At 56.7% G+C, this 69,377-nt stretch overlaps 1 protein-coding gene and 1 long non-coding RNA gene across 2 annotated transcripts; both read left to right on the top strand.

The window, feature by feature from the left end:
- The first annotated feature begins 29,313 nt into the window (after window positions 1-29,313).
- Window positions 29,314-35,373, top strand: LOC149523306 (maestro heat-like repeat-containing protein family member 7). The gene is made up of 6 exons (XM_089770421.1): window positions 29,314-29,618; window positions 29,729-29,834; window positions 30,106-30,201; window positions 30,368-30,472; window positions 30,872-31,051; window positions 35,362-35,373. The coding sequence occupies exons 1-6, from the start codon at window positions 29,557-29,559 to the stop codon at window positions 35,371-35,373; spliced, it is 561 nt and encodes a 186-aa protein (XP_089626547.1). The 5' UTR covers window positions 29,314-29,556.
- A 30,429-nt stretch (window positions 35,374-65,802) lies between these two features.
- LOC149523305 (uncharacterized) lies at window positions 65,803-66,747 on the top strand. The gene is made up of 3 exons (XR_016347161.1): window positions 65,803-65,920; window positions 66,457-66,524; window positions 66,642-66,747. It is a non-coding gene; the product is annotated as an uncharacterized LOC149523305 (long non-coding RNA).
- Window positions 66,748-69,377: the final 2,630 nt, after the last annotated feature.

Genomic DNA, 69,377 nt, shown 5'->3' with positions numbered 1-69,377 from the left:
ACAGGGCCCCTCCCAGCACCCCCCTCCCAAACCGGGACCAGCTCAATCCTTGTCCCCAGGCCGTCTCCTGCCCCTCCCTGCCCTGGTGACCAGCCTCTGAACCTCCTCATCCCTGCTCCCCAGGCGCATCCCCAGCAGCCCGCTCGGCTCCCTTCCAGCCCCCCATGGCCCGGGGAGACCCCTCCCTGTCCCGAATCCCCCTTCCTGTCCAGCACCCCAGACCTGCCCCATTTCTGTGTCCCTCCCTCCTCCAGCATCCCCACCCACCCTCCCCATGTCCACCTCCAGCCCTCCTGGCTCCACCCATCCCGTTTCCAGCACCCCCACCCGCCGCCATGGCCCAGGCAGACCCCTGTCCACCCCACGTATCCCCTCCCCTCCTCCCGGCTGCCGCGACTCGCTTACAACGATCCTGGCCATCATGGTGTCCTTGCAGCAGCGCGGCGCCAGGGTGTCCTCGCCCCTTTGGAGGGCGGCGAGGCAGGCGAGGGGGATGGCCAAGAGGAACCGCTGCAGGGCGGCTGGGCTCTGCACCCCAGAGAGAGTCTGTGAGCCTGGGGCCTGCCTGCCCCCCACGGACAGCTGCAGGGCTCAGGTCTCCCAGGAGTGGAGGTGGGAGCTGCTGGTTGTCCACGCACCCACACTCCCCCCCCAACTGCTGCCTCAGGCTTGTGGGGGCCCAGCTGGTGCATGACAAGAGCCCCCAGCTTGGGGGGTCCAGGTCATGCAGGAGAAGGGGCCCCAGGGGGATCCCCAGGGACAAGCCCCTCCCGGAGGGGGGGGGGGACGTGCTGGGAAGGGGCCGGACAATCTCGGGTCCCCCCCGTGTGGAGAAGGTTCCTACCGTGTCCCGGGTGTGGAGCTGCTCTTCGATGTCATAGATGGCCCCTTCCTCCACCCGGGAGTCCATCCGCTCCTGGCAGAGCTCCGCCGAGGCGCAGGGGGGCTCTGTGCGGGAGGGAAGGGACCAGGGTGACTCCAGCGGCCAGCAGGGGTCACGCGCCCCCATGTCAGGGACCCAGGGCAGGTTGGGCCCCACACGCCCCTCGCAGGGACCCATCCCCCTTCCACCCTCACATCTGCCAACTCCCTCAGCAGAGCCCCCACCAGGAACAAGAGAGCCAAGCAGCCCCCCCCCCCATCCATTGCCCTGGCTGCGGGGCAGACACTGGGGCTGCCCCCCCCGGGTACTGGGTGAGCCCCTGGGCCCAGCGTGTTCACGGCCCCTCACCTGGGTCTGAGCGGCTGCGCGAGGTGGCCCGGCTGCAGCTGGAGGCCCAGGCGCTGCTGCTGACGGACCTGGACCCACAGCTGCAGGGGCTGGTGCAGGGAGCGACGGGCTGGGGGCTCCCGTAGACTGGCAGGTCCCCGGGGGCCGGGCAGGGCGATGCCCCCTGGTGGTAATGGGGGCTGGGCTCCCGGGGCAGGTGTTTCTCTCCACAGAGGAAGCCCCGGAGCCACCCTACCCGGCTCCCCCGCTGGGCTGGGTCCCGCCTGCCCAGCCGCCTCTGGAGCCAGGTCCGGGGGGGCCTGGCCGGTGGGCGAGTCGCCCCGAGCTGGTGGGATCCAGCTTCCCCGCCCGCGGGGACGGAGAAGCTGCTCCCCACCGGCCCTGGGGCCATCTTCAGGGCTTTCTTGAACCACAGCCGAAAACGTTTGGCCATGCTGCAAATGAGGGGAGCAAAGGGGAGCTTGGGGCGCAGCCTGATGAACGAAATCCAGGGGTTCCAGCTCCCCAGAGCGACTGCCCCCAGCCCCCAAATGGCCCCTTGCTTATCGGTTCGGTCTTGCACAGGCACTGCAAGGACCTGAGGGTATGTCTACACTACCCCGCTAGTTCGAACTAGGAGGGTAATGTAGGCATACCGCACTTGCAAATGAAGCCCGGGATTTGAATTTCCCGGGCTTCATTTGCATAAGCGGGGAGCCGCCATTTTTAAAACCCCGCTCGTTCGAACCCCGTGCAGCGCGGCTACACGGGGCACGAACTAGGTAGTTCGAACTAGGCTTCCTAGTTCAAACTACCGTTACTCCTCATTCCACGAGTCTCCTGCCCATCAACAGCCCCTTCTTGGCCAATCAGGGGAGAATCTAAGGTGTGGGGGGTGGAGCGTTCTCCCCAAAGACACCGGCATAGACTTGTTCCAGCCCCACCTCCCCAGTCCCCACAATGGGGGCTGCATCCCCCACCCCACGGCTCCTGCAAACCACCCCCCGTCCTTCAGCTAGTCTGTTGGGTCCCAAGCTGGGGGAGGCAGCAAGGGAAGGTCACAGAGGAGGCAAGAACAGAGCAGAAATGTGGGGGGATGGAGGAAAAGGGAAACCAACCAGGAGAAAGCCCCAGTGGCGCTAAGGACGCAGCCCAGGTGAGGAATCACCTTCTGGCCCTTGACCGAGGGCTGGGCCTGCCTGGAACCCAGCCGGCCCCGGGCGGGATCCAACCCCTGGGGGCTCTTACCTTCGTCACAAAGGTGTCGGGATGTGGAACTCACAGAACGCGAAGGAACCGTGAGGAGGAGACGCACCAGAGCTAAAGCAACCGGGGGTCTCCAAAGTCCCCTGGGCCCGCCCCCCGCTTTTATCAGCCTGAGATGTGGGTCCCTCTGTGAGGTCATCACCTCCCCACCTGCCCTTTGCCTTATATGCTGAGGGCTGCCCAAAGCCCCTGTGAGGTCACCACCCCCCCCTCACCCTGCCAGGCAAATGTCCTGCCTCTGGCCACCCCCCTGGGAAGTTTGAGCCATTACTAGGGGTCCCTCCCCCTCCCTCATAGGCTGCTCCCTGCCCTACACTGCAGGCTTCTTGCACGAGAGCTGTTTCACGCCGGAGTTCTTGCGCAAAAGGTCTCGTGCAAGAGTGCCTCCACCCTGCCATGGGCTTTTGCACAAGAGCGTCCATGGCAGTGTGAACGCTCTCTTGTGCAAGAAAGCTCTGATGGTCATTTTAGCCATAAAAGTGTCTTGCTCAAGAAGCCCCTGGTGCCCGTCCACGCTGCCTTCTTGCACAACAGCTCTTGCACAAAGGGGGCTTAGTCATCGTCGGGAGAGGAATAACTCCTGTGCAAGGAGCCCTGTTCTCTGGGGGTATGTCTACACTACCCCGCTAGTTCGAACTAGCGGGGTAATGTATGCATACCGCACTTGCTAATGAAGCCCGGGATTTGAATTTCCCGGGCTTCATTAGCATAAGCGGGGAGCCGCCATTTTTAAATCCCCGCTGCTTCGAACCCCGTGTAGCGCGGCTACACGGGGCTCGAACTAGGTAGTTCGGACTAGGGTCCTATTCCGAACTACCGGTACTCCTCGTGAAACGAGGTGTACCGGTAGTTCGGAATAGGCACCCTAGTCCGAACTACCTAGTTCGAGCCCCGTGTAGCCGCGCTACACGGGGTTCGAAGCAGCGGGGATTTAAAAATGGCGGCTCCCCGCTTATGCTAATGAAGCCCGGGAAATTCAAATCCCGGGCTTCATTAGCAAGTGCGGTATGCATACATTACCCCGCTAGTTCGAACTAGCGGGGTAGTGTAGACATACCCTGATGCTTTACTGCAAATTTACTTCTGCAAGAACACACGTAGGGTATGTCTACACTACAAAGTTAGTTCGAACTAAAGGACGTTAGTTCGAACTAACTTTAATAGGTGCTACACTAGCGCTCCGCTAGTTCGAATTTGAATCGAACTAGCGGAGCGCTTAGTTCGAACTAGGTAAACCTCATTTTACGAGGACTAACGCCTAGTTCGAACTAGCTAGTTCGAACTAAGGGCTGTGTAGCCCCTTAGTTCGAACTAGTGGGAGGCTAGCCCTCCCCAGGTTTCCCTGGTGGCCACTCCGGCCAACACCAGGGAAACTCGTATGCCCCCCTCCCGGCCCCGGACCCCTTAAAGGGGCACGGGCTGGCTACGGTGCCCGTGCCAGGTGCAAGCCTGCCAGCACCCAGCTAGCAGACCCTGCACCTGGCACGGCACAGAGCCACCCACCCGATGCCCCCCAGCCCACCCCCTCTTGCCGGGACCAGGCTGGCGGCTCCAAGGAGCTTGCCCTGGACCGCAAGAGGCGGGCACCTTCCTGGGCTAGTGCGGACATCGTGGACCTCGTCCACGATCTCCGCACTAGGCACAGGAAAGTGGCCGTCTAGGGCAGGAGAGCTGCCAGCCTGGCCACCCAGGAGCAGGTGTGCATGAAAATCAAGGGGGTCCACTGAGACCCCCGACACTGAGCCCTGAGCTTACAATGGCCGTACTGGGTCAGACCAAAGGTCCATCTAGCCCAGTAGCCTGTCTGCCAACAGCGGCCAACCCTAGGGACCCTGGAGGGGATGGACCGAAGACAATGACCAAGCCATTTGTCTCGTGCCATCCCTCTCCAGCCTTCCACAAACTTTGGGCAGGGACACCACTCCTACCCTCTGGCTAAAAGGACTCCATGGACCCAACCTCCATGACTTGATCTCACTTCCCTTTAAACTCTGTTCTAGTTGTAGCCTTCACAGCCTCCTGCAGCAAGGAGTTCCACCGGTTAACTATTTGCTTTGTCAAGAAGAACAACTTTCTCTTACTAGTTTCAAGCCTGCTACCCAGTCCTTTCCTTTGGTGTCCTCTAGTCCTTCTTGATGGGAACTCAGGAAGAACTTTTCTGAATGCACCCTCTCCACCCAACCCCTGCTTTTAGAGACCTCTATCCTGTCCCCCCTCCGTCTCCTCTTTTCTAAGCTGAACAGTCCCAGTCTCTGTAGCCTTTCTTCATCTGGGACCTGTTCCCAACCCCTGATCATGTTAGTTGCCCTCCCCTCTCCCAGCCTTTCTCTTCCCCTCTCCCACCTCCTTTTCCCAGTCTCCCCCAGTTTTTTTCAATAAAGACAGAGTCAATGTTGGAAGGAACGTTATCTTTATTTTGTACATCAATAAGAAGGGGGGCTAAGGAAGGGTAAGTGGAAGGAGGTGAGGGAGGAATGGGGTACGAGCCCCCGATGGGGAGGACTGGGCTGGCTCTGCGGGCTTCTGGGGGTGGAAGCTCTCCTGCAGCCCCCCAATTACTCCCTCTCCCCAGATGGCAGCCTGCGGCAAGTGCAGCCGGGCTGATGGCCGAGTGGTGTGATGTGCCCAGTGTGGGCACTCAGGGCACTCCAAGCCAGAACTTCTTTGCAAGCGGGGCACTCCTTAGAACTGTGTGTCCGGGGTGGGGGTCGGGACCCTTTAAGCGCAGCCCTCGGCTAGCCTGAGACAGCATCTCCATGCTCTAAGTCCTCCTTTTATGCCCTGCCGGCACTGCTTCCGGCCATCCTTAAGCCCTGTTCAGAGTCCACTCAATGTGGACTTACTAGTTCGAACTAGCAAAACGCTAATTCGAACTAGTTTTTAGTTCTAGACGCGTTAGTTCGAACTAGCTTAGTTCGAATTAACTAATTCGAACTAAGTTAGTTCGAACTAGCGCTGTAGTGTAGACATACCCGTAGAGTGTAGACGCGCCACAAGTTTTTTCGCAAGAACACGCAAAAACAAGCCATGTGGATGTTTTCTTTTTAGGCAAAAGCCCCTTTTTGCACAAGATCGGTCGGCCTTTTTGCAGAAATAGGGATCTTGTGGGAAAAGGGGTTTTTTTGCACAAAAAGTAAACATCCACATGGCTTGGTTTTGCGCACAAACCCCGAGCACAAAAACGGATCGGCAGAAAATATGCAAATGACATTGCGTGTCATAGAGTCCCTCGTTAGCATATTTGTTGCCAAAAAAACTCGTTGTGTAGACGTAGCCTGGGAGAGAAGCGATCTCAGACACAAAGCCCTTCAGTAAGAGGGCATAGCCCTGGGGCGTGGTAGGAGACGTACGGCAGACATGGGAGGTCACTCTCCTAGCTATTTGGCACGGAGGAGGCCTCAGCTGGAGCACTGTGTCCAGATCTCAGGGCCATGCTTTAGGAGAGAGAGTCCAGAGGGGAACTATGAAAAGGGATTAGGGACGTTAGATATTCACTGAGTAGTCAATTAACCTCATGATTTCTTATCGGTTACTTGACTTTTCGATAGTCCCCAGGGGCCAGCTGTCTCAGTCCTGGCTCGCGCTGGGTGCGGGACCTACCCCCTCTGCGGCTCTGCATTTACAGTGTGTTAGGAGCGAGGCAGGCAGGCAGCCCGGCTCAGTTCCAGTTTGCACCAGGTCCAGAAGCTCAGACCCAGCCCCCAGGCAAGGGCTGCTGCCAGCTTGTGCTGCTGCCTCTGATACAGAGGCAGCAGTACGGAGTGCCAGGAGGGAACTGGTCTAAAAAGCACCTCCCCTTGCGACCTGGCTGCCTGTCATCCCACGCTGCTGCCTCCGTTTTTGGGGAGAGAGAGCCGCCTGTCTTGAGACACCGGTGGGGAGTCGGATTTTCAAAAGGCAGGTCTCTGTCCTTTGTGAGCCTTCCAAAGCGCTTCGGTGGGGGGAGGGGGCAGGAAGGCGGACGACACTCAGGAATTGTAGCACCCAAATCCACGGAGTGTTTCGCCAGCACCTCCTGCAACAGAGCCCAATCCCTGACAGGCTTTTAGGCAAGATAGATCATTTGAAAAAATGACAGACACAGGGTTTTCCGTCACCGCTCTCCCTTTCTTTTATTTCCCTGAGCTAACTGTCTTGTTCCTCTTTGGCTAAGGATGGAAGGGTATGTCTACACTACAATGTTAGTTCGAACTAACGGACGTTAGTTCGAACTAACATTCATAGCCGCTACACTAGCGCTCCGCTAGTTCGAATTTGAATCGAACTAGCGGAGCGCTTAGTTCGAACTAGGAAAACCTCATTTTACGAGGCTTAAGCCTAGTTCGAACTTACTAGTTCGAATTAAGGGCTGTGTAGCCCCTTAATTCGAACGAGTGGGATGCTAGCCCTCCCCAGGTTTCCCTGGTGGCCACTCTGGCCAACACCAGGGAAATTCTATGCCCCCCTCCCGGCCCCGGACCTCTTAAAGGGGCACGGGCTGGCTACGGTGCCCGTGCCAGGTGCAAGCCTGCCAGCACCCAGCCAGCATACCCTGCACCTGGCACGGCTCGAGCCAGCCACCCGATGTCCCCCAGCCCACCCCCTATTCCCGGGACCAGGCTGGCGGCTCCCGGGAGCTTGCCCTGGACCGCAAGAGGCGGGCACCTTCCTGGGCTAGTGCGGACATCGTGGACCTCGTCCACGATCTCCGCACTAGGCACAGGAAAGTGGCCGTCTAGGGCAGGAGAGCTGCCAGCCTGGCCACCCAGGAGCAGGTTTGCATGAAAATCAAGGGGGTCCACTGAGACACCCGACCCTGAGCCCTGAGCTTACAATGGCCATACTGGGTCAGACCAAAGGTCCATCTAGCCCAGTAGCCTGTCTGCCGACAGCGGCCAACCCTAGGGACCCTGGAGGGGATGGACCGAAGACAGTGACTCTTGGGCCATTTGTCTCGTGCCATCCCTCTCCAGCCTTCCACAAACTTTAGGCAGGGACACCACTCCTACCCCCTGGCTAAGACTACTCCATGGACCCAACCTCCATGACTTGATCTCACTTCCCTTTCAACTCTGTTCTAGTTCTAGCCTTCACAGCCTCCTGCAGCAAGGAGTTACACATGTTAACTATTTGCTTTGTGAAGAACAACTTTCTCTTACTAGTTTGAAGCCTGATACCCATTCCTTTCCTTTGGTCTCCTCTAGTCCTTCTTTATGGCAACTCATGAAGAACTTTTCTCAATGCACCCTCTCCACCCAACCCCTGCTTTTAGAGACCTCTAGCCTGTCCCCGCTCCATCTCCTCTTTTCTAAGCTGAACAGTCCCAGTCTCTGTAGCCTCTCTTCATCTGGGACCTGTTCCCAACCCCTGATCATGTTAGTTGCCCTCCCCTCTCCCAGCCTTTCTCTTCCCCTCTCCCACCTCCTTTTCCCAGTCTCCCCCAGTTTTGTTCAATAAAGACAGAGTCAATGTTGGAAGAAACGTTATCTTTATTTTGTACATCAGGAAGGGGGGCTAGGGAAGGGTAAGTGGAAGGAGGTGAGGGAGGAATGGGGTACGAGCCCCCGATGGGGAGGACTGGGCTGGCTCTGCGGGCTTCTGGGGGTGGAAGCTCTCCTGCAGCCCCCCAATTGCCCCCTCTCCCCAGATGGCAGCCTGCGGCAAGTGCAGCCAGGCTGATGGCCGAGTGGTGTGATGTGCCCAGTGTGGGCACTCCGGGCACTCCAAGCCAGGACTGCTTTGCAAGCGGGGCACTCCTTAGAACTGTCTGTCTGGGGTGGGGGTCGGGTCCCTTTAACCGCAGCCCTCGGCTAGCCTGAGACAGCATCTCCATGCTCTAAGTCCTCCTCTGATGCCCTGCCGGCACTGCTTCCGGCCATCCTTAAGCCCTGTTCAGGATCCACTCAATGTGGACATGCTAGTTCGAATTAGCAAAACGCTAATTCGAACTAGTTTTTAGTTCTAGATGCGTTAGTTCGAACTAACTCTGTAGTGTAGACATACCCTTAGCTCTCCCCCAGCTGTACACGCGATACTAGACTGACTCTGGTCTCTCTGTGGCTCCCCGGCTGGGCTCTCGCTCCCACTTCTCCCCTCAGGGTGCTTGCCGGCTCCCCTGCTCTCTCTGAACACGTCCCTGGGGCCATTGTTACCATGAGGTGTCTGGTCCCTGGAGTCCCCTGTGACCCGCTTTATCTTCTGCAAGGGCGGGCGGGAGGCTGCCAGCCAAGTGTTCACCCCCGGGCCATTCACCTACCACCTCACCCGTCGCGTCTCCGGCCCAGGGGACGCTGGGAATTTCTCCTGCTGGTACCAGCACAGGAGTGACAATAAGGAGCTGCTGAATTCCAACCTGAGCCTCTCCAGGACGCTGCGTGTGACCGGTGAGGCCCTGAGGCCCAGACCTGCCCCACCCAGAGCAGCCGGACCCCACTGCTGGGACAGGAACCAGGGGCTGTGCTGAGCAGAGGGGGCTCCAGGGCAGCTGGCATATGTGGGCAGCAGCCTCCATCACACCCCTCCTGCAGGGCAGGGACTCCCTACCCCACATCACTGTGTCTAGGGGAGCTGGCTGGGCCGGCACAGGCCAGAACAGCCCCAGGTTCTGTGAGAGACTTGGGTGGTAGGCTGGGTGTGGGCTGGAATTAGGGGAGGTGTCTGGGGGGCTGGTTGGTATTAGAGGTAGGATCTGGGGGCTGGGATGATGGCTGGGATTAGGGATTAGGTGCCGGGGGCTGGGATTAGGGGAGGGGTCTGGCTGGGATTAGGGGCTTTTGTTATCGCTGAGGTCACTGCCCGGCTGGCAGGGAGCAGGGTGGGGTGGAGTTAAGGGATGGGACCGGGGCCATGTGCCAGTGTCGCAGCCCTGGCCCTTCCTCCCTGTACTGTGAACGTTCCCTGCTGCTGCAGGTGCTCAGGAGGGAGACGCTGCCGCCAGCCCAGGTACCTGCACCGAGCGCTAGGGCTGTTCTCGGCCCCCGAGCTCCCTGAGGGTCTGCCCTGGCCGGGGGCAGGAGGAGACTAATCCCCTCGGCACAGATGCGATCAGAGAGGCTACGCAAGCTGCCCCTCTTCCTCCCAGCACAAGCCTCACAGCTGCTATTGGCCAGGAATCTCAGCCAATGGGAGCTGCAGAGGCGGTGCCTCCGGGCGCGGGCAGTGCACGGTGTAGAGCTGTCTGACCCCCCCTGCGAGGAGGTGGATGTGCCGGCCGTTTCCAGGAGCCGTGCAAAGCCTGGGTGGCCAGGAGCCTGCCTCAGCCCCACTGCACGGCTGACCAGGAGCCATCTGAAATAAGCGCTGCCTGGGTGGAGCCTAACTCCCACCCCAAACCACAAACCCCAGCCTCCTGTTGGATCCTCCTCCCACAGTTCACTCCCTCCGAGTCTGCACCCAAACTCCCATCGCTGCCCGGAGCCCCCTCTCAGAGCCTGCAACCCACAGCCTCTCCCGCGCCCCCCTCCCCAGCCCTCCATTCCTGCACCGTAACCCCAGCCTCAGGCCAGCGAACGTGAGTGAGGGTGGGGGAGCGCAAGCAGCAGAGGGAGGGGGGAGTGGATTGAGTGGGGGCGTGGCCTCCGAGAACAGGGGCAGGGGTAGGTGCGGGGAAGGGGGCGGGGCAATGGTAGTGGCCTCTAATGCCCACACCCCTCCCTTCGGCATCGCTTATGTCCCACGTCCGCCCTCTCCTGAGCCCACAGCCGGTGCCAAGGCCTCGTGCCCAGGGCGGGGTCGCCCCTGTGAGCTGCCAGCCACACTGGGGAGAGGCGAGAGGGTCTGGGCTGCTGTGTCCGTTGCTGGCTCCTGTCAGGCCTTTGCACCAAGTCCTGGTGCAGCCTGAGCAAACCTGGGTCCTTGGGGGGAGACCAAAGTTGTTGAACAAAAAAAAAAAAGGGGGGACTCCGAGGACTTGTTAAGCCAAAAAAAGTTAAAATAAAACAGCATTAAAACAGCATGTCCTCTTTAAGTGCAGGGATAGGAACAGGGGAGCGTTGAGCACTAAGACCGCATTGCTTCCCCTGGGTCTTTTGGCTGGCAGTCATTTTGTGCTGGCAGCCTTGGGGAACCAGGTAAGCATGGGGGCTGGGGTCGGGGGTTTTGGGAGCTGGGAGGGGGGAGGCCGGGTGCTGTAGGGTTGCCAGGTGCCCGGCATTTTCGCCTCCTGGCCGGGGAAAAATGCAGAAATTACCGGACATTTTAGGTGTCTGGTATTCTCTGAAGCAAAATGCAGGACTATGTAGCACTTTAAAGACTAACAAGATGGTTTATTAGATGATGAGCTTTCGTGGGCCAGACCCACTTCCTCAGATCAAATAGTGGAAGAAAGTAGTCACAACCATATATACCAAAGGATACAATTAAAAAAAAATGAACACATATGAAAAGGACAAATCACATTGCAGAACATTTTTGATCTGAGGAAGTGGGTCTGGCCCACGAAAGCTCATCATCTAATAAACCATCTTGTTAGTCTTTAAAGTGCTACATTGTCCTGCATTTTTATTGCAGAACAGGAGGGGGATGCAGGGGGGCGGGGAGGAAGAAAGGTAAGTGTCTGTGAATTGATGATATTAGAGGTAGGGAGAGTGAGTTAATGGTATTAGAGGTGATAATTGGGGAAACTATCTTGGTAATGGGTGAGATAGTTCAAATGTTTGTTAAGTCCTTGTTGGAAAGTGTCAAATTTTAACATGAATGACAGTTCAGAGGATTCCCTTTCAAGTGCAGATGTAAAAGGTCTTTGTAGCAGAATGCAGGTGGCTAAGTCATTGAGAGAGTGTCCTTTCTGGTTAAAATGGCAAGAAACTGTTTTCTCTTTGTGATCTTGTCTGATATCTGTTTTGTGGGCATTAATCCTTTGGCGAAGTGTCTGAGATGTTTGTCCAATGTACATAGCAGACGGACACTTTCGGCACATGATAGCATAGATTATATTTCTGGATGCGCAGGAATATGTGTTCTTGATCTTATAACTCACTTGGTTAGGTCCAATAATGGTATCAGCAGAATGAATATGTGGACAAAGCTGGCAACGGGGTTTGTTGCAAGGGAAGGTACCAGGGTTGGGATTAGTGTGGTATGTCCTGTGGTGGTTGGTAAGAATCATCTTGAGGTTAGGTGGTTGTCTATAGGAGACTATGGGTCTGTCTCCCAGAGCCTCTTGGAGTATGGTATCCTGTTCCAATATAGGCTGTAGTTTATTGATAATGTGTTGGACAGGTTTAAGTTGGGGGTTGTAGGTGATGACAAGTGGTGTTCTATTGTTGGTTTTCTTGGGTCTGTCTTGAAGTAGATGGTTTCTAGGTATTCGTCTGGCTCTTTCAATTTGCTTTTTTATTTCTCTGGGTGGGTAGTTGAGGTTTATAAATGCTTGGTAGAGATCCTGAAGCTTCTGGTCTCTGTCAGTGGGATTAGAGCAGATGCGGTTGTATCGAAGGGCTTGGCTATAGACGATGGATCGTGTAGTGTGTTCTGGATGGGAGCTGGAAGCATGTAGGTAACTGTATGAGTCGGTGGGTTTTCTGTAGAGAGTGGTGTCTAATTTTCCATTGTTGATTTGTACGGTGGTGTCCAGGAAGTGGATCTCTGGTGTAGAATGGTCCAGGCTGAGGTTGATGGTGGGGTGTAGGTTGTTGAAATCTCTGTGGAATATCTCCAGCGTTTCTTGGCCATGCGTCCAGATCATAAAGATGTCATCGATGTACCGTAGGTAGAGGAGGGGTGAAAGGGGACGGGAGTTGAGGAAACGTTGTTCTAGGTCAGCCATAAAGATGTTAGCATACTGTGGGGCCATGCGTGTACCCATGGCTGTGCCGCTGATCTGGAGGTATAAGTTGTTCTCAAACTGGAAATAATTGTGGGTGAGAACAAAGTTACATAGGTCTGCTATCAGGTTGGCAGTAGTGTCCTCTGGGATAGTGTTTCTAATTGCTTGTAATCCGTCTTCATGTGGGATGTTGGTATATAGAGCTTCTACATCCATGGTGGCAAGGATGGTATTATTGGGGAGGTTATCGATGTTTTGTAGTTTCCTTAGGAAGTCAGTAGTGTCTCGGAGATAGCTGGGGGTATTGGTTACGAAGGGTTTGAGAAGAGTGTCTACATAGCTGGATAGACCAGTAGTGAGCGTGCCAATACCAGAGATGATGGGACGTCCGGGGTGCCCAGGTTTATGGATCTTGGGAAGTATATAGAACAATCCCCCCGCATCCCCCTTCTGTTCTGAAATGTGATTTGTCCTTTTCATATGTGTTCATTTTTTTAAATTGTATCCTTTGGTATATATGGCTGTGACTATTTTCTTCCACTATTTGATCTGAGGAAGTGGGTCTGGCCCACGAAAGCTCATCATCTAATAAACCATCTTGTTAGTCTTTAAAGTGCTACATAGTCCTGTATTTTGTTTCAGCTACACCAGACTAACACGGCTACATTTCTATCACTATACTTCATAGGATAGTGACCCACATCAGGTGTGTGGGTTACAGCTGCAGGCCTGCTCCCAGCATGCGGATCTGCTTTCTGGGCGGCGTCTATAACTCTGTGGCTGCAGCCCTGCTCCCAGGACTGGATCTGCTCTCTGCCCATAGGCGTGCGCAGCACATTTCATTAGGGTGTGCACCCAAAGAATGTTTTTAAATGTACTCTTTGACCCCCCATTAGCCACGCCCCCTGACCCCCATTAGCCACGCCCCCTATCCCCCATTACCAAGCCTCTGGAGGTAACACTTTCAGGGCAATATGGATACATGACCAGAAATAAAAGGTGTCATGTGACCCTCCCCAAGGACTTTTCCCACCATCCACTTACCAATAGGGATTAGTTTGGCCCTCACCAACCCCCCCCCCCCCCCCCCCCGTGCAACGATCCTGCAATTGCATTAACCCAACGTGTGAGACATTAACTCGGGGGGTGGAGAGGCTGGGGGAAGTGTTCCCTCTAAGAGTTTCCTCCCATGAGCACAATACATTTTGTGTTGTGCACCAGTACTGAGTTTGTGGCTTGTTTGGATGTGTCAGTGTGGCACCCAAGTTATTCATAAATATCTTATGAACCACTTACCTGTCCCCTCTGCTGCCCTGTCTCCTTCCCTTCCTCCATCAGCTCCCCCGGTGCCTGCTGCCCCCCAATCCCTCACCCACCTCTGCTGTCCTGACTCCTGCCCTTCTCACTGCCCTCGGCCTTCCCGAGACCTGCCCCCTCCAGCAGCCTTTCTCTCCCCCTGTGCCCACTCCTCCAGTAGCCCCACTCTGACCATGTGAGCTACCCCTCCTCATCCCCTTTCCTAACACCTCCCTCTACACACCTGTCCTGCCTCTCTCCTCTGCTGCTGGTCCCTCCCCTGCAGGTGTCTGCCCTTCTGCTTCACCCCCGGACTCCCCTGGCACCTGCACCTTCCCTTACCCTTGCACCCTCTTGGCGCCTCCCCCTTCCCTCACTGCCCCTGCCCCCTTTGCCCACTCCCTCACCACCCTCTGCCCCCGTTCCCCTCATGCCCCTGTGCCTTTACACGTGCCTTGCTCCATCTCCGCCTTCCTCGTGCCCACCCCTTCTTTCAAGCTTTCTCCCAGCACCTCCCCTTCTCCCCTCTAGCCCCCAAAGCCCTTCCCCTCTCTGGAAAGGTTGAAACCATAGACAAAAGGTCCTAGAAAGTCTCCAGGAATGCTAGAGATGCAGGAAGCGAGTTGACAGGAGGCCAGGAAAGAAAATGGAAACAGAATTTGGGGATCTGAATTCGCTGCAGAAATCCTACCTTTGCTGGGCCAGCCCCGAGGCACGGGGTTGCCCCTGGATTGTAAGCAAGCTGCTCCCTTCTCCCCGATGCTCCCCGTTCCCTGAGTATCAGTCCTGCCCCCTCAGCCTGCACAAATCTTCATCCTTTAGGACCAAATAGGAAGGGGAGGGGGCGAGGGATTATTTTCTTTATTCCCACCCCCCTAGCGGAAGGAGCTGTTCTCTGTGTCTGTGTTTACAAACCAAGGAACGTGTTTCTCCCTGTTTTGGGTTTTTTTTTTCTGTTTCTTGACAAGATTGATTGAAATGTTGGGCTGGCTAGAGGAGTCCCCAAGTCTAGCGCCCTCTCCTGAAGCAGGATGAAGTCAACCAAGACGTACGGGTTTGTCTAACTCTGTCTAATTCTTTCTTCCCACCCATGCTTCCCCAGAAGGGATCAGAGAGGCTGGACACAGAGGATCTCCCTCCCCTTTTCTTCACCATCAGTAATATCCTTTGGCTGTGAGTTCCACAGGTTGATTATACACTTCAAACATACGGCCGTTTTAACTAGAGCTGGAAGGAAGTTTTCAGAGGGGATGTTTTTCCATTGGAAAATGCTGATTTTAGCGACCTTTTGTTTGGAAGGAGAAAACTCCACCATTTCAGAACATTAAAATGTAGTTTTCCATTCCTGAAATGACTCTTTGTTTGGTCTCTTTAAAGTTTATCTTCCGTAATCCACCGTAATACATTTAAAAATAGTTAAAATCTAAACAAAACGTGAATTTATTTGCAGAACTGTGTGTGATCAGGAAAAAAAGTCAAAATCCTGGAATTGCTAGTCCCAGTTCAACCCTACTTTTAGCCACCTTGGTGCCAGGGATGTAAAATCTCATTTTATTAGCTAACCAGTTAAACAATACGTTGAACCAGTTAACCGATTAAATGGGACACGTAGGGCGAGTGGTCCCCCTGCGTGTTAAAGATGGGCTTGGAGCAGCCCCCACACCTACCCCCGTGGCACACTGCTGTGACTGCTGAGCAACCCTACCCGTGGCGTGCCAGAGTGCCCTGTGCCTATGGCTGGTGGAGGGCTGCTCCAGCCCCCTCTGGTTAACCATAACCGGCTTACTGGTTAACCGTTCACTTCCGAACTTGGTGTCCCCACTGCTAACATTAGGAGAAGCCGTTGGCTGCCTGCCCCGCCCTGCCCCATTCCTTCTTTGACATTCCCCTGCTCCCATGGGGGTCACGCTGCCCCCCTTTGAGAGCTGATGCTGAAAAGTGCTGGGAAAGGTCGGGGCGATTATCTGCCTGACCCCGGTGAATAGGAGCTGGCAAAGGCCCTGAAGTGTGACAGACCCTGGAGCTGTGACCGGCCCTTTCACCCAGCAGGATGTGCCGAATGCCCCAGAGGACCAAGGGATGGTGGGCGTGGCACTTCAAGCACACCTTGATTTTCTTCTGTCAGGGCTGGGGCATCGGACCGTCCAGGCTGGGTTCCTGTGATTTCCCGCGCGTGCTGGGCGGATGGTTTCCTGTCCAGTGCAGACTGCCGCTGGTGCGGGACCTCTGCATATAAACGCTGGGTAAGTCCTGGTGGGTTTTTAATGGGCACTGCCATGTGGTTTGGTAACTCAGGGTTCTTGGGTGGGGCACAGGGCAGAGCCCCTCGGTTCAGAGCTGCTAAGAGCAGAGTTATTTGCACTTACGTCCCAGCCAGACTCCCTCGTATCCCCTAAGGCAGGGCTGGGGATCCCTTTTTGGGTCGGGGGCCACAGAGCCACAGGGAAATCAGTCGGGCACAGTGTAGGAGATAGGGGGCAGGAGTGGAGCTTAGTGGCAAAGGGGGTGCAGGGTTGGGGAGCCCACGGGGGCCAAGGGAAATAGAGGGCACCATGTCCACAGGGCCAGGGGTGCCATTTCCCTAGGGCCTCCGGGGGGGGAGAGGCCAAGCAGGGAAGGGCAGGGAGCGTGGCTATAGTCTAGGAGCCAGGGCCCACCAAAGATGAATCCGACCCAGGCTCTGGTACATCTCTGCAGCGCTGCCGGCCGGTTCCCTCACCTCTTGGTCCCCACCCCGAACAGCCCCTCTCCCTGGCGGTTGGTTCCCCCCCAGCCAGCCCCGCTCCTCCAGTCCCTCCCAGCCATCCCCGCTTCCCGGCGGCCGGTTCCCCCCCCCATCTCCTCCAGCCAGCCCCACTCTCCCCAACCTCCCCATCTGAGATTAATTGTGTCTGGTATTTTTTTTAAACCATCTGGTAACCCTGGCAGGTGGGGGTGAAAAGTGCATGGAAATGACCGCTGCTGGTGCGGGACCTTTGCATATAAACGCTGGGTAAGTCCTGGTGGGTTTTTAATGGGCAGTGTCATGTGGTTTGGTAACTCAGGGTATATCTATACTACAATGTTAGTTCGAACTAACATTCATAGCCGCTACACTAGCGCTCCGCTAGTTCGAATTTGAATTTTACGAGGATTAAGCCTAGTTCGAACTAGCTAGTTCGAATTAAGGGCTGTGTAGTCCTCCCCAGGTTTCCCTGGTGGCCACTCTGGCCAACACCAGGGAAACTCTATGCCCCCCTCCCGGCCCCGGACCCCTTAAAGGGTCACTGGCTGGCTACGGTGCCCGTGCCAGGTGCAAGCCTGCCAGCACCCAGCCAGCAGACCCTGCACCTGGCACGGCACAGAGCCACCCACCCGATGTCCCCCAGCCCACCCTCTCTTCCCGGGACCAGGCTGGCGGCTCCCGGGAGCTTGCCCTGGACCGCAAGAGGCGGGCACCTTCCTGGTCCACGATCTCCGCACTAGGCACAGGAAAGTGGCCGTCTAGGGCAGGAGAGCTGCCAGCCTGGCCACCCAGGAGCAGGTGTGCATGAAAATCAAGGGGGTCCACTGAGACCCCCGACCCTGAGTCCTGAGCTTACAATGGCCGTCCTGGGTCAGACCAAAGGTCCATCTAGCCCAGTAGCCTGTCTGCTGACAGCGGCCAACCCTAGGGACCCTGGAGGGGATGGACCGAAGACAGTGACTCTTGGGCCATTTGTCTCGTGCCATCCCTCTCCAGCCTTCCACAAACTTTGGGCAGGGACACCACTCCTACCCCCTGGCTAAGACTACTCTATGGACCCAATCTCCATGGCTTGATCTCACTTCCCTTTCAACTCTGTTCTAGTTGTAGCCTTCACAGCCTCCTGCAGCAAGGAGTTCCACAGGTTAACTCTTTGCTCGCTCGCTCGCTCGCTCTCTCTCTCTCTCTCTCTCTCTCTCTCTTTTTGGGGGGGGGGGGGAGAACAACTTTCTCTTACTAGTTTCAAGCCTGCTACCCAGTCCTTTCCTTTGGTCTCCTCTAGTCCTTCTTTATGGCAACTCATGAAGAACTTTTCTCAATGCACCCTCTCCACCCAACCCCTGCTTTTAGAGACCTCTAGCCTGTCCCCGCTCCATCTCCTCTTTTCTAAGCTGAACAGTCCCAGTCTCTGTAGCCTCTCTTCATCTGGGACCTGTTCCCAACCCCTGATCATGTTAGTTGCCCTCCCCTCTCCCAGCCTTTCTCTTCCCCTCTCCCACCTCCTTTTCCCAGTCTCCCCCAGTTTTGTTCAATAAAGACAGAGTCAATGTTGGAAGAAACGTTATCTTTATTTTGTACATCAATAAGAAGGGGGGCTAGGGAAGGGTAAGTGGAAGGAGGTGAGGGAGGAATGGGGTACGAGCCCCCGATGGGGAGGACTGGGCTGGCTCTGCGGGCTTCTGGGGGTGGAAGCTCTCCTGCAGCCCCCCGATTGCCCCCTCTCCCCAGATGCCAGCCTGCGGCAAGTGCAGCCAGGCTGATGGCCGAGTGGTGTGATGTGCCCAGTGTGGGTACTCCGGGCAATCCAAGCCAGGACTGCTTTGCAAGCGGGGCACCCCTTAGAACTGTCTGTCCGGGGTGGGGGCCGGGACCCTTTAAGCGCAGCCCTCGGCTAGCCTGAGATAGCATCTCCACGCTCTAAGTCCTCATCTGATGCCCTGCTGGCACTGCTTCCGGCCATCCTTAAGCTGTGTTCAGAGTCCACTCAATGTGGACTTGCTAGTTCGAATTAGCAAAACGCTAATTCGAACTAGTTTTTAGTTCTAGATGCGTTAGTTCGAATTAGCTTAGTTCAAATTAACTAATTCGAACTAAGTTAGTTCGAACTAGCGCTGTAGTGTAGACGTACCCTCAGGGTGCCCCTGTATAAAACTATGGGACACCAACATCTTGAATACTGTGTACAGATGTGGTCTCCTCACCTCAAAAAAGATATTTTGGCCTTGGAAAGGGTTCAGAAAAGGGCAACTAACATGATTAGGGGTTTGGAACGGGTCCGATACGAGGAGAGGTTAAAGCGATGGGACTTTTCAGTTTAGAAAAGAGGAGACTGAGGGGGGATATGATAGAGGTCTATAAAATCATGAGTGGTGTGGAGAGGGTGAATCAAGAAAAGTGATTTATTAGTTCCCATAATAGAAGAACTAGAGGACACCAAATGAAGTTAATGGGTAGCAGGTTTAAAACTAATAAAAGAAAGTTCTTCTTCACACAGGGTGTAGTCAACCTGCGGAACTCCTTGCCAGAGGAGACTGTGAAGGCTAGAACTATAACAGGGTTTAAAGAGAAGCTAGATAATTTCACGGAGGTTAGGTCCATAAAAGGCTATTAGCCAGGAGATAGAAATAGTGTCCCTGGCCTCTGTTTGTGGAAGGCTGGAGAAGGATGGCAGGAGACAAATCTCTTGATCATTGTCTTTGCTCAACCCTCTTTGGGGCACCTGGTGCTGGCCACTGTCAGCAGACAGGCTACCCAGTACTGCCGTTCTTATGTTAGGGTTCTTGGTTGGGGCACAGGGCAGAGCCCATCGGTTCAGAGCTGCTAAGAGCAGAGTTATTTGCACTTACGTCCCAGCCAGACTCCCTCGTATCCCCTAACACAGGGCTGGGGGGATCCTTTTTTGGGTCGGGGGCCACAGAGAAATCCGTCGGGCCTTGTAGGAGTTGGGCGGCAGGAGTGGAGCTTAGTGCCTACGGGGCCAAGGGAAACAGAGAGGGCACCATGTCCACAGGGCCGGGGTGCCATTTTCCCTAGGGCCTCCGGGGGGGTGGGGGGGGGAGTGTGTCTATGGTCTAGGAGCCAGGGCCCACCAAAGATGAATCCGACCCAGGCTCTGGTACATCTCTGCAGCGCTGCCGGCCGGTTCCCCCACCTCTTGGTCCTCAACCCAACTAGACCCGCTTCCCGACGGCTGGTTGCCCCCCGGCCAGCCCCGCTCCCTCCAGCCCCCTCCCAGCCAGCCCCGCTTCCCGGCGGCCGGTTCCCCCCCACCCCCTCTCTTCCAGCCAGTCCCGCCCCCCCCGACCCCTGCTGTTCGGTATTTTTTTTAAACCATCTGGTAACCCAAGCAGGTGGGGGTGAAAAGGGCACAGAACTGCCCGCGGGAATGAGATGCTGCTCTAACATCTCCGCCTCTGTTCACTTCCAGCCCCTGCCTCGTGGCGCTGGCCCCCCGTGGCCTGGGAGGGCTCCCCAGGCGCACCATGGCCCGGCATAGCAAGCTGCAGAAGCACGTCCTGAGCCTATACAGGCAGTTCCTGCGCGCCGGCCGGGAGAAGCCGGGATTCCTGCCTCGCATCCAGGCCGAGTTCCGGAAGAACGCCAGCATCCCCCGGGCCGACGTGATGGACATCGAGTATCTGCTCCGCCGTGGCCAGAGGCAGCTGGTGCAGCTCCGAGACGCCAACACCAAACAGATGGGCACCTTTGTCCAAGCCAAACCCGAGGAGCAGTGACCCCTGCTGGTTGGCGCAGGCGTCTGTCTTGTACTGGGACGGTTGGGGGTGAATTCACAGATCAGCCTTCCTGGTTCTCACATCCTTGTGCACCCTCGTGTCCGACCACAGGGAAGGAAACGTCCCGTCGGTGCCTGGCTTGGCATTCGCTGGGCTAAACGAAGCCGGGTTTAGGTGTCTTTATAGGCAGCCACTATAGGGTGAATTTAAGAAGCTGGTCTCGCTCATCCAGGCTTTTGAACAGTTCAGGTGTGGATGGGTGATCTGGAGGAGATGCTCTTGTTTCCAGGACCTGGTACACAATTCATTCTACCCCTGCTGGCTCCTCTCTTCCATCGTTAGCCAAAGACGAACAAGCCAGTTAGCCCAGGGAAATAAAAGAAAGGGAGAGCGGTGGCGGAAAACCCCGTGTCTGTCGTTTTCTCCAATGATCCCTCAGTTGTCCGAAGGATGGGTAGGGGGCCCGGGCCCTCCCTCTCCACCGGGCCCCGACCCCGGGCCCTATCAGTGGTGGGCGGTTCCTACCACTGGCTCAGCGGGGAGTTCTCCCCGAAACGTGCCAAGCCCGCCAGGGCTTTTCCTGCCCCAGGTTGCTTCCTACCCCAGCCCTTTGGCCGACGGAGATCCCGCCTGGCGCTGGGCTGGCGGTGGCACTGACGTTGGCAGGCCCGACGTCTGGGGCCGCAGCGACAGGGGATCAACAGCGGGCGCTGGGGTCGAGCTCGGCCCGGGGACTGTAGCGGCAGAGGCAGTTGGCCCCTCCGCCCCGAGGCCAGCCACAACTGAGCTGTCTCCCTGGCTTTTGTACCTGGCCCGCAGTTGGAGCATGCCCAGCACTGCTGTGGGGGCGGGGCCTGCTCAGCCCAGCACTCCAGTTTGCTCCTCCCCTGGCCAGTGCGGGGCTGGACCAAGGCATGTGCGGATGTGCACCACCAGTAACACAGGCTGCCTCCTCTGGGGGCTCTGCTGATCAGCTGAGTGGCACCTGAATTTCACCCAAGCGGCTGCCCATGCACACAGCTTGCAGAGCACACTGGCCCCTGACTGGCCACTGGCCGAGTGTGTGTTTGTGTATGTTGGTGTGTCCCTGTATGTATGTGTACACTGTGTTTGTATTTTTGTGTGTCCTTGCATGTGTGTGTGCGTGCCTGTGTGTGCACAGTGTGTGTGTGCATGTCTGTGTGTGCACTGTGTGTGTGTGCATGTCTGTGTGTGCACTGTGTGTGTGTGCACTGTGTGTGCACTGTGTGTGTGTGCATGTCTGTATGTGCACTGTGTGTGTGTGCATGTCTGTGTGTGCACTGTGTGTGTGCGCATGTCTGTATGTGCACTGTGTGTGTGCGTGCGTGTCTGTGTGTGCACTGTGTGTGTGTGCATGTCTGTGTGTGCACTGTGTGTGTGCGCATGTCTGTGTGTGCATGTCTGTGTGTGCATGTCCAGGTGACCGTGTGAGTGAACAGCTCTGAATCTTTCCGTGTCTCTGCAGGGGTGTTTATGTTTGTGTCCCTGCGTGTGTGCTCCACCTGTGGGAGTAGTTGGGGGGGGGTGTTTGGAGACAGGGTGGGGCGCAGGTGGTGGAACCTCCATCCCTAGAGGTTTTTAAGTCTCTGCTTGACAAAGCCCTGGCTGGGTTCATTTAGTTGGGGTTGGTCCTGCGTTGGGCAGGGGCTGGACTCGATGACTCCTGAGGTCTCTTCCAGCCCTAGGGTTCTAGGATTCTGTGATAGGAGGTGTAATGGGGATGGGTAGATAGATGAGGTGCATGGGGACAGACAGACAGACAGACAGGCAGAGGGTGCACAGGGACAGACAGATCACTAGATAGATATCGGCAGTGTGTGGGCGCCCAGTCGGCCCCAGGGGATCAGCGAGACGAGGTGGCTGGGTCGTGACTCTCACTGGACAGCACCGGCGGGCGGGCGGGCGAGGAAGACGAGGTTTCGCGCTGACACAGAGCTCTCCGGCAGGCTGGGAAATGGACTCCCAGCCCCACAGGTAAACCCAGGGCGATGCAGACGGGTTACCCCAGCGTTAGCCCAGATTGCCAGGAACCAGCCGAGGGGACGTGGCCTGTTAACAGTCACAGGGCCAAAGCCATGACGCCAGCATCGCCAGATGCCAGAACTCCTGCGGCCTTCCTACGCCCCTGGGTTTATGGCTTATTCCTGCAACCGGCAGCCTAGGGGCCCTGCCTTTGTCCTGCCGGCCTCCTGGGCCACTTCTCCCACAGAGCCCTTGCAAGCTGGGTTAGCTCCGGCCACACAGCCTGCTGCCCCTGCGGTTAGCCGTGCGGCTGGGCCCTTTCCCAGCCTGGCTCTCTCCCTGCACAAGCTGGTCCAATACGAGATCCCCGGCCCTGTCCCTGAGAGGTGCAATGGCTGGGCTGGCTCCGCGGCGCGGGTAGGGCTGCCAGTGTCTGACACTGAACCGGACAGTCCGGTAGCTGGACTTTGTGTCTGGGAAACAAATAGAGAAAATACTGGCTGCATAAAGTGAGAGGGGAGGAAGAGATGTTTTCTGGGTTCCCACTGTGTGTGGGGGGGGGGGGGGGGGGGCAGGGCTGAGGTTTCCATGCCCATAAGCAGGACAACAGAGATTTCTCCCTGCCTGCTCCTCTTGGGAATGTCGGGGGGATTTCTCTGGGGGCCGAGGTACCGGGAATTCCCCAGCTCCCCTGAGTGCGGCAGCTCCCCACAACCGTGGCCCCGACCCCACTTACCGTCCACGTTCTTCTGGGCGCTGGGTGCTGCAGGGAGCGTCTGACCTCCTGGCTCAGCTCCGGCTCAGGGCGGGAGGACTCCAGCCGGGTGCGGCTCCCCCCCGGCCTGCGGCTGGACAGGACACAGCAGGGAGCGGTGACCCCGTCTCCCATCGCAGCCTGGCCCTGGGAGCTGGGCCCGATGTGGGAGGGGGCAGGGGCAGCCCTCACCAGCCATGGAGAGAAGCCGGGGGGAGGGAAAATTGACCATGAGCCCCGAACACCCTGTTCACCCGGGTCTGGCAGAGGGAGGGTCCGTCCGTGGGGCACAGACTGACAGTTAGTCAGGGATGTGGGTTAGGAGGTGGAAAGGGGGCTCTACGTGTGGGGCACAGACTGGAAGTCACGGACCTGGGACAGGTGCTGGAACGATGGGCTCTCTAGGGCACAGACTGGCAGTTAGGTATGTGGGGCAGAGGCTGGCAGAGAGGGGCTGTTTGTGGGGACAGACTGGCAGGTAGTTAAGGAAATGGGGGAGGGGATGATGGGGGGGCTCTGTGGGGCACAGACTGGCAGTTAGTCTGGTCCATGGGGAGGCTGATGACTGATGACAGGAGACTAGCTGGTCTGTGGGGGTGTCTGGGGGGGGAAGTTTCTAGGATGCGGGAGATGGGGGTGGGGTTTGGGCAGGGGGGCACAGGCAGTGGTGGGCTGTGTGTGCACTGATGATACAGGATGCAGTTAACAGGTAGAAAATCTTCACACCTGGCAGCTGGACCAGCTGATGAGGTCTGTGGTGCTGCCTTTGAGCATCCCCTCCGGGAGCAGGTGGGGCTGTTGGATTCACTAGTCCGATGAGGCACTCGAGGGACAGGGCCAGCTGGGCCCCAAGCTCCCTAGGGGGGGCTGTGCTGAACTGGGATGGAAGGGAGGAGACAGGGCCCCATCAGTGTCCTGCTCCCAGCTCCCAACCCCCCTGGGCCAGGCGCCTCCCTCCCCACGTCCCTCTGCTGGAGCCACCGGGGAGCGGAGTTAACGAGACCCCCAGCTCCTGGGGAGAAGGGCGGGGGCAGGGCCCCCCATGGGGACTTGCACCCCCAGCTGGTTTTGCAGGGTTTGGACTGGACAGAACCAGCCCCTTCTCTGAGGCCTCACCATGCTCCCTGCAGCCCTCTTCTTCCCCCAGCCTCAGTCACTTGCCCCAGGCTGGGGTAGGGGTTTGGGGAGAAGGCCCTGTGCTTGGAGTGTAGGAGGGGCTCTGGTCCTAGCCCAGGGTGGGACAATGGGGTCCAGGAAGCTCTTCAAGTTGCAGGCTCTGGCACTGAGTTTGGGTGCAGGGAGACTCGTATCTGCAGCAAGAGGCTGGGACGGGGGTTCAGAAAGCAGGCTCCGGCTGGGCTGTTGAACTGCGATGGCTTCTGGTGCTTCAGCAGTGAGGTTAGGGCGGCTTCCTTCGGCCCGGGCCCTGCACCGCTCCGGACAGCCACTAGCATGATGCCATTCGGTGCCCCTCCTCTACACGCACTGAGCCCACAGCCGCTACTGGCCACCGTTCCCCGTTACTGGTCAGTGGGGGCTGCCGGAGCGGTGTCTGCAGCAAGGACAGTGTCTGGAGACCCCCCCAGCAGTGACTTTCTCTGGGGTGGCAGGGACATGCCAGCCCTTCCAGGAGCAGCAGTTACCGTGGGGTGTGTCTACACTTGCTTCCTCTTTCAGGAGAGAAATGCAAATGTAGACATGCAGAATTGGAAATGAAGCCAGTATTTAAATATCCCGTGCTTCATTTGCATATGTGCACAAGCTCTGATGGCCATTTTAACTATAGGGCTTTCTTGCACAAGAAATGCATGTTGCCTGTTTACACTGGCCTCTTGAGCAAGAACAGTTGTGCAAAAACATGCTGCCTGTCTACACTGGCCGGGTGTTCTTGCACAAGTACCCTGATGTTCTACTGTATGAAATCAGGGCTTCTTGTGCAAGAACTATGATGGTCCCGCTCAGGAATAAGCCCTTTTGCACAACTGTTCTTGTGCAAGAGGCTAGTGTAGACAGGCAACATGAATTACTTGCGCAAGAAAGCCCGATGGTTAAAAGAGCCGTCAGAGCTTTCTTGCGCAAGAGAGCGTCTACACTGGCATGGATGCTTTTGGGCAAAAGCACATCTCTTCCACAAATGCACAGGCCAGTGTAGACACTCTCTTGTACAACTACTTTAACGCAAGAACTCTTGCGCTAAAGAGTTTTTCCACAAGATTATGCCAGTGTAGATGTAGCCCCGCAGTAGTTTAAGACTTGGGGCATTTGGAAAAGGAGGGGGAGCTACATGTGTGCGGGGTGTATTGTTGCCCTCTGCTGGATGGACTGTAAATGATCAATGTATGTATCATATGCCCTATAGTGCTAACAGTTAATGGGGATTCTCCTCTAGCTCACGCCTGGCATTTTCTAAAGTAATATATACCTGTGTGTGTTTGTGAGAGAGAGAGAGAGCAAGTGCTTGGGGGCTCCCTCATGTCTCCTCCCTATCCTGATCTGCTTGGCTTCAGCACAGGAAAGAAGAAGTAGTGCAAGCTGAGTGTGTTTGACATCAGGTAGAAGCAGGGCAATGGAGGGATAGTGGGGCCAAGTAGCAAGAGCACTTGGCTTCTTTTCCTGCAGACTGAGGGGGTGGGGAATGGGTTGGGCTGTATAAATCAGATGCCGCTCCATGCCTCAGTTTCCCCCTTCATACAATGCGGATGACACCGAGAATGTTTGTAAAGTGCCTTGTTGTTAGCCTATGGGGCAGAGGGGGAAACTCGGTCTCAGAAGCAGACTGGGGGGAGGTAGAACCCCACCTAGGCAGCGCTGGTTCCACTACATCACACTGCCAGACCGGTCTGAGTGGGTCCCTCTCTTGGCTGCTCCTCCCCCCAGGAGGAGTGTGTTACTCTCCATCGGCTGCAGGAACCAGTGCGACGCCTGTCCTCGGATGGTGTATTGGGATAATGTACTGACAGCTCTTCTCTGCCACCCGCCCCCCTTCTCCTGCCGCTGCAACATCAAATTAACCCTCCTGGTCTGCCCCCGTCCTCCCTCCGGTACCAGGAGACCCCACACATGATGGGAGAGGCTGCAAACTGGGGAGCAGGGCTGAGGGCAGCAAACCAGCCCCCAGAGCCCTGCAGGGCCTGGCCATGGGTGCGGGGAAGCGGGAACTGACGTGAGGAGCATTTAGAGGTTGGGGGGGGCAGTTGTGGGGAAGGGGGACAACGGAGCCACGAGCAGGACAGGGGGTGAAGTCCTGGGAGAAATCAGGCTCCATGCTCAGCTGTGAGTTCGAGTCCCCATAGACAGAAGCGCCCCAGGGCAGTGGTGGATTCTCCGCGTGTCGATGGGTCTAGTGCAGGCCAGAGGCCTCGCTGGGATGAGCTAGGGCAAAATCCAGGGCCGGGACCGGACAGGAACCCATGAGAGGCAGCGGGGCGGGTGGGAGGCTCTAACTCTTGCTCCTGGCCAGGAAGTCCAGTGCTGGGTGACACCAAGGCCACGTCTGCACGGCAGGCATTTTGCACAAGAACAAGTGTTCCTGAGCAGCAGCTTGTGGCGCGTCTACACTGTACGTGTGTTCTTGCACAAGTAAATTTGCAGTAAAGCATCAGAGAACAGGACTTCTTGCACAGGAGTTATTCCTCTCCCCACGATGACTAAGCCCCCTTTGTGCAAGAAGGCAGCGTGGACGGGCACCAGGGGCTTCTTCAGCAAGACACTTTTCTGTCTAAAATGGCCAGCAGAGCTTTCTTGCGCAAGAGAGCGTTCACACTGCCATGGACGCTCTTGTGCAAAAGCCCATGGCAGGGTGGAGGCGCTCTTGCACGAGACCTTTGGCGCAAGAACTCCGGCGTGAAACAGTTCTCGTGCAAGAAGCCTGCAGTGTAGGGCAGGGAGCAGCCTATGGGGCTACTGGAGCTGCTGCCTGCAGGGTGCCCAGTGAGGGAGGGGAGAGAACCCCTGGGAATGGCTCAAACTTCCCAGGGGGGTGGCCAGAGGCAGGACATTTGCCTGGCAGGGTGAGGGGGGGGCGGTGACCTCACAGGGGCTTTGGGCAGCCCTCAGCATATAAGGCAAAGGGCAGGTGGGGAGGTGGTGACCTCACAGAGGGACCCACGTCTCAGGCTGATAAAAGCGGGGGGCGGGCCCAGGGGACTTTGGAGACCCCCGGTTGCTTTAGCTCTGGTGCGTCTCCTCCTCACGGTTCCTTCGCGTTCTGTGAGTTCCACATCCCGACACCTTTGTGACGAAGGTAAGAGCCCCCAGGGGTTGGATCCCGCCCGGGGCCGGCTGGGTTCCAGGCAGGCCCAGCCCTTAGTCAAGGGCCAGAAGGTGATTCCTCACCTGGGCTGCGTCCTTAGCGCCACTGGGGCTTTCTCCTGGTTGGTTTCCCTTTTCCTCCATCCCCCCACATTTCTGCTCTGTTCTTGCCTCTCCTGTGACCTTCCCCTGCTGCCCCCCCCCAGCTTGTGACCCAACAGACTAGCTGAAGGACGGGGGGTGGTTTGCAGGAGCCATGGGGCGGGGGATGCAGCCCCCATTGTGGGGACCTGGGCTGGAACAGGTCTATGCCGGTGTCTTGGGGGAGAACGCTCCACCCCCCACACCTTAGACTCTCCCCTGATTGGCTGAGCAGGGGCTGTTGATGGGCAGGAGACTCAGGGTACGTCTACTCTACCCCACTAGTTCGAACTAGGAGGGTAATGTAGGCATACCGCACTTGCAAATGAAGCCCGGGATTTGAATTTCCCGGGCTTCATTTGCATAAGCGGGGAGCCGCCATTTTTAAAACCCCGCTGGTTGGAACCCCGTGCAGCGCGGCGACACGGGGCTCGAACTAGGTAGTTCGAACTAGGCTTCCTAGTTCAAACTACCGTTACTCCTCATTCCACGAGTGTAGACATACCCTCAGGTCCTTGCAGTGCCTGTGCAAGACCGAACCGATAAGCAAGGGACCATTTGGGGGCTGGGGGCAGTCGCTCTGGGGAGCTGGAACCCCTGGATTTCGCTCTGCAGGCTGCGCCCCAAGCTCCCCTTTGCTCCCCTCATTTCCAGCATGGCCAAACGTTTTCGGCTGTGGTTCAAGAAAGCCCTGAAGATGGCCCCAGGGCCGGTGGGGAGCAGCTCCTCCGTCCCCGCGGGCGGGGAAGCTGGATCCCACCAGCTCGGGGCGACTCGCCCACCGGCCAGGCCCCCCCGGACCTGGCTCCAGAGGAGGCTGGGCAGGCGGGACCCAGCCCAGCGGGGGAGCCGGGTAGGGTGGCTCCGGGGCCTCCTCTGTGGAGAGAAACACCTGCCCCGGGAGCCCAGCCCCCATTACCACCAGGGGGCATCGCCCTGCCCGGCCCCCGGGGACCTGCCAGTCTCCGGGAGCCCCCAGCCCGTCGCTCCCCGCACCAGCCCCTGCAGCTGTGGGTCCAGGTCCGTCAGCAGCAGCGCCTGGGCCTCCAGCTGCAGCCGGGCCACCTCCTGCAGCCGCTCAGACCCAGGTGAGGGGCCGTGAACACGCTGGGCCCAGGGGCTCACCCAGTACCCGGGGGGGGGCAGCCCCAGTGTCTGCCCCGCAGCCAGGGCAATAGATGGGGGGGGGCTGCTTGGCTCTCTTGTTCCTGGTGGGGGCTCTGCTGAGAGCGTTGGCAGATGTGAGGGTGGAAGGGGGATGGGTCCCTGCGAGGGGCGTGTGGGGCCCAACCTGCCCTGGGTCCCTGACATGGGGGCGCGTGACCCCTGCTGGCCACTGGAGTCACCCTGGTCCCTTCCCTCCCGCACAGAGCCCCCCTGCGCCTCGGCGGAGCTCTGCCAGGAGCGGGTGGACTCCCGGGTGGAGGAAGGGGCCTTCTACGACATCGAAGAGCAGCTCCACACCCGGGACACGGTAGGAACCTTCTCCACACGGGGGGGACCCGAGATTGTCCGGCCCCTTCCCAGCACGTCCCCCCCTCCGGGAGGGGCTTGTCCCTGGGGATCCCCCTGGGGCCCCTTCTCCTGCATGACCTGGGCCCCCCAAGCTGGGGGCTCTTGTCATGCACCAGCTGGGCCCCCACAAGCCTGAGGCAGCAGTTGGGGGGGGGAGTGTGGGTGCTTGGACAACCAGCAGCTCCCACCTCCACTCCTGGGAGACCTGAGCCCTGCAGCTGTCCGTGGGGGGCAGGCAGGCCCCAGGCTCACAGACTCTCTCTGGGGTGCAGAGCCCAGCCGCCCTGCAGTGGTTCCTCTTGGCCATCCCCCTCGCCTGCCTCGCCGCCCTCCAAAGGGGCGAGGACACCCTGGCGCCGCGCTGCTGCAAGGACACCATGATGGCCAGGATCGTTGTAAGCGAGTCGCGGCAGCCGGGAGGAGGGAAGGGGATACGTGGGGTGGACAGGGGTCTGCCTGGGCCATGGCGGCGGGTGGCGGTGCTGGAAACGGGATGGGTGGAGCCAGGAGGGCTGGAGGTGGACATGGGGAGGGTGGGTGGGGATGCTGGAGGAGGGAGGGACACAGAAATGGGGCAGGTGTGGGGTGCTGGACAGGAAGGGGGATTCGGGACAGGGAGGGGTCTCCCCGGGCCATGGGGGGCTGGAAGGGAGCCGAGCGGGCTGCTGGGGATGCGCCTGGGGAGCAGGGATGAGGAGGTTCAGAGGCTGGTCACCAGGGCAGGGAGGGGCAGGAGACGGCCTGGGGACAAGGATTGAGCTGGTCCCGGTTTGGGAGGGGGGTGCTGGGAGGGGCCCTGTGCCGGGCAGGGGGGCTACAGGGCAGCGGGAGGCAGTGGGGTTGGATCCTGCTGGGTGGGGGCGCTGGCCGCGTGAGCGTCTCTTGGGGTCCCCAGCCTCACACGCCCCTTTGTCTCCTTGGGTCTCCCAGGAGATCATGGAGGACTCGCCCCCCCCGCTGGTCTTGGCCGACTGCCTCAACGCCGCCTGCAGCCTCAGGTACCGACCCCCCCGCTGACTCCCCCCAGAGCTGATCCCCTGGCCAGGGAGTGGGAAAGTCTCTGTCTCCTGCTGCTGAATTAACAGCCTCTGCCCCTCTCTCCCGCCAGCACCTTGCAGCCTCCCCTGCGGGCCCAGCTCCTGAGCCCCCTGCTGACGGCGGCCATGGGACAGACAGTGTCTGGGGACTGGCAGCAGGAGCCCATCCACACTCAGGTACGTCCCTCTGGGCCCTGCTCCCGGGCTGGGCTGGAGCTCCAGAGAGGAGGGGGGGGGGGGCAGAGGGAGGGAAGAAGCTGCAGGTTTGGATCCTTCCCTCCAGGGTTCCCGTTGCTCTCCCGGGGGGCCCGTCCCTTCCACGCCCAGCCTGGGCTCCTCCCTGCTCTGCGAGGCGGCTCAGACCCTGCTCTAGGCTGCACCCCGGAGCCAGCGGGTGGCCTGGATCCCCCAACCCCCCTCTGACCCAGGGCTCCCCCTTGTCTTGCAGCAGTTCATCCGGGCCCTTCCCTACGACCTCCAGGCCCTACTGGCGAGCCTCCTCGCCGAGTCCCCAGACACCGCCCGGCTGCAGCTCATAATGGAGGTGAGCCCCGTGGGGGGGACGGGGCCATTGTCCCTGCTTCCTCGGGGGGGGGGCCGAGAGAGGAGCAGTGTCAGTGGCTGGGGGGGGCACAGTCCGAGAGGAGCCCCAGGCTCTGCCCAGAACCGGCACCTCCCTACGGGTCCTGACCTGCCTCTTTCCCCCCCAGCACCTGAGCCCGTGGCTGGAGTCCCGCCTGCCCCAGGAGCGAGCCAGGGCCCTTGGCAGCACCACGGCCCTGCTGGGAGTCGCCACCACCCTCCCGGGGTTTGACGTAAGTGACCTCGGAGCCGGGGGGTCTGGGGCTGCAGGGCGCGGGGCTGGGAGCATCCCCGGGAGGCAGAGGCAGGGCCGGGAATGGGCCGGGAATGGGCCGCGTTCTCCTTTCCCCGGGGAGGGGCGACCCTGGGCCCTTCAGGGGGGCTCTTGAGGGACTGGGCCTGGGGACTGGGGAGTGGCCGTCAGTGGATCCCCTTGTTCCACCCCCGGAGTGACCCTTCAGTCGGGGCCATTGCTCTGGGTTGTCTCCTCGCAAGGCCGGCCCCGCCCCGCCCCGCCCCGCCCCGGGAGGTGTCTCTGTCCGTCCCCGGAGCTCAGACCCGCCTCGGCGGCCGTTTGCATGGGACGTGCAGCCCCAGGATGCTGAGGGACCCCCCCTCTTCTCTCCCCTCAGAACTCCGCCGACTGGCCGAGGATGGGTCACCACGTGGCCCAGCTGGGCCTTTTTATTTCGGACCCATCCGAAGACGTCAGCCGGCTGGCCCGGGAGGGGGTGCACAGCCTGTATCAACTCCTCCTGCACCACAGGGGTAAGGAACCCAGCCGGGACCTGGGCCCCAGGGACACCCTGAGGGTGCCGGCGGCGGGGGGAGGGGACCCAGCCCTTTTCCCCCAGACTGGCCCAAGGGGGGATGCGTCCCTCTGTGTTCCCCTTCTGCCCCCTGTGCCCCTCCATTTGCCCAGGGATGCCTGCAGGGACCCGTGGGAGGGGAAGGGCTCAGACCTGCCAGCAGAATGACCCTGTTGTGTCTCTTGCAGGCCTCAACATCCACCAGGCAGAGGACCTGTGGTGCAGACACTACTACAAAGAAAGATGGGTCCTGGCTCACAGCAACAGCGTGAGGGTGGGAGAGGTAAGGACGCGCTGCCAGGGCAGGGCAGGGCTCGGGGGTGGGGCTGGCTGGGGCCCTCGTGGGGGTAGGAGGGTCTTGGGGGCAGGAGGAAGCTGTGACCCGGGGCAGGGGTTGGGGTGCCGGGTGAGGAGAGCGTCTGGGTGCAGGGTCTGGAAGGGAGTTTGGGGAGGAGGAAGCTGTTTTAGCCCCAGGAGTTGGGGCCGGGCTCTGGGCCGTCAGCTGAAACCTCCTGTGCTCTTGATTCCAGGTCTTTGGGCAGCTCTTCTCAGCAGAGCAGGAGAATTGCTTTTTGGACAAGGCTCTGCTCGCTGCCCGCTCCCCCCTGCAGCGCCCCAGCCAGGCCGGGCTGGTCCTGGCCCACGCCCTGCATGGGCAGGCCCATCAGCTCCTGGAATACATGGTGAGCAGCCGGAGCAGATCAGGAGAGTGGGGCAGGGCCAGGGTCTCCTTCCCATCCCCTCAGGGAGTCCCCCGCCCCTTTCCTCAGGCTGCCCCCACCCCACGTCCCTGCTGGCAGAATCCCTCCTGCCCCTGCGAGCGTCCCTGGGGGTGGGGGAGGCTCTGAACACAGAAACTGTCCTAGGAGGCGGGAGGGGGCCGAGGTGTCAGGAGCTCTGGGGGGGGGGGGGGGGGTCAGGAGCTCACCCTGCGGGCCTGACGGGGGGTGACCAGAGAGCAGGGGGGAGGAGGGTGGAAATGCTGGGGGGCCAGTTCCCCTGAGTCCCCAGGGATGAATGTGACGGATTCTGCTTCCCTTGCAGCAGGAAGACACCCAGTGAGAGCAGCAAGAGCTGAGGAGCCAGCAGCTGCGTCCCCCTCCCCCCAACCCTCCCAATTGTATTGAATTGTATTTACATTCTCATTAAACAATGTTTCAAAAAACATTTGGATCAGGCTTGGTCAATAATTTGTAATGGGGGGGCCATTTTGGCAACTGATCAAGGGCCACATTTCTACCGAGGGCTTTGGGGTCTGGGACGGGGTGGTTGGGTGCAGAAGGGAGCTTAGGGGTGGAGCCTGGGTGCAGGGGGGGGTATGATCTGGGGCGGTGGATAGGGGTGCAGGGTCCAGGAGGGGGTATGGGCGCAGGAGAGGACTTTGGCCTGGGGGAGGGGCTCTAGAGGGGTGCAGGGTCAGGGAGGGAGCTGTGACCTGGGTGAAGGGGGAGCAGAAGGTTTGGGGGAGGGGGTGCGGGTGCCAGAGAGGAGTCTGGCCTGGGGGAGGGGTGTCGGGGGGGTGCAGGGTCAGGGAGGGAGCTGTGACCTGGGTGAAGGGGGAGCAGAGGGTTTGGGGGAGGGGGTGCGGGTGCCAGAGAGGAGTCTGGCCTGGGGGAGGGGTGTCGGGGGGTGCAGGGTCAGGGAGGGAGCTGTGATCTGAGGGAATGGGGGACGCAGGTTCAGGTGGTCGCCTGGGACAGGCAGTCGGGGAGGGGACGTGGGCGCCAGGGGCAGGCTCTGGCTGCGGAGGTGCCTATCTAGGCAGCTGCGTATGGGGGAGCCCGACTGTCACCTGAGGGGATGGGGGAGCTCAATTTTCAACTGTGGGGAATGGAGGAAATACTGTGGAGTGGAGGGAGCGAGATGGGGGGCTGAATTGTTCCCGGAGGGGAGATCTCCCTGGCTTGGGGGGGGGGGGGGCGTTTCCAGCAAAGCCCTCACATAAGAGGGGGACAGACGGGGGGAGGGAGAGGACGGGGATGGGCAGGGCAGGTGGAAATGGGGAGGGGCAGGAGAAGGGGAGGGGGAGGAGATGGAGGAGAGCAGGGGATAGGAGTGGGGGCGGGGATGAGGAGCAGGACAGAGGCAGGGCAGTGGTGGTGATGGCTGAGCGATGAGAACAGCTCGCAGGGAGCTTAAAGCCAGCAGATGCTTTTCGGCAGAATTGCCATTTGCCCTGGCGGCTTTGCCAGAATAGCTGTGCCAGCGGGGGGGAGGGCGGGGGGGGGGGGCTTTTGCCACACACCCAAGCCAAGCCAGCTGTGGCGGCAAAGCCTTGTGATGTAACCTAAGCCCTTGGCAAGGTCGGGATCAACCTGCTCTGACAATTTCTCGGACCGGCGGGATGAGAAACAAGGATCGTGCAGGGAGATGGGGAAGACTAGGAAGCGAATCCAGGTGTGGGGGGAATATCCTGGGTTGGAGGGTCAGTCGATACCCCCGCCTGCCACTGTCTGCCGGGGCTCTGCCCGCAAGATGGAACCAACAGCTGAGTTTGCTTTTCTGCCCCGTCGTGGGCACAAAAGGCCCAGAGCAGCCTCCTGCTATCTTGGAGGAAAGGGGCCAAAGTTCAGGAAGCAGGTGCCAGGCTGGGCTGGAATCCGCGAGCTCCGCTTTTGCTTTGCCCTTCCTGGAAGCTGGGCTGCAGGTGAGTGGCGGTTTCATCTCTGCTCTTGGAGTGTTTCTTGTGGGTTCCGAGTGTGGATCTGAGAGGGGCTGCGCAGGGGCAGTGTCATGAACGAGCTGTAAGCGTTACAGCCCCTTCTGCGCAGGCTGGCTCCAGCCTCCAGTCTGTCTCCAAGCCCTGGGGGAGAGGCGGGAGGCCAGCAGCATGGCCTAGTGGAGGGGGCAGGGGGTTGGGTGTAAGAACTCCCGGGTTCTAATCTAATGCCACCTAGTGACTAAGGCACAGAGTTGTGTGTTAGACCCTTGCTCCGCAATTCTGCGCTCACTCTCGCACTGGTGACCTTGGAGAGGCCTTTCAGGTCTCCCTTTCCCTGTCCATCAAAGGCAGGCAAGTGCGATGTAATGCCCTGGAGCAAGTGCTTTGGGACGTGTCGCACAAGTGTGCCTGGCTCACAAGCGTGTCAGCACAGGTGTGTAAAAGCGTGACGAGGGCTTTGAGATCGATGCCGAAGGCGTGTGAGGCTGTAGCTGGCCAAGTGACAGGGAAATGAAAGGTCAGAGTTTGATCAGTTAGATTTTATGGTAATACACTAAGACGAAGCACTTTGGGCGTATATACGATAATGTCTTTCCAAGTGCGTTAGTTCAAGGCGTGTCCTAGGAGCCAAGAGGTGAGACAAACATGCTTGGTCCTGTCTCGGTGCAGGGGTGGACTAGATCAGTGCTTCTCGACCAGTGGTACGAGTCCCCTTAAAGGTACTCAAGAGATGTCTGGGGGACACGTCAACACAACTGAAATTTGGAGAAAACTGAATTTTAGTTTTCAGTTTGACAGCGCTTTATTCTTTTTGTACCTTTTACACCCAAAAATGCCATCGCCCGCCCGGCTACGATGCAGTTGTTTAAACAAATGTGTTGCAACGGTAGAAAAAAATTGTGTGTGTCTGAAAACTGTAGGTACTGGGGGTACTTACACATTTTTTTTTAAAGGGGGTACATTATAAAAAAAGTTTGCGAAACACTGGACCTATCATGGTCCCTTCCACTCAGACTTTTCTATGATTCTGTGACAGGGCTGGGCGATAATTTTCAGAAGGGGGCCACTTAATTGATTTTGGTATGGGGTCATAGGCCGGCTCCACCCACAGAAGGGGCGGAGCCTGAGGCAGAAAGGACTAGCCCACCCTCAGAGTTCTCCGCGGCTGAGGCTTTCAATTAAAAGCACAGAAAAGAGCTCACAGATTTGCCACTACTGGCAGCTGTCCAGCGTGGCTACAGCTTTTTAAAGGGCTCGTGGCTCTCGCCCCTGCCGTAACCCTGAGCCGTGAATCATTTAAAATTGGATCCTGCTGCCTGAGTCACCACTTAGAATTCGGTGGTGGCATGGGCAGCAGGATCTAAACACAAAGTGGCCAGATCACAGTGTTAGGTGGGTTGCATCTTACCCAGCCCTGTTCTCTGAGCTGGTTTCGAAACCTCCGTGTCCTCCTTGTGGTCTGACAGCTGCAGATTTACTGCCTGTCTCTCCTCTCATGGCCCAGCCTAGCCGCAGCTAATGGACTAACTCAGGTTAGCATCACCTGCCCTGTCTTGGTGACTCTTCACAGCTGAACGGCCTGTAAGGGATCGTGCTGGTCTTCTGATCTCTTGGTGACTCCTCTGCCTTCTGTTTATTTCTTTCTCCCTAGCTGGCCGATTGAGTCAAGCCTTGTCAGTGCGTGAAGGCCCCAGGAATTACGAGTGCGATGGTCTCCCATGCCCAAGGTAATCGGCTGGCTAGTAATGGATGGGCTGCTTGGTTATCAGGTTAGGCTGCACAAGCCAGGTCTATGGGACCCCATGGCCAGCTGGCACCTGGTTCACAGGGAGGCAGCTGTACTAATCTGAAAATGGCTGGAGGACACCACCATCATTAGGCTCCAGAGTTACAGCACTCGCTCCTCGTCCGAGGCAGGCAGCACAGCTTAGCAGCTCATTGGGATGTCTCCTTTTTAGTTGTGAGATCTGGGCACTTTAGAATGGCTGTAGCTATTTAGCAAAGGTGCACAGCTATAGGCATGGGGGTTTCCAGCTTTATTCACCTAGGTGGCTGATTCCAGGAAGCAAGGGTGTGTGTGTATGGGGGGGGGGGGGGAGTCCTGTACAGAGGGTTCCCTGGCCCCTCTGCTTCCATGGCTGTGCAACTGCCACCAGGTGGATTAGAACCTGGGACTTTTGGAGCTTAGGGCAGGAGCTGCTATAGCTTGAGTTATAAATCAGTTGCCTCTCAACATAGGCTGAAGAGCTCCCTTGTAATAATTGCTTGCTGGAAGTGGTCTCAGTGCCACTCCATAGGATAGTGACCCACATCAGGTGTGTGGGTTACAGCTGCAGGCCTGCTCCCAGCATGCGGATCTGCTCTCTGGGCGGCGTCTATAACTCTGTGGCTGCAGCCCTGCTCCCAGGACTGGATCTGCTCTCTGCCCATAGGCGTGCGCAGCACATTTCATTAGGGTGTGCAGCCAAAGAATGTTTTTAAATGTACTCTTTGACCCCCATTAGCCACACCCCCTGACTCCCATTAGCCACGCCCCTGACCCCCATTAGCCACGCCCCCTGACCCCCCATTAGCCACGCCCCCTGACTCCCATTAGCCACGCCTCTGGAGGTAACACTTTCAGGGCAATATGGACACATGACCAGAAATAAAAGGTGTCATGTGACCTCCCCCCCCCCCAAGGACTTTTCCCACCATCCACTTACCAATAGGGATTAGTTTGGCCCTCACCAACCCCCCTCGTGCAACGATCCTGCAATTGCATTAACCCAACGTGTGAGACATTAACTCGCGGGGTGGGGAGGCTGGGGGAAGTGTTCCCTCTAAGAGTTTCCTCCCATGAGCACAATACATTTTGTGTTGTGCACCAGTACTGAGTTTGTGGCTTGTTTGGATGTGTCAGTGTGGCACCCAAGTTATTCATAAATATCTTATGAACCACTTACCTGTCCCCTCTGCTGCCCTGTCTCCTTCCCTTCCTCCATCAGCTCCCCTGGTGCCTGCTGCCCCCCAATCCCTCACCCACCTCTGCTGCCCTGACTCCTGCCCTTCTCACTGCCCTCGGCCTTCCCGAGACCTGCTCCCTCCAGCAGCCTTTCTCTCCCCCCCTGTGCCCACTCCTCCAGTAGCCCCACTCTGACCATGTGAGCTACCCCTCCTCATCCCCTCTTCTAACACCTCCCTCTACACACCTGTCCTGCCTCTCTCCTCTGCTGCTGGTCCCTCCCCTGCAGGTGTCTGCCCTTCTGCTTCACCCCCCGGACTCCCCTGGCACCTGCACCTTCCCTTACCCTTGCACCCTCTTGGTGCCTCCCCCTTCCCTCACTGCCCCTACCCACTTTGCCCACTCCCTCACCACCCTCTGCTCCCGTTCCCCTCATGCCCCTGTGCCTTTACACGTGCCTTGCTCCATCTCCGCCTTCCTCATGCCCACCCCTTCTTTCAAGCCTTCTCCCAGCACCTCCCCTTCTCCCCTCTAGCCCCCAAAGCCCTTCCCCTCTCCTCTCCTAGCATCATCCTGCCCCCCCCCCCCTCACTGACACCTCCCCTCCTGCCCTTTTCCTCATTGTCTCCACTTGGCCCCCGGGCATTTGTCTCTCTCCTACACCCTGACCCTTGGTGCCTTCCCCTTTCATCTCCTGACCTGCCCCCCTCCCCTCAGCACAAGCCCTTTCCTCTCTGACCCTTTCCCCCTATTTTTCCCTCCTCTTCCAGCAGCCGCCAGCTGGTCTGTAACAGAGTTCTAGGGTCGCCCTGACTGTGTCACCCTTCTGGTGCTCCCCCTACTCTGTCTGTCTTAGGTTTCTCAGCCTCCTTTTGGGCCACAAACCCCCACCCCGCAGTCTCAGGTTCCCAAAGTTCTGGCAGTCCCCATCACTTGGTGCCTGCGCCGGGTCTGACTCGTAGGGTTGCGAGGTAGACCCTCCCCCCAAAAAACGGACACACTTGATCCTGGGCAGGGGGGAGGGAGGAAGAGGGACTGGCTGGGGGGGGCAGGAACTGGCTGGAAGGAAGAGGGGATGGGAAGCAGCTCTGGGGGGGAAGGGCCAGATCCTGACCCTGGCCCCCCCTTCTCCCTCCCCGAGGCCAGTCATGCTGCCCCTGACCCCCCCTTCCTCCCTGAGGCCAGTAGCACTGCCCCCGATCCTGACCCCGGCCTCCCCTTCTCCCTCCCCGAGGCCAGTCATGCTGCCTCTGACCCCCTTCCTCCCTGATGCCAGTCGCACTGCCCCCGATCCTGACCCCGGCCTCCCCTTCTCCCTCCCCGAGGCCAGCCCTGCTCCCCAGCTCAGTGCGGGCCCCTGCTCTCTCCTTAGCTCAGTCCCACTCTGCCGACCCTGGCTCCCTCCTGGCTCCCTGCTCTGCCAGTCAGGCTGAACTGGGACTTTAGCCTCTCCCCGTTGTTCCTGGGGACTGTCAGTCTCAGGATCTTGATCTCTCATTTCCCCTGCCTTTCACTGAGTTTCAGTAAGGAGCTAGCAGCAATAATGCCTCTACTTTTTCCCCCACTCCTGTGCGGAATACATTTTGTTATGTGCACCAAGGCATGCACGGATGTGCACTGTTACGTCACGTGGAGTTTCACAGCATGGGAAGAAATCAGTGGAAATACAGAGAGCTTGAGTAGTTGCAAGTGTCCATTTTATTGCATAGCACGGAGCTAGCTAGAAAAAACCCAAACCAGCTGGGCTGACCCCCAGTGACCTAACGCAATTACTATAACAACAAGATCTATGTCTACACCCAGTACACCACATGCACCACCACTAGAAACACATGCTACCGGCTAGCAAACTGGGCAGCATTTGAATGTCTCCTGGCTGGCCGCCCAAGAGCTCAGCTTGCAGGGAACACTGGCTAACCGTCCCCTTCCACCTGGAGAAGGGAGAGACAGGAAAGCAGCAACAGAGCATCTGCCTGGGGGAAGCCCGAATCCCATGCAGGAGTGGAGCCCTGTTCCTTGTTCCAGGCCCTTGCTAGAGTCCCCTCCCGTAGCTGCAGCTATGGCCGGCAGTTTTAAAAGCGGACTTACGCTGGCCCTGCAACCCGAGCGACTCTGTCAGTGGGTGCTTATCACTCCATCACCTCGAGCTGTTTAACCAGCTTGTTTAACCAAGGAGGGAGGGAAAGGGAAACCTTTGGCCATTTGAGGGTTGCGTGCCAATGGAGGGAAAGGGGATGGATAAAAAGGGGCTGAGCACACGGTACTGCCTCTTTTCAAACCCAGGCCCAAAGATGTCCTGGAATTCTGGGCCACTGGCCTGAAGGAGATGGTCAAACTGCCTGGCAGCTGGACTTTTGGAGTCTTGTTATTCCTGGGCTCCTGGTAGCGATGGCTCCCATTCCAGGGGATTCCTGCCAGGTAGTTTACCTCAGACAGCAGCTTTTATTCCCCCGTGTCACTTCTCCCAGTATCTGAGACTTTGGTCATGGGGATCAAGCATTTAACATGATTCCAAGAGGAACCGGATGGTTCATCTAGCGAGCCAGGCTCACCGATATTTGAGTAGTTAATAAAAATCCCTAGTTGCTGTGTGTAGGTCTAAAAAGTGAAGGTTAGTATCATTAGTCTTATTTTACAGACAGGGAATAACCTCTCCAACCTGTGGGAGAGGCAGGAATAGAACCCAGGTTTCCTGATACCACAGTCAGGGCTTTGTTACCAGGCTACATCCTGTACTAGAAAGGATGGGCCTGAAGCATGGGCCTGGTGTAAGGCCTGAGGCCTGAACCAAAGTAAGCAAGAGTTAGCTGAAGAGAAACAGGCAGGTCGTGTCAAAAACAGACGGTTGCCTGAAAGTCTTGGGACTTAACCCTAACTGTCTTGCCTGGAAAGGTTGAAACCATAGACAAAAGGTCCTAGAAAGTCTCCAGGAATGCTAGAGAAGCAGGAAGCGAGTTGACAGGAGGCCAGGAAAGAAAATGGAAACAGAATTTGGGGTTTTGAATTGGAAGCAGTGATGTGCCTGTTGTGTGATCATGCCTGGAAGATCTGAATTAAGCCAGGAACCTGGGCAAGCAGAATCCAGCGACTTTCTTGGCTAGGGAAAGACTAAATCTTGGAACAAGAGAGATGTGAGTAGAACAGGGAATTTTTAGTCAGACGCTACTAGGTTATTTTCTTTATTTTTTTAGTTTGTTGGACTTCTTTTTGCTAAGCACATGTAACTATCCCCCTTTACCCTAGAACTCTTCAAACTGAATCCCAGGGAAGCGATTTTCTGTGTTTTAATCTTTCTTTTTTCAGTTTCTTTGTAACACCTAGCAACCAAGTAGATACGCTGGAGGGCAGTAGATATGCTGGAGGGCAGGGATAGGGTCCAGAGTGACCTAGACAGATTAGAGGATTGGGCCAAAAGAAATCTGATGAGGTTCAACAAGGACAAGTGCAGAGTCCTGCACTTGGGATGGAAGAATCCCGAGCATAGTTCAGGCTGGGGACCGACTGGCTAAGTAGCAGTTCAGCAGAAAAGGACCTGGGGGTTACAGTGGATGAGAAGCTGGATATGAGTCAACAGTGTGACCTTGTAGCCAAGAAACCTAATGGCATATTAGGGTGCATTAGGAGGAGCATTGCCAGCAGATCCAGAGAAGTGATTATTCCCCTTCATTCGGCTCTGGTGAGGCCACATCTGGCGTATTGTGTCCAGTTCTGGGGCCCCCACTATAGAAAGGATGTGGACGCATTGGAGAGGGTCCAGCGGAGGGCGACCAAAATGATTAGGGGGCTGGAGCGCATGACCTATGAGGAGAGACTGAGGGATTTGGGTTTGTTTAGTCTGCAGAAGAGAAGAGCGAGGGGGGATTTGATAGCAGCCTTCAACTTCCTGAAGGGAGGTTCCAAAGAGGATGGAGAGAGGCTGTTCACAGTAGTGACGGATGGCAGAACAAGGAGAAATGGTCTCAAGTTACAATGGGGAAGGTCTAGGTTGGATATTAGGAAAAACTATTTCACTAGGAGGGTAGGGAAACACTGAGATGGGTTCCCTAGGGAGGTGGTGGAATCTGCATCCCTAGAGGTTTTTAAGTCTTGGCTTGACAAAGCCCTGGATGGGTTGATTTAGTTGGGATAGGTCCTGCCTTGGGCAGGGGCTGGACTTGATGACTCCTGAGGTCTCTTCCAGCTCTATGGTTCTATGATTCTAAGTAATGTTTCACCAAGTGTATTTGTTTTGTTAATAGACGTCACATTTTTAAAACCATGATCTGATTCCTGCATCCTAGAGGGCGGAAGGTTCTGTATGCACGTGCATAAGACAGCAAGCCATACTTCTAGGAGAAATTACAGGTTTTCAAGCTCTCTCTGGAGGGAGTGTCAAGGACAAGGAAGGTACCCCACAGGAGGGAATTCTGAAATGCGCCTGTCTGGTTCTCAAAGGGGTTTGTGCATTTGGATGATGGCAGCAACACCAACACAAGCCTCCAGTGGCAGGGTATTTTAAAGTCTCTTGTGGGCCCCCACCTTCTGCACTTGGAGTTCCAGAGTGGGAAACAGCCTTGACATGACCCCTCTCCAATTTATCAACATCCATCTGGAATTCTGGTCACCAGAGCTGGGCACAGAACTCCAGCAGCAGAAGTTCAAGTGCCGAATAAAGAGGCTAAGTCGGTTCCCCACTCTGGCACTTGGAGTGCAGAAGGTGTGGGCCCAAAAGAGACCTTAAAATACCGTGTCTCTATGGGCTTCTGCTTCAAAACTCCCCAAGGTCACAGATTCCCTGAGCTTAGGAGGGTTGCTGCCTCTACCCAAGTGGAAAAAAACTTTTTCTTCTTGAACGCAGGAAGAAGTCACTTGGGAACGTATTCCAGAAGGGTACCCCAAACTCTTTTACACAAGAGCCAAAAGAAATCTGATGAGGTTCAACAAGGACAAGTGCGGAGTCCTGCACTTGGGACAGAAGAATCCCAAGCATTGTTACAGGCCTGGGACCAACCAGCTAAGTAGTAGTTCTGCAGAAAAGGACCTGGGGGTTACAGTGGATGAGAAGCTGGATATGAGTCAACAGTGTGCCCTTGTAGCCAAGAAGGCTAATGGCATATTAGGGGGCATTAGGAGGGAGCACTGCCAGCAGATCCAGAGATGTGATTATTCCCCTTTATTTAGCACTTGGAAAGAAAAAAAGAAAAATGAAAACAAACTGTAATTTCTGATAGCTGTCCTCTTAGTCTTAGGCAGGTATACACAGACCTCCTATTACTTTCCAGGATACAAAATCAGATCATAGCCTTAAAATAGGTGATTATATTAAGAAAACAAAAAGGTATTCATTTGTAAAGCTGACTTGGCTGCTAGGAGTTATAGCGCAACTGAGAAAAGAACAGATTAAAACACAGACAATTGCATCCCTGGGATTCAGTTTAAAGTTATAGTGGGGAGAGGAGGGGATATGGATTTAGCACAGAGGAGTTTAACCAAACAACAAAACAAAAAAATAACCTGATCGCATCTAAATAAACATTCTCTATCTACTCAAGGATCCACACTTCCAAGGTCCAGTCCAATTCTAGGCCCAGGTATTCTTTTTTTTAGGCATGATGTCCCTGCCCAGTTCAATTCATCCCCCCCCCTCATCCCCTTCCGCAGCTCCAGGATTAAACTCACAAAGAAAAACAGCAGACAGATTCCCTTTTAATGCAGATCTGAACTCTTTCTTCTCACTGGTGCTCCTGGCTCCCTGCCAACACTTTCTAGCTAGCTAGGTTTAACCCTTTAGTCACTGAATACTGGGATGTTCAGAAAAGAACAGTGGGCCTCCCATCCATCACAGAAGCGAGACAGCCTCTTTACTCCTGCTCAAGCGTTTCCTGTTTATACATCCCAGAATTACAATAGCTTTTTAAGCCCCAACGCCACAATGGGAGCTCCTGTTCTGCTGATTACCCACCATGACCTCTACATCTTTTTCCCCGCCCTGCAAGTCTGGCCCACAGAACCATGGGAAGTGGCATAGGCTAGCCTGGGCCAGGGCAAAGGAACACGTGGGCCTTTCTCTTCTCCATCTCTCCCTCTGCATTGCACAGCAGGGTGCAGCAGTGCCAGGGGGCTTTGTGGACGCTGTTTGGCTTAATGCCAGCGAAAGCAGGGTCTACAGGAGTACTTACGGGCTCCTGGTGTTAAGAGCTGTGATGTGGTTGCCTCAGCAGCGTGGCTCAGTGCTTCTGTTCTTGGAGCTCCGGTGTGATCAGTGATCAGTGCAGGTAACGCAGCCTGCTCCTGCTGCAGATCTCGTTGTTATGCACAAAGACCGACCACAGGCACCGTCTGGTGACAGAGGCACTTCGCCATGTTTATAGCCGTGTAGTCACAGATCTAGTGCCCTGGATTTGCGGTTACACGTGCACCAACTCATGAGTGCCCCAGGACGAGGAGCAATTCAGTCAGTAAGTCTCTGTTGTCCCTTCAGCCATGCAAAGGGGGTAAGGCCAGGCACCCCAATATTTATAGCCTAAAATAAACTTGTCTGGTTTCGGACATTTGTTTGCTCCCTCCCCTTGTACCTAGTACCTTGAACCGAAAAATATTAGCGGAGACACTGTTGAGCATCCACTGCGGATGCGCTCGGTGAGGCTAATCTTCGTGTTTTACCTCATCCCCGTTGCAGGGTTCCAGACCAAGGAGGATATCTACTGCCTCGCTTTAGCGAAGGCCCTGTACACTGTGCCCACGCCAGTGACTGCTGGGTTTTATGCACCATGGGGACATTGCAAAAACCTGCTGTTACACAAAATCAAGGGTGAGTACTGCCCCGGGGAACGTAAGACGGGGAAGGAACCTTGTGGGGATGGGGATTAGTGGATGACAACTATCTCCAAAGAGCCAGAGCCACCCGTACTCATTTGCCGATTATGCAATCGCATAGGGGACCTGAAAATTTGGAGCAGCACTGGGTTTTCATGTCCACTCCACCCACCTGCCTCTTCCTATCCATGGTCTGTGGCTCTGCTTCCTCCAGCAGCAGAAGTTCTAGAAGATCTAGTTAATTTACAAGTGACAAAGTCTGCTCGAGCTACTGGCAGAACATAGACGACATGGTAATGAAGCCATTTAACAGGCATTTGCCAACCTCTGCTAAATGTTTGCTGAATTTACTGTGAGAGTCGACAGGACCTTAGTTTAAAATGTGTTTGTTTATTAGTGTGTGGATGAGGATTATAAAATCACATCGCTAAAAATTCAACATCCATCTGGGCTGCTGTTGGGCAGATGGGCACCAGTTTAATAGAACGGTGTAGGATCCCATCAATCCTAAGGATGGCTTTGCCAAGAGCTACCCATTCTTGATTGCTTCCCAGAAGGGAGGGATTGTGAAGCTGGAAGACCCTTCAGGAGGAGAGATTTAAGGCACTGCCAGGTACCTAACATATCTTCCTCTTTTATCTCAGAGAACATGGAAAACGAATCGAAGAAGAAAGACCAGGAGGAATTTCAGCGGACGCAGAAGATGCAGCGTGACAACACTGGCCGGGATCTACTCAAGCTCCTGTTACTCATGATCTTCTACCGGCCGGTCCTGACGGAGCAGCAGAAGTGGAGAAGGAACGTGATACACGTCTTCATCCATTTCAGCGCCTGGGAGTACGCGGGCTGCGACCAGCTCTGGGCAGGCCTCATTACCACACTGTGCGACGGCATCGAAAGCCACTTTGGTCTCCTACCCATGAGCATTTACAGGACCATAGACAGGAAATGTAGCATCATCGAAAGACCAGGGGATCAGGAATGGGTTAGCAAGAAGTTCCTCTTCCTCCCGCTGTGGGTGGCTGTGATCCTTTTGATCATGGTAGCTATTGGGGTGGGTGGTCTCCTCCTAGTGTTTGGGATCCCCGTCGGGGATGCCTCGGGAGACGCCATAGCTGTCGTGGAAGGCATTGGGGTGACGGCTGTCAGCGTCTCTGCAGCAGCTGCCATACGGCTCACTATCACAGTGGTACGAAACATTATTGTCACCCAGAAGAGCCAGCTGGAGAGACAGATGAACCAGACGGCTCTCAGCGCACAGCTGGGCTTCATGAGCTGCGTGAAAAGCGAAGTCAGGACAATCACTGTGTTCCTGCAGTACATGGAGATCTTCCAGCGGCGGAAGCTGCGGGTGGTGCTGGAGATCACCCACTTGGATACATGCAGCCCTGACAAGGTGGTGGGCGTCCTTGATGCCATGAACATTCTCCTCTCAGACGATGACGCCCCTTTCATCTCCATCCTGGCTGTTGACTCCAGCATCATTGTCGACTGCGTGGAAAGCTCCAAGTATATGAGAGGTATGGCCAACAACGGCTACGAGTTCTTAAACCGCATCGTCACCCTGCTCTTCTCTGTCCCTCGGATGGACTGCGACACCAAGCGGAGGCTGATCAGGAATATCATCGCGCGCAAGGAGCAGCTAGAGGCAGAGGTCGGCTTCCGGCAGGATGGCAAGATGGAAGCCAGCTCTGACTTCCTCAACATCTCTCGCTACCATTCGGCCAACCACGATGCCCAGAATCCAGTTGCAGAGGACAGCCAGATACCTCTCATGGTTGGAACCCCAGCGCTGGGAACCGGCAGCTGCGGGAAAGGTATCCGAGCCAAAGACCTCATTCAAGATGCTTTCGACTACCTCCTGGATGACGCCTTGAAGGAATTCATGACAGACAACGTGGTGCAGATGCGGCGCATCGTGAACACCGTCACCATCACCATCAGGCTGCTGGCGAGTAACATCCCCAAGGATGAAGTGTGTCCGAAGAAGGTGGTGGAATGGGTGCTCCTTGCCAACCAGTGGCCGTGCCGTCTGAGCTGGCTCTTGCAGTGCATCGAGGATGAGGAGCAGAGGAGCCGAATGGGCAGCTGCCATGGAAGCCCGCTCCGCCCCGACATGTCTCTGTGGGAGGTCTACGAGAAGTACATGGAAGAGCTGGACATGCTGAAAGGCCAGATGGAAAAGCTGCTGGAACTGGACCAGGATCCTGAGCTGTTCCACACTTTCCTGTGCGGCAGGTTTCGGGTGGAGGAGGCCCTCTTCTACCTCCCCTTCACGGTCAATTTGGACCCATCCCTGAAAAGACAGATGGAGCTGCAACGTGGCAGCCACAGACTGAAACGGACAAAGAAATTCGACAAGCTCAGCGCCTGCACTCTGCTGGGTATGACGGTGGAGGATGTCTGCCGAGAGGTGGGTCACCCTTGGGTTTCCTTCCTTCGAGCAGGGCCAGCTGTCGATAGAATGTCCATGCCTCTTCATTGCAAGAAGAATGTCATTCATTTGACAGCAGCTGCCCGCAGATGACGGCTACAGGCAGAGCCATCTTTGCAAATCGTGGGGCCCTGAATAATTGAGGGCCCTTCTGCAGGATTGCCTGGGCCTTTTCCCCTCATGCAGCTTCTGCTGGAGGTCTGGTCGTTCCTACTACCTCCCTACCCCAAGCAGGGCTCAGGAACTAGAGCAGAGTTGCAGATCCTCTCTGCTTGCTAGCTTGCTGCTGCTGTTGATTTGAACCCCGTAGCAGATTTGAACCTAGGCCCTCTAGGAGTGTGTCTAAACTACATGGCTCCGTCGACGGAGCCATGTAGATGAGGCTGATCGGCAGAGGGAAATGAAGCCGCGATTTAAATAATCGTGGCTTCATTTAAATTTAAATGGCTGCCGCGCTCTGCCGACCAGCTGATGATCAGCTGTTTGTCGGCAGATCGGGGCAGTGTGGACGCTTCCCCGTCGACGTGAAAGCCCTTTGTCGACCTCCCCGGTAAACCTCATCCCACGAGGCATCAGGGGAGGTCGACAAAGGGCTTTCATGTCGACGGGAGCGTCCACACTGCCCCGATCTGCCGACAAACAGCTGATCATCAGCTGGTCGGCAGAGCGCGGCAGCCATTTAAATTTAAATGAAGCCGCGATTATTTAAATCGCGGCTTCATTTCCCTCTGCCGATCAGCCTCATCTACATGGCTCCATCGATGGAGCCATGTAGTTTAGACACACCCCTAGAGGCCTCGACAGCTGGAGCCATGAAGGCAGCTGGCTCCCAGCTTAGGATGTAGAGCTCCCTTGTTCTTATCTCTGGCTGTAAGAGGTCCAATTGCCACACGAAGGGACAGTGAACCACACACACTAGGTGTGTGGATTACACTGCCAGCTGAGAGGAGCACGTGGGGGAGGGCGAAGGGAAAAGCCTTGCAGCAGACAGGACACAGCGTCCCCAGAGACGAACCGGCAGAGGCATATCCTCAGACATACAAGAACACATGGCTGCTGCATTGGGGAACTCAAAAATTTGGTGCCCAAATTTTCCGGTGCCCTATGCAGCTACATATTTCCCATGGGCCTAGGGACAGCCCTGACTACGGGCCCCAGAGCTGGGAGAAAACTGTCCCACATAAATGGTGCATAACTGGAGGGAGAGGAGCGAGAACTAGTGGGGGTAGGATGTTGAGGGGAACAGGCGGTGTGGGATGGGGGCTTTCGGGGAAGGCACAGTGTGGGTTTGAGGCCTCAGGAGTAGGGGGGGCACATGAGGGGGAATGGGCAGAGTGAGGATGAGGGGGAAAGGGTGATGTAGGGGGCAAGGCCACAGTCCGGGCTCTGCTAGTTCCCCCACTTTCTGCTGCTCCTGACTCTTGGTTTGCACAAAAAATTTCTGCTTGGAACAACTCGGTTCCTTGCAGCTCTTTCCTCCAACCCCGAAGCCATTGGCTGGCTCTCCCCGGGTTCATCCTTTACGCTCTGAAGTGACTTGGGTCGGTTTTAAGACTGGGAGACCCGTAGCTGTCTGTTATGCACTCCAGAGAGAAGAAAGGCAAAAACATAAATACTCTTGCTGGAGGTCTGCAGCGTAATACCCCTTATCCAGAATAACACACAAGAACCCTGAGGCTATGTCTACACTGCAAGCTTTTGCCTGCAGAGAGCATGCTAGGGTGTGTCTAGACTACATGCCTCCGTCGACGGAGGCATGTAGATTAGACAGATCGGCAGAGGGAAATGAAGCCGCGATTAAAATAATCGCGGCTTCATTTAAATTTAAATGGCTGCCCCGCTCTGCCGATCAGCTGTTTGTCGGCAGATCGGGGCAGTCTGGACGTTCCCCTGTCGACAGAAAACCCTTTTGTCGACCGCCCCGTTATGCCTCGTGGGATGAGGTTTACCTTGGCGGTCGACAAAAGGGTTTTCTGTCGACAGGGGAACGTCCAGACTGCCCCGATCTGCCGACAAACAGCTGATCGGCAGAGCAGGGCAGCCATTGAAATTTAAATGAAGCCGCGATTAAAATAATCGCGGCTTCATTTCCCTCTGCCGATCTGTCTAATCTACATGCCTCCGTCGACGGAGGCATGTAGTCTAGACACACCCCTAATGAAGCACAAGAAGTTGCTAACGAGTGCTTCATTAGCATACTCTCTGCCTGCAAAAGCCCGCAGTGTAGATATAGCCTTAGGTCGAGAGGCCCAACTCCACCCCCGTCAGGCTGACTGCATGCTTCCCTCCAGCCTACAAGCAGGGTCAGGAAACCTTCCCTCTTCATTTCAACACACCCCTCCAGTGGTCCCTGCATTGCTAGCTTTTGCCTGCAGAGAGCATGCTATTTCCCCTGCCGTGCCAACTTGCTCAGCGGTGCCCCTAGCAGAATCCAAGCACACGGCAGTGTGGTGTGCTGGGTACCATACCTGGCCCCACAGCCGGCCGGCCCGCCTTGTTTGCTAGAATCTGAGCAAGCCCAGACAGGTTCCTCTCGGGAGCTATAGCGGACCCTTCCTAAAAACGTGTTTGGCGACCTGTTCAGTAGATGCACGGCACTAACGGGTGCTCCCACTTCTCTTCCAGATGGACACAATCGGCTTGAAGGAGGAAAACGTCCCGCTGTACAAACAGAGGCTCAGGGACCATAATCTCAACGGGCGCGCGCTGGTCTACAGTGACAACACTGAAATCAAAGAGGCCCTGCACATGAGTCTTGGCGAATGGACCCTCTTTAGCATCCATTTCCTTGGAGTGTTTCCCCCGGCGAATTTGGCCTCTTCTGTGGTGTCCCCCGTCCTGTTCCACGTCAGGCCAGAGGCTCTGAAGAACATGATTGCCTTAAGAGAGACTGTGGCGAGAGGGAGCAAGCTCTCTCTGAACAGCTCCAGGGAAGATCTTTGGGAAAAGAGATAACTCTGAATCCTGAACACAGAGGTGAAAGTGCCCTGGTGCGCAGCTCCAGCAAGAACTGCAAAGACCTGGGCTGCAACAGGACAGTTCCTGTGAGAAACTGTAAAGTTACTTTCACGGCCGCCTGTACAAAACCAGAAGCAAGATCGGGGCTTTCGCCCACAGTGTACCTCCCTGCGTCTCCAGTGACATCGCACGGATGAATCATAGAATCCTAGAGTTGGAAAAGACCTCAGGAGTCATCAAGTCCAGCCCCCTGCCCAAGGCAGGACCAACCCCAACTCAATCATCCCAGCCAGGGCTTTGTCAAACCGAGACTTAAACACCTCTAGGGATGGAGATTCCACCACCTCCCTAGGGAACCCAGCCCAGTGCTTCCCCACCCTCCTAGGGAAATAGTTTTTCCTAATGTCCAACCTAGACCTCCCCCGCTGTAACCTGAGACCACTGTTCCGTGTTCTGCCATCCCTCACTACTGAGAACAGCCTCTCTCCATCCTCTTTGGAACCTCCCTTCAGGAAGTTGAAGGCTGCTATCAAATCCCCCGTCACTCTTTGCTTCTACAGGCTAAACAAACCCAAATCCCCCAGTTTCTCCTCATAGGTCATGTGCTCCAGACCCCGAATCATTTTCGTCAAGCTCTCCTGGACCCCCTCCAATGCGTCCCCATCCTTCCTGTAGTTGGGGGCCCAGAACTGGACGCAATACTCCAGATGTGGCCTCACCAGAGCCGAATAAAGGGGAATAATCACTTCTCTAGACCTGCTGGCAATGCTCCTCCTAATGCACCCTAATATGCCATTAACCTTCTTGGCTTCAAGGCCACCCTGTTGACTCATCTCCGGCTTCTCATCCACTGGAATCCCCAGGTCCTTTTCTGCTGAACTGCTGCTGAGCCAGTCGATCCCCAGCCTGTAACAATGCTTGAAGCAATCAGATGACAAGAGAAGAATTAAGGATCCGGGGGGGGGGGGGAGGAGGGAGGGACTGTACTGGGTCTGAGGGATTTGGGGCACATTCATGTCAACGGGGCTGGTGACAGACGTTGTCGGGCCCTGGGTAATGTATGGGAGGGGGTCGGCTCAAGACCCCCTCAAAGGGGCAAGGCTCTAGACCCCCTCAAAGGGGCAAAGCTAAAGGTAGGAGGGGCAAGGCGAGGGCCAATCAGGCCTTAGCGCCACCCACCCTGCACCAGACAGAGCTCTAGGATTGATTTCATTTGCCCGGGTCTCTGGCAGTGGCGGCTGCCATAATAGTCGATACAGTGACCCAGAGGCCTGGACCCTTTTAAATCATCAGCTCCCGAGACAACTGCCCCCTTTGCCTCTCCCCCTCCCCATCCATGGCCCCTGTCTGTGGGGCTTCAGACCCTGGTGGTCAAAGTATTTTGGTCTGGTTAGTACAGCAGGGGACAGGGAGTTGGGACATACGGGTCCTATTCCTAGCGCTGCCACTGGCTTGCTGTGTTTTTGAACAAGCTGCTCCTCCTTTTTGGGACTCAGTTGCCTCTGTAGTAAGTTGCGGGTTGGTAACATAAAATCAGCAGGCCCGAATAAAGGCCGGTAACATAAAAACAGCAACAGGCCTGAAATCTAGGAAGCAAGACTTTGGCTCAGTGGAACCGCAGGCAGGAAAGAGAAATAGTATAAGCCAGATCAAGCATAAAGGTCCAGGCACAGGTACCAAGCACATTTATAGAATCCTATAAATGGAAGAGACCTCAGGAGTCAACAAAAAATCCTCATTAAAAAAAAAAATTGTTTGGTGTTCCTCGGTCTTAAAAAGTTTAAGAAACACTCGTCTAGACAGTACCGGGTCCTGCCATGAGGGCAGGGGACTGGACTCGACCTCTCGAGGTCCCTTCCTGCCGGCTACATGTGGCAATGAAACGGTAATTCGAACTAAGTCCTTAGTTCGAATTAACTGTTACATCTCATTCTATAGCCGCGCGGCAGTTACTTCGGGCTAGTGGAATTTCAAAATGGCGACCGGACGGGAACATGCAAATAAAGCCTGGGCTATTTAAATCCCGGGCTTCATTTACAACTCCGGTTGCCTGCTTTGCCTACCTAGTTCAAATTAACGAGCTAATGTAGACATACCCTTATTGACTAATTGAGTACAGGCAGTCCCCGAGTTACATCGATCCGACTTACATCGGATCCCTACTTACAAACGGGGTGAGGCAACCCCACACTATCTGCTTCCCCCCAGCAGACCAGGGAGACGCGAAGCTAGCGCCCCCGCCCCCAGCAGACCAGGGAGACTCGGAGCGGCTTTTCTCAGCAGACACCTCAGCTTGAGAATGAAGGACTGAGGGAAGTGAGGTGTGGGAGAAATGTTTGGCTAGAGTTTCCCCTACAATATGTACCAGTTCCGACTTACATACAAATTCAACTTAAGAACAAACCTACAGTCCCTATCTTGTATGTAACCCGGGGACTGCCTGTAGTCGATGGAAATTCCACCAACTACTGGATTAGCTGATTAAGCGCAATTTAACATCCCTCGGTTGAGCTACCACTATGTTTTAGAAAGACATCCAATCTTTATGGCTTGTGTGTAGTTCAACGCATTAAATTCCAAGCAGGTTGCTGAAGTTTCTTTTTTTCATCATGATTGGCAATTTGACCAGCCTTATACAGTAATGGATCTTTACCATTCCTCTGATTTCTTTTGTTCCCGATATATTTAAACATTTCCTAATTATCCTTTATGTTACTGGTTATAGATTTTTTCCCCCAATTTTAGCTTCTCCTATCAACTGTTTGCTTTTTCATAACTCGCATCCTCCCTTTTTTCCCATTTGCTTTATATTTTTTTCTTGTGGTGTTTATGACAAAAACTAAAACATAGGACATAAACTTTGAGTCCTATTTATAGTACTTTAGGTTGGTTTAATGGAAAAATGGGTTGATACAGAGTAAATTGGAGTTCAAAATAACCCTTTCTCGGGCAATTTTTCTCTCGAAAGCCTCACCTTTTTCAGCCTCCTTCCACTAACTTCTGATTTTAAATGTCTGGATTGTTAGACATGTGCTCAGGAAACCTTACCTGTCACTAAACATAGATTTTGTTTGTGTTAATTATAGATATGAATGGAGCTAGTTAATCCCTGTTGTAAGATTCCAGTGGAGCCAAAGAAAGTAAACAAGTAACTAATTTGGGTCAATCTTTCTACTTGACAGTCCCTAGGAATCTACCGTTTCAACATTTCCTGGGAACAGAAACACAAGTTAGAACAGTGATAGAAATGTAGCCGTGTTAGTCTGGTGTAGCTGAAACGAAATACAGGACTATGTAGCACTTTAAAGACTAACAAGATGGTTTATTAGATGATGAGCTTTCGTGGGCCAGACCCACTTCCTCAGATCAAATAGTGGATCTGAGGAAGTGGGTCTGGCCCACGAAAGCTCATCATCTAATAAATCATCTTGTTAGTCTTTAAAGTGCTACACAGTCCTGTATTTTGTTACAAGTTAAAACACTCATTAATTTTGGCTTCATTCAGCTTTCCCTTCGAACAAATTAAAAACATAGTTGATAAGTGGCAAAGTTGGTGCATGGGAGTGAAGGACACGTTAGCTCATTATGCCTACACAGGGGGATGTCACACTGGTCTGACCAGTTCCAAGGACAGTTGGGCTGCCGTAGAAAGGGATGCAGAGCTGCTCTTCAGGAGCTCCATGGATTAGACCTATACTGCTGTTGAAGGAATTGGGGCTCTCAAATAAAAGAAGTCCCTTGCCTTAGAATCATAGAATCCCAGGGCTGGAAGAGACCTCAGGAGTCATCGAGTGCAGCCCCCTGCCCAAAAGCAGGACCAATCCCAACTCAATCATCCCAACCAGGTCTGTGTCAAACCAGGACTTAAAAACCTCTAGGGATGGAGATTCCACCATCTCCCTAGTTAGCCCATTCCAGTGCTTCCCCATTCTCTTAGGGAAAGAGTTTTTCCTAATATCCAACCTACACCTCCCCCACTGCACCTTGAGACCATCACTCCTCGTTCTGCCATCGTCACCACTGTGAACAGCCTCTCTCCATCCTCTTTGGAACCTCCCTTCAGATAGTTAAAGGCTGCTATCAAATCCCCCGTCATTCTTCTGCAGACTAAACAAGCCCAACTCCCTCAGCCTCTCCTAAGTCATGTGCTCCAGCCTCCTAATAATTTTTGTTGCCCTCCACTGGACCCTCTCCAATGCGTCCACATCCTTCCTGTAGTGGGGGGCCCAGAACTGGACACAATACTCCAGACGTGGCCTCACCACATCCCAATAAAGGGGAATAATCACTTCCCTAGATCTGCTGGCAATGTTCCTCCTAATGCACCCTAATATGCCATTAGCCTTCTTGGCTACAAGGGCACACTGTTGACTCATATCCAGCTTCTCATCCACTGTAACCCCCAGGTCCTTTTCTGCAGAACTGCTACTTAGCCAGTCGGTCCCAGCCTATAACAATTCTTGGGATTCTTCCATTCAAGTGCAGGACTCTGCACTTGTCCTTGTTGAACCTCATCAGATTTCTTTTGGCCCAATCCTCCAATATGTCTTGGACACTCTGCACCATATACCCTACCGTCCAATGTATCTACCTTTCCCCCTAGCTTAGTGACATAGGCAAACTTGCTGAGGGTGCAATCCATCCCCTCATCCAGTCATTAATAAAGATGTTGAACAAAACCGACCGTAGAACCGGTCTTTGAGGTACTCTGCTTGAAACTGACCGCCAGTCCGACATCGAGCTGTTGATCACTACCCATTGAGCCCAACAGTCTAGCCCAATTTCTATCCATCTTACAGTCCATTAATCCAATCCATACTTCCTTAACTTGCTGGCAAGAATAAGTCCAGGTATATCACATCCACTGAATTCCCCATGTCCACAGAGCCAGTTACCTCGTCATAGAAAGCAATCAGGTTCGTCAAGCATGACTTGCCCTTGGTGAATCCATGCTGACTGCTCCTGATCCCTTTCCTTATTCTAAGTGCTTCAAAATGGATTCCTTGAGGATCCCCTCCATGATTTTTCCGGGGAGTGAGGTGAGGCTGACCGGTCTGTAGTTCTGTGGATTGTCCTAAGGAACATCTTGGTACCATTTACCTCCCACAAATAAAGTACATACCGACCTATGTTCAGGACCAGGTCAAAGTTGACAGCATAACAGATAGTAAGTTGACAGTATGAAGACTAGGAAGTAAGCCTCCTTCTGCAAGGTAAGGGACGGTAACCAGGTAACAGGGGGTAGCAACCTGATACATCAGGAATGTATAAAAGTTCACCTCAAATGGTGTTCACCAGCTGACTGTGTGGGGGCACTGGATGGTGCTCAGTGGGTGTTAGGACATTGCCACGGCTTCCATAAAGTGTAGCGGCGCAGCGCTGAGTCTGTTCGCTGGCAACTATTATTGCATGTTGTTACGCAAAAAATCTGCTTGGGCGATTTCGAATCTTATCTGGTTTGTGGTCTCTGGGGACTCTGGGCACGGAGACCACATCCAGCGATAGTGACTCGGCTCTGCAACTTTAGCGAAGAGCCAGGTGGCTTGTACCTCATGCAGTAGAGAAGGCTCCAGACTTAGAAACCAGGTAACAGAACTTTTGCGTTCTCCTCCAGCAGCAGGCGCTCCGACACAGCTGGACTGAGTACAACACCTGCAAATAGCCCAGTTAGTTAATGCAAGCATAAAGAGAGGCAGCCTGGCCAGATGCAACCATTCATTAACTTCCAGGCCAGAGAGGGCCATTGTGATCTTCAGTCTAGCCTGGCATCCTATGAGGTGCACACAGGCCCTTCTCTTCCACTTGTTTAAACAGAGGCACCCTGGGGCACCTTAAAGACTAACACGTGTATTTGGGCATCCGCTTCCAAGGGTAAAAAACACTTGCACCTGCTTTTCCTCCGCAACAGCTGATGCCCAAATAAATCTTCAAGGTGCCACAGGACTCCTTGTTAGTACTGACTATTGGGGTTGCCCCTTTAAGGCTATGTCTACACTGCAGGCTTTTTGCACAAGAACAGCTGTTCTTGCGCAAAAACTTGCAGAGTGTCTACACTGCGTGCGTGTTTTTGCACAAGTATTACAGTACAGCATCAGCAAACAGGGCTTCTTCCGGAAGAGTTATTCCTCTCCCCACGAGGAATAAGCCCTCTTGCACAAGAGCTCTTCCAGAAGGCGGCAGTGTAGACAGGCAACATGAATTTCTTGCGCAAAAAACCCCTACGGCTAAAATGGCCATCAGAGCTTTCTTGTGCAAGAGAGCGTCCTTACTGCCATGGATGCTCTTGTGCAAAAGCACATCTCTTCCGCAAAAGCACATGGCAGTGTGGACGCGCTCGTCTGGAAGACCTTTTGCACAAGAACTCTTCTGCAAAACAGTTCTTGTGCAAGAAGCCTGCAGTGTAGACAGAGCCCACGCGTTTCAGAGGGGTAGCTGAGTGAGTCTGTAACAGGAAAAACTTAAAACACAACATATAGTCAGTCACCTTAAAGATTAACAAACCGTGTCGATGGGATCATGAGTTTTCCTGGGCATAGCCCACTTCTTCAGACGACTGGAGTGTTGTATGTCCAGAACCAAAATGAATAGGGGAGGAAAAAATGGGAGGGGGGAAAAGGAGGCAGTGGGTATGTAAATATCAAAGGGAAAACCCAGCTGGTATGTAACAGGCACCACTGATAAGAGTTGTTGGGAATTTCCCAGGAACCGATCGGGGTTTCTTAGGAACAAGTTTAAAAAGGGGTGAGAATCGGGGTGAACTGGGTGGATGCCTGGGTGAGGGTTGGGTCGAACAACGCAGGGAGGGAAAAGCAGCAGCGTGGGGCGTGAGGGCAGGTGAGCGCTGCGGTGAAAGCCACGTGCGCAGGCCGGGCCGGGCCCCTCTCTCCTCCAGCTGACTAGCAACTTGCAACTTCCACTGCCGGCCCACGTGGCCCTCGTAGGGCGGAGCTTCCCCTTTCCTGCGCCCGCCCCTGGGGCCCTCCAGCCAATGGGAAGCGAGGGCTAATGTTGCTGGTGTTTCAACATTCGGAGCCGGCTGGAACAGCTGCTGCCGCGGGCCCCGGGGGAGCGAACAGGCAGGAGGCGGAGGTGAGGGGCGGGGGGCGGTGACTCCTGGCCCCGCAGCGCAGGGGGGTCCGGGTCCGTCCGGGGTTACCAGGCCGCGCACTCCCCTCGCTCTTGGAGGCGACGCTGGTGCCAGTGTCTGCTTCAATGCGACCCTACAATAACAAGCCCCAATCGGCCGAGTCGCTGCTTGTTTCACCTCGTGTCCCCCTGCGCTGCAGAAATCCCGCCTCTGCTGGGCCAGCCCCGAGACACGGGGTTGCCCCTCGATTGTAAGCAAGCTGCCCCCTTCTCCCCCATGCTCCCGTTCCCTGAGTATCAGTCCTGCCCCTGCAGCCTGCACAAATCTTCATCCTTTAGGACCAAATAGGAAGGGGAGGGGGCGAGGGATTATTTTCTTTATTCCCACCCCCCCAGCCGAAGGAGCTGTTCTCTGTGTCTGTGTTTACAAACCAAGGAACGTGTTTCTCCCTGGTTTGGGTTGGGGGTTTTTTTTTGCCTGTTTCTTGACAAGATTGATTGAAATGTTGGTCTGACTAGAGCAGTCCCCAAGTTTAGCGCCCTGCCCTCAAGCAGGACGAAGTCAACCAAGACCTACGGGTTTGTCTAACCCTGTCTAATTCTTTCTTCCCACCCATGCTTCCCCAGACGGGATCAGACAGGCTGTACACAGCGGGTGTTTAAGTCTCAGCTTGACAAAACCCTGGCCGGGTTGATTTAGTTGGGATTGGTCCTGCCTAGAGCAGGGGGCTGAATTTGATGACCTTCTGAGGTCTCTTCCAGCTCTATGATTCTATGATTCCCTCCCCTTTCCTTCACCATCATTAATATCCTTTTGCAGTGAGTTCCAGAGGTTGATTATACACTTCAAAATACGGCCGTTTTAACTAGAGCTGGAAGGAAGTTTTCAGAGGGGGTGTTTTTCCATTGGAAAACACTGATTTTAGTGACCTTTTGTTTGGAAGGGAAAAACTCCACCATTTCAGAACATTAAAATGTAGTTTTCCATTCCTGAAATGACTCTTTGTTCTCTTTAAAGTTTATCTTCCGTAATCCACCGTAATACATTTAAAAATAATTAAAATCTAAACAAAATGTGAATTTATTTGCAGAACTGTGTGAGATCAGAAAAAAAAATCAAAATCCTGGAATTTCTAGTCCCAGTTCAACCCTACTTTTAGCCACCTTGGTGCCAAGGATGTAAAATCTCATTTAATTAGCTAACCAGTTAAACAATACGTTGAACCAGTTAACCGATTAAATGGGACACGTAGGACGTGTTAAAGATGGGCTTGGAGCAGCCCACACACCTACCCCCTTGGCACACTGCTGTGACTGCTGAGCAACCCTACCCGTGGTGTGCCAGAGTGCCCTCTGCCTATGGCTGGTGGAGGGCTGCTCCAGCCCCCACTGGTTAACCATAACCGGCTTACTGGTTAACCATTCACTTCCGAACTTGGTGTCCCCACTGCTAACATTAGGACAGTGGTCCCCAACACGGTGCCCGCATTTGTATGCGCCCGCCAATTGCTCAGGGCTGGCCTGGCCCCAGGCACGTGGCGCATGTGCGGTGCCGGAGCTGGCCCCGGGCGCATGGTGCACAGTGAGCGCCGGCCCCGGGGGCGCCGCGGATTGGCTGCCGCGCTTTGGCCACGTGGTGCATGGGGGGAGCGCAGGCACCGGGCGCGCGGCACTTGCAGGGTGCGCCGGCCCCGGGCACGCGGTGCTTGGGGGGAGAGCGCCGGTCCCGGGCGCGCGGCGCTTGGCGGGGGGCCCGGCCCTGGGCGCGCGGTGCTTGTGGGGGGGGGGGCGGCCCTGGGAATGTGGCTATGGGGGGCCCCCGCCCGGCAATTTGGCTATGGGGGGTCCCCGCCCCCAGGTGCACAATGGGGGTCCCCGCGCCAGGGCGCCCTGCGGGCAAACGGCCACGCCCCTTGGCGCCGGGAAACCTCAAATGGTTGGGGACCACTGAATTAGGAGAAGCCATTGGCTGCCTGCCCCGCCCTGCCCCATTCCTTCTTTTACATTCCCCTGCTCCCATGGGGGTCACGCTGCCCCCCTTTGAGAGCTGATGCTGAAAAGTGCTGGGAAAGCTCGGGGCGATTATCTGCCTGACCCCGGTGAATAGGAGCTGGCAAAGGCCCTGAAGTGTGACAGACCCTGGAGCTGTGACCGGCCCTTTCACCCAGCAGGATGTGCCGAATGCCCCAGAGGACCAAGGGATGGTGGGCGTGGCACTTCAAGCACACCTTGATTTTCTTCTGTCAGGGCTGGGGCATCGGACCGTCCAGGCTGGGTTCCTGTGATTTCCCGCGCGTGCTGGGCGGATGGTTTCCTGTCCAGTGCTGATTGCTGCTGGTGCGGGACCTCTGCATATAAACGCTGGGTAAGTCCTGGTGGGTTTTTAATGGGCACTGCCATGTGGGTTGGTAACTCAGGGTGCCCCTGTATAAAACTATGGGACACCAACATCTTGAATACTGTGTACAGCTGTGGTCTCCTCACCTCAAAACAGATATTTTGGCCTTGGAAAGGGTTCAGAAAAGGGCAACTAACATGATTAGGGGTTTGAAACGGGTCCCATATGAAGAGAGGTTAAAGCGATGGGACTTTTCAGTTTAGAAAAGAGGAGATTGAGGGGGGACATGATAGAGGTCTATAAAAACATGAGTGGTGTGGAGAGGGTGAATCAAGAAAAGTGATTTATTAGTTCCCATAATAGAAGAACTAGAGGACACCAAATGAAGTTAATGGGTAGCAGGTTTAAAACTAATAAAAGAAAGTTCTTCTTCACACAGCGTGTAGTCAACCTGTGGAACTCCTTGCCAGAGGAGACTGTGAAGGCTAGAACTATAACAGGATTTAAAGAGAAGCTAGATAATTTCACGGAGGTTAGGTCCATAAAAGGCCATTAGCCATGAGATAGAAATAGTGTCCCTGGCCTCTGTTTGTGGAAGGCTGGAGAAGGATGGCAGGAGACAAATCGCTTGATCATTGTCTTTGGTCAACCCTCTTTGGGGCACCTGGTGCTGGCCACTGTCAGCAGACAGGCTACCCAGTACTGCCGTTCTTATGTTAGGGTTCTTGGTTGGGGCACAGGGCAGAGCCCATCGGTTCAGAGCTGCTAAGAGCAGAGTTATTTGCACTTACATCCCAGCCAGACTCCCTCGTATCCCCTAACGCAGGGCTGGGGGGATCCTTTTTTGGGTCGGGGGCCACAGAGAAATCCGTCGGGCCTTGTAGGAGTTGGGCGGCAGGAGTGGAGCTTAGTGCCTACGGGGCAAGGGAAACAGAGAGGGCACCATGTCCACAGGGCCGGGGTGCCATTTTCCCTAGGGCCTCCGGGAGGGTGGGGGGGGGAGTGTGTCTATGGTCTAGGAGCCAGGGCCCACCAAAGATGAATCCGACCCAGGCTCTGGTACATCTCTGCAGCGCTGCCGGCCGGTTCCCCCACCTCTTGGTCCTCAACCCAACTAGACCCACTTCCCGGCGGCTGGTTGCCCCCCGGCCAGCCCCGCTCCCTCCAGCCCCCTCCCAGCCAGCCCTGCTTCCCGGCGGCCGGTTCCCCCCCACCCCCTCTCTTCCAGCCAGTCCCGCCCCCCCCCCCCCCCCGGCCCCTGCTGTTCGGTATTTTTTTTAAACCATCTGGTAACCCTAGCAGGTGGGGGTGAAAAGTGCATGGAAATGCCCGCACAGGCGCGTCTGGGAATGAGATGCTGCTCTAACATCTCCGCCTCTGTTCACTTCCAGCCCCTGCCTCGTGGCGCTGGCCCCCGTGGCCTGGGAGGGCTCCCCACGCGCACCATGGCCCGGCATAGCAAGCTGCAGAAGCACGTCCTGAGCCTGTACAGGCAGTTCCTGCGCGCTGGCCGGGAGAAGCCGGGATTCCTGCCTCGCATCCAGGCCGAGTTCCGGAAGAACGCCAGCATCCCCCGGGCCGACGTGATGCACATCGAGTATCTGCTCCGCCGTGGCCAGAGGCAGCTGGCGCAGCTCCGAGACGCAAACACCAAACAGATGGGCACCTTTGTCCAAGCCAAACCGGAGGAGCAGTGACCCCTGCTGGTTGGCGCAAGCGTCTGTCTTGTACTGGGACGGTTGGGGGTGAATTCACAGATCAGCCTTCCTGGTTCTCACATCCCTGTGCACCCCTCGTGTCCAAACACAGGTGCCTGGCTTGGCATTTGCTGAGCTAAGGTGTCTTTATTGGCAGCCAAGCTTTTAAACAGTTCAGGTGTGGATGGGTGATCTGGAGGAGATGCTCTTGTTTCCAGGACCTGGTACACAATTCATTCTACCCCTGCTGGCTCCTCTCTTCGGGTATGTCTACACTACAGCGCTAGTTCGAACTAAGCTAATTCGAACTAACGCGTCTAGAACTAAAAACTAGTTTTGCTAATTCGAACTAGCAAGTCCACATTGAGTGGACTCTGAACAGGGCTTAAGGATGGCCGGAAGCAGTGCCAGCAGGGCATCAGAGGAGGACTTAGAGCGTGGAGATGCAGTCTCAGGCTAGCCGAGGGCTGCGCTTAAAGGGTCCCGACCCCCACCCCGGACAGACAGTTCTAAGGGGTGCCCCGCTTGAAAACCAGTCCTGGCTTGGAGTGCCCGGAGTACCCACACTGGGCACATCACACCACTCAGCCATCAGCCCGGCTGCACTTGCCGCAGGCTGCCATCTGGGGAGAGGGGGTAATCGGGGGGCTGCAGGAGAGCTTCCACCCCCAGAAGCCTGCAGAGCCAGCCCAGTCCTCCCCATCGGGGGCTCGTACCCCATTTCTCCCTCGCCTCCTTCCACTTACCCTTCCCTAGCCCCCCTTCTTATTGATGTACAAAATAAAGATAACGTTTCTTCCAACATTGACTCTGTCTTTATTGAACAAAACTGGGGGAGACTGGGAAAAGGAGGTGGGAGAGGGGAAGATTAAGGCTGGGAGAGGGGAGGGCAACTAACATGATCAGGGGTTGGGAACAGGTCCCAGATGAAGAGAGGCTACAGAGACTGGGACTGTTCAGCTTAGAAAAGAGGAGACGGAGGGGGGACAGGATAGAGGTCTCTAAAAGCAGGGGTTGGGTGGAGAGGGTGCATTGAGAAAAGTTCTTCCTGAGTTCCCATAAAGAAGGACTAGAGGACACCAAAGGAAAGGACTGGGTAGCAGGCTTGAAACTAGTAAGAGAAAGTTGTTCTTCTTGACAAAGCAAATAGTTAACCGGTGGAACTCCTTGCTGCAGGAGGCTGTGAAGGCTACAACTAGAACAGAGTTTAAAGGGAAGGGAGATCAAGTCATGGAGGTTGGGTCCATGGAGTAGTCTTAGCCAGGGGGTAGGAGTGGTGTCCCTGCCCAAAGTTTGTGCAAGGCTGGAGAGGGATGGCACGAGACAAATGGCTTGGTCACTGTCTTTGGTCCATCCCCTCCACGGTCCCTAGGGTTGGCCGCTGTCGGCAGACAGGCTACTGGGCTAGATGGACCTTTGGTCTGACCCAGGACGGCCATTGTAAGCTCAGGGCTCAGGGTCGGGGGTCTCAGTGGACCCCCTTGATTTTCATGCAAACCTGCTCCTGGGTGGCCAGGCTGGCAGCTCTCCTGCCCTAGATGGCCACTTTCCTGTGCCTAGTGCGGAGATCGTGGACGAGGTCCACGATGTCCGCACTAGCCCAGGAATGTACCCGCCTCTTGCGGTCCCGGGCAAGCTTCCGGGAGCCGCCAGCCTGGTCCCGGGAAGAGGGGGTGGGCTGGGGGACATCGGGTGGGTGGCTCTGTGCCGTACAGGGCTTGCACCTGGCACGGGCACTGTAGCCAGCCCGTGCCCCTTTAAGGGGTCCGGGGCCGGGAGGGGGGCATAGAGTTTCCCTGGTGTTGGCCAGAGTGGCCACCAGGGAAACCTGGGGAGGGCTAGCCTCCCACTCGTTTGAATTAAGGGGCTACACAGCCCTTAATTCGAACTAGTAAGTTCGAACTAGGCTTAAGCCTCGTAAAATGAGGTTTTCCTAGTTCGAACTAAGCGCTCCGCTAGTTCGATTCAAATTCGAACTAGCGGAGCGCTAGTGTAGCGGCTATGAATGTTAGTTCGAACTAACGTCCGTTAGTTCGAACTAACATTGTAGTGTAGACATACCCTTCCATCCTTAGCCAAAGAGGAACAAGCCAGTTAGCCCAGGGAAATAAAAGAAAGGGAGAGCGGTGACGGAAAACCCTGTGTCTGTCATTTTTTCAAATGATCTATCTTGCCTAAAAGCCTGTCAGGGATTGGGCTCTGTTGCAGGAGGTGCTGGCGAAACACTCCGTGGATTTGGGTGCTACAATTCCTGAGTGTCGTCCGCCTTCCTGCCCCCTCCCCCCACCGAAGCGCTTTGGAAGGCTCACAAAGGACAGAGACCTGCCTTTTGAAAATCCGACTCCCCACCGGTGTCTCAAGACAGGCGGCTCTCTCTCGCCAAAAACGCAGGCAGCAGCGTGGGATGACAGGCAGCCAGGTCGCAAGGGGAGGTGCTTTTTAGACCAGTTCCCTCCTGGCACTCCGTACTGCTGCCTCTGTATCAGAGGCAGCAGCACAAGCTGGCAGCAGCCCTTGCCTGGGGGCTGGGTCTGAGCTTCTGGACCTGGTGCAAACTGGAACTGAGCGAGGCTGCCTGCCTGCCTGGCTCCTAACACACTGTAAATGCAGAGCCGCAGAGGGGGTAGGTCCCGCACCCAGCGCGAGCCAGGACTGAGACAGCTGGCCCCTGGGGACTATCGAAAAGTCAAGTAACCGATAAGAAATCATGAGGTTAATTGACTACTCAGTGAATATCTAACGTCCCTAATCCCTTTTCATAGTTCCCCTCTGGACTCTCTCTCCTAAAGCATGGCCCTGAGATCTGGACACAGTGCTCCAGCTGAGGCCTCCTCCGTGCCAAATAGCTAGGAGAGTGACCTCCCATGTCTGCCGTACGTCTCCTACCACGCCCCAGGGCTATGCCCTCTTACTGAAGGGCTTTGTGTCTGAGATCGCTTCTCTCCTAGGCTACGTCTACACAACGAGTTTTTTTGGCAACAAATATGCTAACGAGGGACTCTATGACACGCAATGTCATTTGCATATTTTCTGCCGATCCGTTTTTGTGCTCGGGGTTTGTGCGCAAAACCAAGCCATGTGGATGTTTACTTTTTGTGCAAAAAACCCCCTTTTCCCACAAGATCCCTATTTCTGCAAAAAGGCCGACCGATCTTGTGCAAAAAGGGGCTTTTGCCTAAAAAGAAAACATCCACATGGCTTGTTTTTGCGTGTTCTTGCGAAAAAACTTGTGGCGCGTCTACACTCTACGTGTGTTCTTGCAGAAGTAAATTTGCAGTAAAGCATCAGAGAACAGGGCTCCTTGCACAGGAGTTATTCCTCTCCCGACGATGACTAAGCCCCCTTTGTGCAAGAGCTGTTGTGCAAGAAGGCAGCGTGGACGGGCACCAGGGGCTTCTTGAGCAAGACACTTTTATGGCTAAAATGACCATCAGAGCTTTCTTGCACAAGAGAGCGTTCACACTGCCATGGACGCTCTTGTGCAAAAGCCCATGGCAGGGTGGAGGCACTCTTGCACGAGACCTTTTGCGCAAGAACTCCGGCGTGAAACAGCTCTCGTGCAAGAAGCCTGCAGTGTAGGGCAGGGAGCAGCCTATGAGGGAGGGGGAGGGACCCCTAGTAATGGCTCAAACTTCCCAGGGGGGTGGCCAGAGGCAGGACATTTGCCTGGCAGGGTGAGGGGGGGGCGGTGACCTCACAGGGGCTTTGGGCAGCCCTCAGCATATAAGGCAAAGGGCAGGTGGGGAGGTGATGACCTCACAGAGGGACCCACATCTCAGGCTGATAAAAGCGGGGGGCGGGCCCAGGGGACTTTGGAGACCCCCGGTTGCTTTAGCTCTGGTGCGTCTCCTCCTCACGGTTCGTTCGCGTTCTGTGAGTTCCACATCCCGACACCTTTGTGACGAAGGTAAGAGCCCCCAGGGGTTGGATCCCGCCCGGGGCCGGCTGGGTTCCAGGCAGGCCCAGCCCTCGGTCAAGGGCCAGAAGGTGATTCCTCACCTGGGCTGCGTCCTTAGCGCCACTGGGGCTTTCTCCTGGTTGGTTTCCCTTTTCCTCCATCCCCCCACATTTCTGCTCTGTTCTTGCCTCCTCTGTGACCTTCCCTTGCTGCCTCCCCCAGCTTGGGACCCAACAGACTAGCTGAAGGACGGGGGGTGGTTTGCAGGAGCCGTGGGGTGGGGGATGCAGCCCCCATTGTGGGGACTGGGGAGGTGGGACTGGAACAAGTCTATGCCGGTGTCTTTGGGGAGAACGCTCCACCCCCCACACCTTAGATTCTCCCCTGATTGGCCAAGAAGGGGCTGTTGATGGGCAGGAGACTCGTGGAATGAGGAGTAACGGTAGTTTGAACTAGGAAGCCTAGTTCGAACTACCTAGTTCGTGCCCCGTGTAGCCGCACTGCACGGGGTTCGAACGAGCAGGGTTTTAAAAATGGCGGCTCCCCGCTTATGCAAATGAAGCCCGGGAAATTCAAATCCCGGGCTTCATTTGCAAGTGCGGTATGCCTACATTACCCTCCTAGTTCGAACTAGCGGGGTAGTGTAGACATACCCTCAGGTCCTTGCAGTGCCTGTGCAAGACCGAACCGATAAGCAAGGGGCCATTTGGGGGCTGGGGGCAGTCGCTCTGGGGAGCTGGAACCCCTGGATTTCGTTCATCAGGCTGCGCCCCAAGCTCCCCTTTGCTCCCCTCATTTCCAGCATGGCCAAACGTTTTCGGCTGTGGTTCAAGAAAGCCCTGAAGATGGCCCCAGGGCCGGTGGGGAGCAGCTTCTCCGTCCCCGCGGGCGGGGAAGCTGGATCCCACCAGCTCGGGGCGACTCGCCCACCGGCCAGGCCCCCCCGGACCTGGCTCCAGAGGCGGCTGGGCAGGCGGGACCCAGCCCAGCGGGGGAGCCGGGTAGGGTGGCTCCGGGGCCTCCTCTGTGGAGAGAAACACCTGCCCCGGGAGCCCAGCCCCCATTACCACCAGGGGGCATCGCCCTGCCCGGCCCCCGGGGACCTGCCAGTCTCCGGGAGCCCCCAGCCCGTCGCTCCCCGCACCAGCCCCTGCAGCTGTGGGTCCAGGTCCGTCAGCAGCAGCGCCTGGGCCTCCAGCTGCAGCCGGGCCACCTCCCGCAGCCGCTCAGACCCAGGTGAGGGGCCGTGAACACGCTGGGCCCAGGGGCTCACCCAGTACCCGGGGGGAGGGGCAGCCCCAGTGTCTGCCCCGCACCCTGGGCAATGGATGGGGGTGGGGGCTGCTTGGCTCTCTTCTTCCTGGTGGGGGGTCTGCTGAGGGCGTTGGCAGATGTGAGGGTGGAAGGGGGATGGGTCCCTGCGAGGGGCGTGTGGGGCCCAACCTGCCCTGGGTCCCTGACATGGGGGCGCGTGACCCCTGCTGGCCGCTGGAGTCACCCTGGTCCCTTCCCTCCCGCACAGAGCCCCCCTGCGCCTCGGCGGAGCTCTGCCAGGAGCGGGTGGACTCCCGGGTGGAGGAAGGGGCCATCTATGACATCGAAGAGCAGCCCCACACCCGGGACACGGTAGGGACCGTCTCCACACGGGGGGGACCCGAGATTGTCCGGCCCCTTCCCAGCACGTCCCCCCCTCCGGGAGGGGCTTGTCCCTGGGGATCCCCCTGGGGCCCCTTCTCCTGCATGACCTGGGCCCCCCAAGCTGGGGGCTCTTGTCATGCACCAGCTGGGCCCCCACAAGAATGAGGCAGCAGTTGGGGGGGAGTGCGGGTGCTTGGACAACCAGCAGCTCCCACCTCCACTCCTGGGAGGCCTGAGCCCTGCAGCTGTCCGTGGGGGGCAGGCAGGCCCCAGGCTCACAGACTCTCTCTGGGGTGCAGAGCCCAGCCGCCCTGCAGCGGTTCCTGCTGGCCATCCCCCTCGCCTGCCTCGCCGCCCTCCAAAGGGGCGAGGACACCCTGGCGCCGCGCTGCTGCAAGGACACCATGATGGCCAGGATCGTTGTAAGCGAGTCGCGGCGGCCGGGAGGAGGGGAGGGGATACGTGGGGTGGACAGGGGTCTGCCTGGGCCATGGCGGCGGGTGGGGGTGCTGGAAACGGGATGGGTGGAGCCAGGAGGGCTGGAGGTGGACATGGGGAGGGGTGGGTGGGGATGCTGGAGGAGGGAGGGACACAGAAATGGGGCAGGTGTGGGGTGCCGGACAGGAAGGGGGATTCGGGACAGGGAGGGGTCTCCCCGGGCCATGGGGGGCTGGAAGGGAGCCGAGCGGGCTGCTGGGGATGCGCCTGGGGAGCAGGGATGAGGAGGTTCAGAGGCTGGTCACCAGGGCAGGGAGGGGCAGGAGACGGCCTGGGGACAAGGATTGAGCTGGTCCCGGTTTGGGAGGGGGGTGCTGGGAGGGGCCCTGTGTCGGGCAGGGGGGCTACAGGGCAGCGGGAGGCAGTGGGGTTGGATCCTGCTGGGTGGGGGCGCTGGCCGTGTGAGCGTCTCTTGGGGGCCCCAGCCTCACACGCCCCTTTTTCCCCTTGGGTCTCCCAGGAGATCATGGAGGACTCGCCCCCCCCGCTGGTCTTGGCCGACTGCCTCAACGCCGCCTGCAGCCTCAGGTACCGACCGCCCCCCCCCCCCGCCGACTCCCCCAGAGCAGATCCCCTGGCCAGGGAGTGGGAAAGTCTCTGTCTCCTGCTGCTGAATTAACAGTCTCTGCCCCTCTCTCCTGCCAGCACCTTGCAGCCTCCCCTGCGGGCCCAGCTCCTGAGCCCCCTGCTGACGGCGGCCGTGGGACAGACTGTGTCTGGGGACTGGCAGCAGGAGCCCATCCACACACAGGTACGTCCCTCTGGGCCCTGCTCCCGGGCTGGGCTGGAGCTCCAGAGAGGAGGGGGGGGGCAGAGGGAGGGAAGAAGCTGCAGGTTTGGATCCTTCCCTCCAGGGTTCCCGTTGCTCTCCCGGGGGGCCCGTCCCTTCCATGCCCAGCCTGGGCTCCTCCCTGCTCTGCGAGGCGGCTCAGACCCTGCTCAAGGCTGCACCCAGGAGCCAGCGGGTGGCCTGGATCCCCCAACCCCCCTCTGACCCAGGGCTCCCCCTTGTCTTGCAGCAGTTCATCCGGGCCCTTCCCTACGACCTCCAGGCCCTACTGGCGAGCCTCCTCGCCGAGTCCCCAGACACCGCCCGGCTGCAGCTCATAATGGAGGTGAGCCCCGTGGGGGGGACGGGGCCATTGTCCCTGCTTCCTCGGGGGGGGGGCCGAGAGAGGAGCAGTGTCAGTGGCTGGGGGGGGCACAGTCCGAGAGGAGCCCCAGGCTCTGCCCAGAACCGGCACCTCCCTACGGGTCCTGACCTGCCTCTTTCCCCCCCAGCACCTGAGCCCGTGGCTGGAGTCCCGCCTGCCCCAGGAGCGAGCCAGGGCCCTTGGCAGCACCACGGCCTTGCTGGGAGTCGCCACCACCCTCCCGGGGTTTGACGTAAGTGACCTCGGAGCCGGGGGGTCTGGGGCTGCAGGGCGCGGGGCTGGGAGCGTCCCCGGGAGGCAGAGGCAGGGCCGGGAATGGGCCGGGAATGGGCCGCGTTCTCCTTTCCCCGGGGAGGGGCGACCCTGGGCCCTTCAGGGGGGCTCTTGAGGGACTGGGCCCCAGACTGGGGAGTGGCCGTCAGTGGATCCCCTTGTTCCACCCCCGGAGTGACCCTTCAGTCGGGGCCATTGCTCAGGGTTGTCTCCTCGCAAGGCCGGCCCCGCCCCGCCCCGGGAGGTGTCTCTGTCCGTCCCCCGAGCTCAGACCCGCCTCGGCGGCCGTTTGCATGGGACGTGCAGCCCCAGGATGCTGAGGGACCCCCCCTCTTCTCTCCCCTCAGAACTCCGCCGACTGGCCGAGGATGGGTCACCACGTGGCCCAGCTGGGCCTTTTTATTTCGGACCCATCCGAAGACGTCAGCCGGCTGGCCCGGGAGGGGGTGCACAGCCTGTATCAACTCCTCCTGCACCACAGGGGTAAGGAACCCAGCCGGGACCTGGGCCCCAGGGACACCCTGAGGGTGCCGGCGGCGGGGGGAGGGGACCCAGCCCTTTTCCCCCAGACTGGCCCAAGGGGGGATGCGTCCCTCTGTGTTCCCCTTCTGCCCCCTGTGCCCCTCCATTTGCCCAGGGATGCCTGCAGGGACCCGTGGGAGGGGAAGGGCTCAGACCTGCCAGCAGAATCACCCTGTTGTGTCTCTTGCAGGCCTCAACATCCACCAGGCAGAGGACCTGTGGTGCAGACACTACTACAAAGAAAGATGGGTCCTGGCTCACAGCAACAGCGTGAGGGTGGGAGAGGTAAGGACGCGCTGCCAGGGCAGGGCAGGGCTCGGGGGTGGGGCTGGCTGGGGCCCTCGTGGGGGTAGGAGGGTCTTGGGGGCAGGAGGAAGCTGTGACCTGGGGCAGGGGTTGGGGTGCCGGGTGAGGAGAGCGTCTGGGTGCAGGGTCTGGAAGGGAGTTTGGGGGAGGAGGAAGCTGTTTTAGCCCCAGGAGTTGGGGCCGGGCTCTGGGTCGTCAGCTGAAACCTCCTGTGCTCTTGATTCCAGGTCTTTGGGCAGCTCTTCACAGCAGAGCAGGAGAACTGCTTTTTGGACAAGGCTCTGCTCGCTGCCCGCTCCCCCCTGCGGCGCCCCAGCCAGGCCGGGCTGGTCCTGGCCCACGCCCTGCATGGGCAGGCCCATCAGCTCCTGGAATACATGGTGAGCAGCCGGAGCAGATCAGGAGAGTGGGGCAGGGCCAGGGTCTCCTTCCCATCCCCTCAGGGAGTCCCCCGCCCCTTTCCTCAGGCTGCCCCCACCCCACGTCCCTGCTGGCAGAATCCCTCCCGCCCCTGCGAGCGTCCCTGAGGCTCTGAACACAGAAACTGTCCTAGGAGGCGGGAGGGGGCCGAGGTGTCAGGAGCTCTGGGGGGGGGGGGGTCAGGAGCTCACCCTGCGGGCCTGACGGGGGGTGACCAGAGAGCAGGGGGAGGAGGGTGGAAATGCTGGGGGGCCAGTTCCCCTGAGTCCCCAGGGATGAATGTGACGGATTCTGCTTCCCTTGCAGCAGGAAGACACCCAGTGAGAGCAGCAAGAGCTGAGGAGCCAGCAGCTGCGTCCCCCTCCCCCCAACCCTCCCAATTGTATTGAATTGTATTTACATTCTCATTAAACAATGTTTCAAAAAACATTTGGATCAGGCTTGGTCAATAATTTGTAATGGGGGGGGGGCCATTTTGGCAACTGATCAAGGGCCACATTTCTACCGAGGGCTTTGGGGTCTGGGACGGGGTGGTTGGGTGCAGAAGGGAGCTTAGGGGTGGAGCCTGGGTGCAGGGGGGGGGTATGATCTGGGGCGGTGGATAGGGGTGCAGGGTCCAGGAGGGGGTATGGGCGCAGGAGAGGACTCTGGCCTGGGGGAGGGGCTCTAGAGGGGTGCAGGGTCAGGGAGGGAGCTGTGACCTGGG

This window comes from Pelodiscus sinensis, chromosome 18 (assembly GCF_052426305.1).
Source record: "Pelodiscus sinensis isolate ZL-2025 chromosome 18, ASM5242630v1, whole genome shotgun sequence".
NCBI lineage: Eukaryota > Metazoa > Chordata > Testudines > Trionychidae > Pelodiscus > Pelodiscus sinensis.
The sequence above is the reverse complement of the archived record's forward strand: the minus strand, read 5'-3'. Positions and strand labels throughout refer to the sequence as shown.

Bases quoted from the DNA above. Each gene is read 5' to 3' on its own strand.
- LOC149523306 (XM_089770421.1), top strand. From the start codon at position 29,557: ATGGAGGACTCGCCCCCCCCGCTGGTCTTGGCCGACTGCCTCAACGCC. The intron at 29,619-29,728 runs GTACCGACCCCC...CTCTCCCGCCAG, and splicing joins AACGCCGCCTGCAGCCTCAG to CACCTTGCAGCCTCCCCTGC. The intron at 30,202-30,367 runs GTGAGCCCCGTG...TTTCCCCCCCAG, and splicing joins GGCTGCAGCTCATAATGGAG to CACCTGAGCCCGTGGCTGGA.